The sequence below is a fragment of the Vicia villosa genome, linkage group LG6 (assembly GCF_029867415.1).
Source record: "Vicia villosa cultivar HV-30 ecotype Madison, WI linkage group LG6, Vvil1.0, whole genome shotgun sequence".
In the NCBI taxonomy this organism is placed as follows: domain Eukaryota; kingdom Viridiplantae; phylum Streptophyta; class Magnoliopsida; order Fabales; family Fabaceae; genus Vicia; species Vicia villosa.
In genome coordinates, this window is record NC_081185.1 from 133,680,567 (window position 1) to 133,752,655 (window position 72,089).

General features: G+C 35.9%; 2 protein-coding genes across 2 annotated transcripts; both read right to left on the reverse strand.

The window, feature by feature from the left end:
- Positions 1 to 17,971: 17,971 nt before the first annotated feature.
- Positions 17,972 to 18,427, reverse strand: LOC131614728 (uncharacterized). The gene has a single exon (XM_058886286.1). It carries the CDS (start codon positions 18,425 to 18,427, stop codon positions 17,972 to 17,974), a length of 456 nt encoding a protein of 151 aa, XP_058742269.1.
- A 4,049-nt stretch (positions 18,428 to 22,476) lies between these two features.
- On the reverse strand, positions 22,477 to 23,730 carry LOC131614729 (uncharacterized). The gene has a single exon (XM_058886287.1). It carries the CDS (start codon positions 23,728 to 23,730, stop codon positions 22,477 to 22,479), a length of 1,254 nt encoding a protein of 417 aa, XP_058742270.1.
- Between the last annotated feature and the right edge of the window lie 48,359 nt (positions 23,731 to 72,089).

Genomic DNA, 72,089 nt, shown 5'->3' on the forward strand with positions numbered 1-72,089 from the left:
GAAACCCAACAACAATACTGCTTTCACGAATCATAATTGTTTCACCAGAATTAGGCTTCAAGGCATGCACTTTCTCGTTTAGGACTCGGTAAATGACTTCAGCTTCAATCCGAGATTCTTCTCGGTAGATTTCACATAGCCCGTCGTCTTGGTAGGGACGGGGCTTGTCGTCTTCATCTTCTAGATATTCTTCTTCGTCCAAAATAAAATCATCGTCAGTAAGTTGGTTGTGAGAATCATGAACCTGGAGGGAGGAAGGAGAGTTGTTTGGAAGGGAGCTCATGTTGATTGATTAATGTTCTGACTAGAAATGAGTGACAAGGTTTTGACGAAGCGGAAACGGGTTTCACAAGGTTTGAGAGAACACATGATATTTTACAACGGCCACATTTTAAAAATATTTTTGTAATGTCAAACTCTTTTTTATTGTAGAGTTTTATAATATTTAATATTTTCTTTTCAAACCTAATCCTTTATTTGATGCAAATATTTTATTTATAAGTGATATCTATAATAACCATGTATAAGGAAATTTTTAATTTTTAATTTTATCTATAACAATATAAAGAAACTCTTCTTTAATATTAAATATTTTCTTTTCAATCTTATCCTTTATTTTGATGAAAATATTTTATTTAGTATTGATACATATAGTATAAATAAATGTTTAGTTTATATTTTATATCTATAATAACTATATAAATAAACTCTCATTTAAGTTTCTATTTTTCTTTTTAGTTTTATGCTTTATTTGATGCAAATATTTTATTTATAATTGATATCTATAATAACAACGTATAAAGAAAATTTTAAATTTATGTTCATAATAACAGTATAAAGAAATTATTTTTTAATATTTAACATTTCTTATTCAATTAAATCCTTTATATGATTAAAATATTTTATTTATAATTAACATCTATAATAACAATGTATAAAGAAAATTTTTTTGTGCATATTTGTTTCTTTCCTATTTTACTCTTTATTTATTACAATTTTTTTTTTAAAATTATAATAAAAGGTGGTAGATTAAAGTCTTATTTTTAAATCTATCACAATATATAAAGGAAAAACTTTTTTTTTGTGTTGTCTTTTTTCTTTTCTATTTTAGCATTTATTTATTATAAATATTTGAAAAATAATAATTAAAGGTTGTAAATGGATGTCAAATGTTTTTCTTTTATATCTATAATTTATGATATATACAAGGGAAAAACTTTCTTTGGGTTGTGTTGTCTATTTTCTTTTCTATTTTATCATTGATTTATTATAAATATTTTGAAAATAATAATTAAAGGTTATAAATGGAAATAAGTTATCTTAATTTTAAATTTATAACAATATATAAAAGGAAATTTTCTTTTGATGTAGCATTTTTTCCCACATTTTACCTTTTATTTATTATAAATATTTTAAAAATAATAGCTAAAGGTTGTAATTCAAAGTCAATTATCTTAATTTTATGTCTATACTAATATATATAAAAAAAACCTTTCTTCTGGCCTTGCTTTTTTTCTTTCCTAATTTACTCTTTATTCTTCAAAAATAATAATTAAAGATTGTAAATAGAAGTCAATTATCTTATTTTTTTAGTAAAAAGTAACAACTATTCATATTCAAACTATTCATATTCAAACTCTCACAATTATTACTTATTTGAATTGTCATTTCTATATTCTATTTTTTTAAAACTAAAATTAATTAAAAAAAATATTTTATTATTTCACACATGTGCATAGAGGTGTAATTGGTTCAGTTAAAAAAAAAAACTGAATTGATGGTATTTTCACCATTTGATTTGATTAAGTTTTTAGTATTTTTTAAAAATGGAAAAACTATTTTTTAGGATGCGTTGTCTTTTTTCATTTCTATTTTACCATTTATTCATTATAAATATTTTGAAAATAATAATAAAGGTTATAAATGGAAGATAGTTATGTTAATTTTAAATTTATAACAATATATAATAGGAAAATTTGTTTGCGTGTATCATTTTTTTCACATTTTAAAATTTAATTATTATACATATTTTAAAAACAATAGTAAAAGTTTTAAATCAAAGTCAATTATCTTAATTTTATGTCTATAAGTATATATATATATATATATATATATATATATATATATATATATATATATATATATATATATATATATATATATATATATATATATATATATATATATATATATATATATGAGGAGGGATCAAATTACACCAATATGTTACACTTATAGTTACACTCATTAATAACCTTTGATTTTATTTTAATCCAATGGTTAGAAATATTTAATTAGTGACTCATGATTCTTACTTAAAATAGTTTTATTCTATTTTTGGTAATTAATAATTTTGATTTTAACATATTATAATTTACTATTTTTCTCATAAAATAAATAAAATCTATCCTCATTTTGTAACAATTAAATCACACTTCAATTTTATAAAAAAACGTGATTCTAAATATTTCACAAAAAATATCAAGATTAAAAAAAAACTTTTCTTATTTTAAAATCTATCAATTATATATAGAATTTTAAGTAAATAAAATATAAATTTATTTACATAAAAAATAGAAAAAAATTGTTTAAAGTTAAAAAAAAATAAGTTTTGATATTAATAAATGTTAAAAATCATATTTTTTTTAAAATATTAATAAGAATAACTGAATAGAATATAGTTTTATATTATTATAAAAATTGTGATTTGTTTAAAATTGTTAGTAAACATTATTTGATGAAAAATAATATTTGTTACTAAGAAATATAAAAATTCATGTATTTTTAAAAGATATTAATAAAAATAAAGTGATTTTTACTAATATTTCTTAAAATGTGTTATTTTATCATTTCTTAATAAAACTATAATTTTTTTAATTAAAAAAACTTGTATTCTTAATTTAAAAAAAAACCCACTAATTTTTAAAATAAAATTTTATTTGATTCACAACTGAATTGTTCTAAATATTTATTATTTAGTCTTTTGTATTTTTTATACATATTTTGAGAATTATTTTGTATTGTTTTTAAAAATAAAACAGTTTTATTAGTTAAATTAAGTGAATATAATATTATTTTTTCTTTAAAATAAATCACAATTTTTATACCATTTTTTCTTAGTAACATATATTATTTTCATCAAATAATGCTTACTAACAATTTTAAACAAATCACAATTTTTATAATAATATAAAACTATATTCTATTCAGTTATTCTTATTATTATTTTAAAAAAATTATGTTTTTTATCATTTATTAATATCAAAACTTATTTTTATATAATTTTTTTTAACTTTAAACAAAAAATTTCTATTTTTTATGTAAATAAATTAATATTTTATTTACTTAAAATTCTATATATAATTGATATATTTTAAAATAAGAAATTTTTTTTTAATCTTGATATTTCTTATGAAATATTTAGAATCACGTTTTTTATAAAATTGAAGTGTGATTTAATTGTTACAAAATTAGGAGAGATTTTATTTATTTTATGAGAAAAATAATAAATTATAATATGTTAAACTCAAAATTATTAATTACCAAAAATAGAATAAAACTATTTTAAGTAAGAATCATGAGTCACTAATTAACTATTTCTAACCATTGGATTAAAATAAAATCAAAGGTTATTAATGAGTGTAACTATAAGTGTAACATATTGGTGTAATTTGATCCCTCCTATATATATATATATATATATATATATATATATATATATATATATATATATATATATATATATATATATATATATATATATATATATATATATATATATATATAGGGCCGGTCCAATTAACGCGGAGGCCCTGTTCTAATTTTAAAAATGGACCCAAATTTAAAATATAAATATAATTATAATAATTAAAAAAGACACATAAAAATTACATTTATGTATTAATCAATAATATATTTAATTATAATTATTTTGAGTTTTGATTTATCTCAATTTTTGTATATATTAAGTTTTTATTTTAGCATTTTTTTGATTTATTAGATTTTTATTATAACATATTATTTATTTCGATTAATATTTATAAAAAAATTGAACTTCTTAAAATTTTGGGGCCTCTCAAAATTTGGAGCCCTGTGCTGTAGCACTTTCTGCACATGCACAGGGCCGGCCCTATATATATATATATATATATATATATATATATATATATATATATATATATATATATATATATATATATATATATATATATATATATATATAAATTTCTTTTGGCCTAGCTTTTTCCTATTTTCCCCTTTATTTTTTACAAATAGTTTAAAAATAATAATTAAAGATTGTAAATAGAAGTCAATTATCTTATTTTTAAGTAAAAATAACAACTATTCAGAGTCACACAATTATGACTTCTTTGAATGTCATTTCTTTATTCTATTTTTTAAAATTAAAAATTAAGTAAAAAACAATATCTTATCATTTCACACGTGGCTTAATAAGATATAAATGATATTAGCAAATCAAATTCAAAACCCAATCTTAACATGTGAGATATAAAATTTTTCATGCAACAAACTTGAATCCATTAAATTATCAAAATGCATGGTTTCCGACAAGAATAAGACACCTTAAATTCTATACAATCACAATTTCAATAATTGCAGATCTAGATTATTGGATGAATATAGGATAGCTTGCATTTTAAATCATATTTTAAATTTAAAACAGATCCAAACAACTAAAGTCATCTACAACCAAAGCATATGGCATGTGACTAGATAAACAAAAGAAATAAAATTGAGTACATGGGAGGAGCAGAACCAATGTTGAGATTACGACACAAAATCCTATCATGGGCGGAATTGACAGCACTATCGAACAAATCCTTCAAACCCTTATTAGCTGCTGCATCCACTCAAGGCAGTGTAGGAGGACCCTCCTCAGACACGATTCTCTGAAAGTAATTCCCATAGATATATTCAAGGGAAAATTGATGCTCCTCAGTATACCTCTGAATGTGACCATGCCATTCCCACACAATATACGCCCCTTCTTCTTCATCCACATGAAACCCAACAACAATGCTACTTTCACGAATCATAACCGTTTTACCAGAATTAGGCTCCAAGGTATGCGCTTTTCCATTGAGGATCCGGTGAACGACTTCAGCTTCAATATGAGATTCTTCTTGGTATACTGCACGCAGTCCTTCATCTTGATAGGGACTGGGCTTGGCTTCGTATATTCATATTCTAGTTCTTCATCAGAAATGAAGTCCTCATCGGTAAGTTGGTTGTCAGAATCATGAACCTGAAGCCAGCCGATAAGGCGGCAGAGGAACATGGTGTAGAGGCGGTTGAGGGAGGAGGAAGAGTTGTTTAGAGGGGAGCACATTGTGTTTGATGAAACTTCTCACTGAAAATGATTGACAGGGTTTTGACGAAACGGTGACAGATTTTATAGGGTTTAAGAAAACAAAACTCAGTGAAGATATTTTGCAATCGATAACGTTTTTTTAATATTTAATCATTTAAAATTTATGGAAAATAATTTCTTTTTTCTAATATTTAATATATAAAATTTAAGAGTGTAATTTAAGTTCAATGTATACTATGTATTTATAGAAGATATGATATGCATTTTCTGGGTATGTGATATGTTAATTTTAGAAAAATATCAAAATTATATTTATACATAGAAAAGTCATAAACATAATTCCATTAAAACAAAAATATTGATTAACTTGTGTTGTTTTATGCTAGGTGCATGTTTATAAAGTAAATTATAATGTTGCTAAAGTTAACATTAAAATATAGTGAGCTATTTTAGACTAAATAAATAAATTATAGTAAGAAATAATTTTAAAAAACACTTTAAAAATATTGAAAGTAAAGTGAGGATTTTAAGTCAAAGGAAGGGTATAAAGTATCTGTCCGTAATATTTTCTATAATATATATATATATATATATATATATATATATATATATATATATATATATATATATATATATATATATATATATATATATATATATATATATATAGTTAAAGATAAACTTTGACAACAAATCTTATAAAATTTATAATGCTTTATAACACTTCTTAATGCTTAATGCAATTTTTATTGAGTATATTAAATTATTATATTTTAATATATTTTCAAAATAATCTAGATTTTATCAAATAAGTTTTTTTCTTGAATAATATTGAAATAAACCAAAATTAAAAAAAATACAAAGAAGAGAGTGGGACTATACTAAAATTCTCTCAGGGAGAAATGAACTTAAAAAAAGGCAAACCTAACATGTTTATAAAACCTGCCATCAACAAATTAAAAATCGAACTAAAGCTAGTGTAATCAATAATCATTAGCCCTATATTAACTAGAGAGTCTGCACAACTGTTCCACTTTCTGAAGATATGAGATGCCACAAAAGACGTATTAGCCGTGATATTAATACAATTAATCCATCTAGTACGGATTTGCCAAGGCACTTTGAAGGGGGGATTGAAAGCATGAACCACCACTAAAGAATTAGATTCTAACCAAATTTTACGTCAACCCTTCTCATGAGCGAACTCAATTGCAACCATCGCACATGTGAGTTCGACAATGAGAAAGTTAGAAACATAAAAAAAAACTAGCAAAAGAACCTAGAAACCTTCCATCAAAGTCTCTAGCAATACCACCACAAGCAGAAGTACCTTGATTGTCTAAATAAGAACATCGCAATTGATTTTAATTCAATCCCACGGAGGCAGCTTCTATAGAACTTCCAAAATCTTAGGAGCGTACCATAAGGGCTGAATGTTAACTTTAAAATACTTCAAAATCTCAAAGTCATGAATATTGATGAATGAAGGAGTTTTGAAAATATTACCAGCCAGACCACAAACCCAAACAATACCAACAAAAGAAAAAGAAGTAGTGATTCTCTTATCTTTGAATCTAAAACTATTGCGAGCGTACCATATATCATTAAAAAAATGAATAACCGCAACATTAAAAATTAACTTACATTTCTCCGACCAACACCGCATGCAAAAGCTCAAAATATCTTCCCAAAACAGTATCTGATAGTTGATATTCAAGGAGTTAAGTAGACATTTCCAAAGATGAACAACAAATGGACAATCAAAGAACAGGTGAGAAGAAATATCTTTTGGAACTGAGCACAAACAACAGATAGAAGGAAAAGAGGAATTCCTTCGCTTGAGCTGGTCATTAGTAGTGAGTTTGTTCAGAATCAAACACCAAACTAAAAATTATTTAGAAGGCGAAATAAACTTCGCCCAAACCCAACTCCACCAATCCATATGAACTTCTGTAGTTCACTTAAACTTGTAGGCTTCTTTGAGAGAGAGCTCCCCCGAAACGGTGTGATTCCAAATTCATTTGTCCGGACGAAGATCATAGGGGATATGGCAATTACGAATTCTGACCTCAATCGAATTTTCAATAAAACTAGAAGCGTTCGAAAAATTCCATTTCCTATCTCTAATGAAAGAGCTAATAAGAAAATTATCGGAGACCGAGAGGCCCCCCTTTCATGATACAACGACTACCCGTACCAATGATCAAACCAAAATCTAATTGATTCACCATTTCCAAGAAGCCAAGAGGAATTGTCACAGATAATTAGAATCTCAGCTTTGATACTATACCAAATCGAAGAGAAAATATGATGGTCGATGACTCTGTTCTTCCCGAAAACCCGACTCCTAAGAAGATAAGCCCAAGGTTCATCAGAAATAAAGAAATCCCAACCAAGCTTTAAATTAGCATCCTCATTTAAAGCAACCAAAGACCTAATACGAAGGCCTATTTGTGAGATTAGATTGCAAATAGTTTTCCAGACCACAGTGATGACTTTACTTTTCGCAATGTCCCCACTCTAAATGAAGTTACGAGTCGCTCTCTCAATACTTCTAAGCAACAAAACCAGCCACGCATAAATCATCATAGAGTGAATAAGCATGCTTTGAATCGAGGACTTAACCAACTCAACTCTACCTGCAAAAATAAGAAGATAGTCTTTCCAAGATGCAAGTTTAAGAGTGATTTTTCCTGCAATCGGTTGAAGAAACTTAGTCCTAGGTCTTATCTTGAAAGTAGGCATCCCTAGATACATAAAAGGAGATGATCCAATTCTCAATCTGGACATATCCGACAAAATATTCAAGAGAGACTGAGACATGACCTTTCCATAAATAAAGGATTTCCCACAATTAATAACCTGTCCAAAAATAAATGTGCTCCCAACAACTTATAAATGTTGTTTGCAGTCCAATTTGCACTTATTACTCTCATTGCATCCTTGCTAACCCTTATGATGGCTCTATATCCAACTTAACAAAATGAATAACCATTCGCTCGAAAAGTAACCAAATAAATCAAATTCTTCCTCAGTTTTGGAACATAACGTACCTCACTCAACGTGTGCACGCCACACTCATCCAAAGAAATTTTAATTTGCCCCTTTCTAGTGACGGTACAAGTTTTATCATCATCATCATCATCTAAATAGATAAAACCAAAATCACCTGATTTAAAAGAGCTAAACCACTCCCAGTCCGACGTCATATGGTAAGAACATCCAGAATCAATGATCCATGCATCAGTGCACTTTGCTGATGAAAAACAAAGCAAATCCTCTTCATTGTAGGAACCATCAATCTGAACTACATTTGTTGAACTACATTTGTTGAACTACAATTGCCTAGCTTGTTAGGACAATATCTCCTCCAATGGCCAATTTGCTTGCAACCATAACATTTTGCTGTTTTTCTGTCCTTGGACTTGAACTTCTTTTCCTTTCCAGATTTCACTGCCTTACCCTTTCCTATGCCACAATCTTAACCTCCCTTCATAAACAAACCTTCACTTGAACTTCCTCCACCTTCCTCTACACTTTGGTGACATTGTGCGTGTTTCAAAAGGGTTAAAGAAATATAATCCAATGTGATTGTTCCTTCCTATATGTGAGAGTGGTTACCAACTGATCATAAGAGCTTGGTAAAGAGCGCATCAAAATAATGACTTTATCCTCATCTTAAACATTCACATCAAGCCATGTCAAATCAGCGTGGTTGTTGGTGAAAGTGTTGCCATGAGCCTCCAAATGGCCTTCTTCCTGCATCTTCAGACTATAGATACGTTGTTTCGCGTACAATTCGTTCAAGATCATCTTGGACATGCACTGATTTTCCAATTTATATCAGACATCCTTCGTAGTTGTGAGATCCAAGATATGATTCATTGTGTCATCAAAACACAAAGTCTTATTAACTTGTAGTCTTCTCCTTCATCGTGTTCCAATTAATGTTTGCGATGTCTGCCGATGTCTCATAAAGAAGCGAATTTTGTAAACCTTGCTGAGGCAAAAAATACTTAACCCTTCTTTACTATAAACCAAATTTATCCATTACGTCGAACCGAGTCACTTCAAATCTCGCACCTCCAGGATTAAGCGTCATATGATACCAATTGTTGGAATAGGTACACGAATACATATATGAGTGGAGAGAAACTATAGTTCCTTCTTATTTATTTGTTCTAAATTACACACATTAGAGTTTTAGTGTTACAAGCACATATCGGATTGCTAATGATCCAGATTATAATAATACCCCTAAACTGTATCGGAAAGGGAGATGCCCCCACTCCACTCGCCCTCCAACAAACATTTGGGTCAAACGCAAGGGCAAGGCCCATGGTCGCTCCGTGGCCCTTGCCCACTTGACATTACGAATGAGCCAAACTCAACATTAATTTAGTCATCAAAGCTCTTGAGAAAAATGGTATTTGAGAAATTATTAATAGGCAAGAAGGCAACAAGTCACTTGGATTGGATGCAGATGTATGTATACTATAAATAACAAATTAGATAGAATCTTTTATCATTTCTTTCATATATGTTGTGTTATCTTTAATGTTATTTATTTTATTTCTTAGAGATGTTTGTGATGAAAAATGGATGAAGTTTAAACTTCTTTTATAACTGGACGCCAATGTTCCTTTATTTTTTTTTTGAACTTCTTTGTCAAATACTTACATGATCTTTCAATCTCCCATGCAACAAATAAATATTTATGCTCTTAGTCACAGTAACTACTGCACTTGAAAAAGAAAATTACAAGTAACTAAACATATTCTCTTCATTCTCTCTTATAAACAAATTTTGATTTTTTAAGTTCATTTGATAAATGATGTATTTGAATTATATATAATTAGATATATTAATTATTGAATGAATCTAAAATGTTAAAATTTGCTAATAAAAAAGAATGGAGGAAGTATGGTATGAAAGGAAAAATATTTTCCAGGTAATGTTACGAGTTTCAAAATATCTGCTAAGTAAAAAAAGTTGCTCTTTCTAATATAAATCTAATTCGATTTTGTTAATCACTTCATTGCAAATGAAGGTTCTCAATGATGTGCTCTGAAATATTTTAGTAAGGGGTATCCTTTTTCGGTGATTCAGTGTTAATTTGGAAACTTTATCTTTTAAGGTATCCTTTTTCATTTCTTCAATGCACTGGATTATAGAAAAACAAAAGATGCTTTTGTTTACATAAATAGATATTATAAACATTTTTCATGTGTCAATAGCATCTTTAATTTATGGGTTAAGTATATTTTTGGTTCCTATAAATATTTTAAAATTCTTTTTTAGTCCTTATTAAAAAAATGACATATTTTAGTCTCCACAAAATTATTATGCACGTAGTTTTAGTCCCTACTGTTAAATTGATGTGTATTTTTGAATGACTATTTTACAGACATGTTTAGAACGTTATAAAAAATTCCTCGAAAAAAAGGAACACAAAATTTGATTTTTAAGTCTAAATTTGCATTAATTTTATCATTATCTTTTGAAATTTAAAAAAAATTATATTTAATTCTTCTCATTTCAAAAAATTATATAATTTGGTAAAGAAATATTTTATAATATTCTAAACACGTATGAAAAAGATTATTCAAGAATTTAAAATTTTAAGAGTAACTAAACAGTTTTCAAAATTTTAAAAAATAACTAAGACTAAAACTGTATGCATAAAAATTTTATAGGGACTAAAAATAAAATTTGTGATATTTATAGGGACCAAAAACATACTTAACCCTTAATTCATTGAAGTTTATAAAAAATTGAACATCTTAATTACAATCCAATAAAAAATAAATCATGTATAACAATACCCGTTTCTTTCACAATTCAATAAGGGATAGAAGAAGGAGAAGCATGATGTGTTCTCTTCGATCAAATAGGGGTAGATTGGAAGAAGTTCATGACATTAAAGATTTCATCTTTGAACATTTCAAAGGTTTCTTTAAGGAGGAAGTGGAGTGTAGACCGGAGCCTATTGGGATTAGTTTAAATTCATTGTCGCTTGAAGATTCCATGGAGTTAGAGAGGCCTTTTATAGAGGAGGAAGTTAAGGAGTCTATTTGGTCGTGTGATGGGAACAAAAGTTCGGTTCCGGACGGGTTCTCTTTAGAATTCTTCAAAAGGTTTTGACCTTTGCTAAAAGGTGATGTGATGCTCTTTTGCAACGATTTTCAATCAAAAGGAACTTTGGTTCTAAAGAACAAAAATCCACAAGACATATATGAGTACCGCCCCATTTGTTTGGTGGGGAGTATTTACAAAATTCTTGCGAAACTTTTAGCCGCTGGAATCAAAGTTGTTATTGGTAAATTGGTCTCTCCTAATCAAACCGCCTTTGTCTCGGGTAGGAATATGTTGGATGGAGTTTTGATGGTGAATGAGATCCTTGATTGGGCAAAAAGGAAGAAAAGAAGTTATCTTTTGCTAAAGGTAGACTTGGAGAAGGCGTACGAATCTGTCTCTTGGATTTTCCTTAGGCTTTTAATAAAGAGAATGAGATTCGGTAAGAGGTTGATGAAATGGATGGAAGCTTGTTTTTTTACAAGTCACATGTCCGTTTTGGTTAACGGAAGCGCCACAAAAGAGTTTTTGGTTCAAAGAGGTTTGCGTCAAGGTGACCCTTTGTCCCCGTTCCTTTTTGTTTTAGCTATGGAGGGTTTAACCGCCTTGGTAAAAAAGTCGGTGGAGGTGGGGGATTTCAAATCTTTCAAATTTGGAGAAGAGGATCATGTGGACATTCTTCAATTTGCGGATGACACCGTTATTCTTGGTGAGCCTTCTTGTGATAATCTTTGGAATATGAAAGTGTTATTGAGAGGTTTTGAGCTTGTCTCGGGATTGAAAATCAACTTCTCGAAAAGTAACCTTTTAGGAGTGCATGTGGGTGATTGGTTGATGAACACGGCAACTTCGTTTCTCTCTTGCAAGAAAGGAACGATTCCTTTCAAATTTCTAGGTATTTTGGTTGGTATTTGTCATAGAAAGAAGAAGGCGTGGAAGGAGGTTTTAAACAACATTAAGGATAGACTTTCGTCTTGGAAGGGTAGGAATATATCTATCGGGGGAAGAGTGACTCTTATTAATGCGGTTCTAAATGCAATACCTACTTTCACTCTATCTTTTTATAAAGCTCCACAAAGATATTCAAGAGATAAGAGGGCTTCAAAGCAATTTTTTGTGGAGCGGAAACGTGAATAAAAGGAGTATCCACTGGTTGAAGTGGAGATAGTGTGTAAACCCAAAGAAAAAGTTGGGTTGGAAGTTAGGGATGTTAGAGAAATGAACAAAGCTCTTCTTCTTAAATGGAAGTGGAGGATCTTAACGAAGAAAGACACTATTTGGAGTAGATTCATTGATTTGAGGTATTACAATCCAAAGCTTAAGGTTCAAGCGACGTGCAGGGATATCATAAATTGTGATGATTCTATTTGGTGGAGGGATGTTATCAAAAGTGATTTGAATTTGGAATATTTTGAGGAAGGTTTTTTCGGCTGCGTTAAATGTCACTTAAAAAATGGTAAAAACATTCTGTTTTGGCATAGTATTTGGTTGGGAGATCAAACACTTCGCGTTAAATTCCCGGAACTGTATGATCTATCAACCAAAAAACTGTGCTCGGTTGTGGATGTTTTAATCTGGAAGGACGATGTATTCTCTTGGTGCCTGAACCTTCTGTTTGGTTCCGCCATAACAACTTAAGCGGGTTTTGTTGCAGCAGATACAACCGCGGTTAATGCTACAGTAGCAGCGCAGTGGGGATCTTTGTTCATCTTGCTACAGGCGATCAACTCTCTTAGTTTGGAGGAAGACAGTTTTGAATGGAATATGAATTTGAATGGTGACTTCTCGGTTTCAAGTGTTTCAAATCTAGAGTCGGAAATTAAAGAAATCGCTTGGACGCCACCAACGGTAATTTTGATGAATGTCATTTGGAATTTGAAGATTCCTCTTAGAATAAAGGTTTTTTCTTGGAGGTTCTTCTCTAATAGACTTCCTTTAAAAGATATTTTGCTTCATAGGAGAGTTCCAAATATCACTTCTACCGACTGCTTGTTTTGTTTGGTCCATCAGTAGGGGTGTTCATGGGTTGGATAAACCCAATAAATCCAGTAAAATCCACCTAAACCGATCAAAAAAAGTGGGTTGGATCGGGTTATTGGGTGATAACGGTTTTAAAAAATGAAAACCCATTCAAAATAATTGGGTTATGGGTAAACCCACACCCAACCCACAAAACCCATGGGTTATTGAGTGACTATACTTTTTCTCTTTTTTTATACACTACAAGAAAAACACTCCCTAGCCACGTGAAGTTGTGACGTGATTATCACGTGGGTAAAAAAAGTTAGTTGCGACGTGATAATCACGTCACTAATTTTTTTAATATTAAAATAATATACATAACGTAAACATTGTGGGTGTCAGAACTTTATTTTTATTTAAAAAAATTGCGGCGTGGGAATCACGTCGCAACCATAAAATTAAAATAAAAAATTGAAAAGGCAATGACGTTCACATGGGGGAGTTTGAAAATTTTCAAAATTTTAGTTGTGACGTGGGATTCACGTCGCAAAAATTTAAGAGGGAAAAGGTCTGACTTGAATAGGTGAGAGAAACAGCTTTTGCATGTGAGAGAATATTAATTATGATTGTTGGGATGGTTGCGACATGAATATCACGTGGCAAAGTTGTGACGTGATTTTCACGCCACTGATTGGCTTGTGACGTGATTTTCACGTCACTGATTGGCTTATATACACAACACGTTTCACTTTCCCCATAAGCCATTCGTTCCCATTTTTTCTCCTCTTCTCTTCTTCTCTTCCAATCTCATACCCACCATATCTATAGATTCAAATCTAAAATTTTTTTCTCACAAATTTCTTCCAAATCTTGTATCAAAGGTAAATTACATCAATTAATTTTTATCATTTCGTTTTTATAATTGCAACAATTAATATTTCTGTTTGTTAATTTAGTTTTTTTTAAAGGTTTTTGAAGAGAAGAAGATTGAAGAAAAAGAAGGTTGAAGAAGAAGAAGGTTGAAGGAGATTGAAGAAGAGGTATTTTTGTAATTTTTTAAATAAATTTTAATAGAATAATTGAAATTTTTGTTTAAATATTATATTTTGTTTTGTTATAAATTAATTTAAAACGAAATTATATATATTTTTTATTATATATTTTGTAAAAAGAATATATTATAAAAAAAAAGAATTTGATTTTGATACACTTTTTATTTACTATGCAAGAATAGAATTTACTAAGTAACAATAGAAATTGATACTCTTTTTAAAAAAAATTGTTTTGAAAAATGTGGTCTTATTATTTACTAAGTAAGAAAAGAATTTGATACTTTTTTAAAAAAATACAATTTGATTTTCTGAGTGATAATTTAATATATTACCAAATGTGACAAAAACTGCATTAACTTGAACCACAAAAAATGACAGTATATATGTGCATTAACTCCTGATAATTTTAATTTTTAAAATTAAATTTATTTACTTATAAAAAATTAAGTTTGTATCAAACATGACATTAATAATAATTAGTATGTGATCATGACATTAAATAATATACTAATAAAAAAAAGATTTTACCAATAAAAACACATTTATATTTTATTTACTGGGTTCAGTTTAAATGGTTTCACTTGAATGTGCATATATTATTCTTTTTACTTTAGATCTACAAGAAAATCAAAGCTTTATAATAATCGTTTTTTGGTTCCATACATAACTTTTTTAGAGAGTAATTATCATCCAAAAATAATAGAATAAAATGAGAAATGAATTTTCTTCGGTTAATTGGAGGTCTGAAATTGAATTAAATGTTGAGATTATTAATTTAATTTATATATTTTAATTTAATTAAATGTTGAATTAAATTGAATTAAATGTTGAGTATTTATTTTAATTAATTTAATTTATATATTTTAGTATATTTAGATTATTAATTTAATTTATATACAATTTATTAATTGGGTTTCAAAAATTATTTTAAAAAAAAAGAATTAGTGACGTGATTTACATGTCACTAAATAGTGACATGGGAATCACGTCGCAACTCATCAATTAACTACAATTATTAGTGACGTGATTTTCACTTCACTAATTAGTGACATGAAAATCACGTGGCAAATAAAGCTGCTTTTCTGAACACCATCTGCTGCGTCTGCTTTGAGTTAAATGTTGAGAATCTCTATGCAAACATTTGCGACGTGATTTTCATGTCACTAATTAGTGAAGTGAAAATCACGTCACAACTTAGTTGCCACTTGCTCTCCAGCGGCGTAATTACCCACGTCGCAAAAATCAGTTTGTGATGTGATTTTGCTTGTTGTGGCGTGAAATTCACGTCACTAATGAGCGTTTTTTTTGTAGTGATAATTTGACATGTGATGACTTTGATGTTTTTAATTTTGCTTGCTTCAATTTCAACTTTTTGAACATCTTTTATTTAGTAAGTAATGATTTTAACTTATTTAGGATGTCACATTTTGAATATTTTGATGCTAATTCTAATAAATTGCAAGTATTTTATGTAATTATAGGTTTTGCTGTAATGTAACTTTGGTTCTTCCAAATATATGTTTATAATAAATTTCATTATATATTTTGACATTTGATGTTTAAAAAAATAGCAGTAATATGTTAAACTATTTATTAAGAAAAAATGTAACATATCATTAATAATTATATAAGGAAAAATAATATTGGGTAACCCATTACCCAACCCAATCCAACCCACAAATTTGTGGTTTTACCCAAACCAACCCAATGATATTGTGGGTGGTTATTTTTCTTCACCCAAACCAGTGTATCATATATGGGTTGGGTTATGGTTTTGGCTAAATTCAACCCAAACCGACCCATGAACACCCCTATCCATCAGGAGAATTCGAATCATTTGTTTCTCGAATGCTTTGTCTCGAAAGCGATTTGGAGAAGTATCTACCTTTGGCTTGGGGAAGACTTAGATATCTCTTTTGATGAGTTTTTGAATTTTGGTTCCATTCAAGAGAAGTTGAAGTACGCTAAATACAAGAACAAGATAAATATTATTTGGATAGCAACTATTTGGAGTTTATGGCTCATGAGAAATGCCATTATTTTTTAGAATAAGTCTTATAGTTATGATGTGGTGTTTTCCAATGTAATTTTATTTTCTTGGAGATGGTTGGGTTTATGCTATCCTTTGTCCCATAATAGTTTTTATGATTGGCACAAGTTACCGTTGTCCTGTTTCAACTCTAATTAGAGTCTTTGTGTTGTAAGGGTTGCACTCCTAGTGCGATTTCTTATATATTTTTTTATTGAAAAAAATGTATTCATTGCCACTGATGCCAAGACATCATTGATTTTCTTTTTATTTTCATAAACACTTATTTTGTTAAAAAGAGGAGTACACGAGGTTCACTTTATATCATTTATTGTTGAATTTTCTAAAATTTTTAGTTCTCTTTATAAATGTTGAACATAAGAGTACTTATTAAAAAATCATGTCTCATATCAAAAAAGTAAAAAACAGTGTCTTGCATCCTTCATAAGTTGAATTTGAAAGTCAAACAGGTATACAAATGCAGGCTTATTCTTGACATTTGTAGTGAAAAAACGGGAATCTATTTTTGCTCCACAAGGGGAATGCGATGATGACCATGACCTCTGCTTGCGATCCTTTGAATTTAAAAATTCAATAGCGAAATTCTTAGAGCCTGCAAATTATTCAGAGAAGAATATGAAAGAAACCAAACATAAAATGTTTAAATGAGTGGTAAAGTTGCACTAAATGCAATAAAACAAGCAATAGAAATGCTTAAAATATAATTAAGCATTTCTAACATAATAAATCACAATATAGAACAACCATACATCGCCATCATGAAAAAAATCACAACCTGCTTCTTTATATAATGACGTCGAAAAAAATTTCCAAGGCTTAATAAAATATAAATGACAATTAGCACAGTCTATGAAGCTGATTAGAATGGAACAATATCTTAATTTTGTTATAATTGGAAAAGAAAGACGCCGTGCAATCATTGCAATTAATGAAGTGGGATTATTGTTACATGAAAAATCTTATGCTTCCGATTATCAGCAAATCAAATTCAAAACAAAATCTGAGGCATAAGATTTTTCATGTAACAAAATTTAATTCACTAAATTACCAAAATCCATGGTTTCCGACAAGAATAAAGACACCTTAAATTCTATACAATCAAAATTTCAGTAGTTGCGGATCTAGGTTATTAGATGAAGATTGAATGACTCACATTCCAATTCAAATTTTAAAGTTAAAATGGATTTTTGGAAATTTAAAATGCTAGGAAACCAATCTTCATCCAACAATAAGGATCCGTTAACACAACAACAACAAGGTTTGGCAACCGGAGATTTGCTGCAACAAAAAACCAAAGCATATGGCATGTGAATTTACAAAATAAAAACAACAGAATACATACATACTAGTAAACATTAACACATAAAAATAATCCACCCAAAACAGATAAACAAATTCCACAAGATAGCAACAAAACAAAAGAAATAGAAATGAGAAAAAAAAAGTAAAATTGAGTATCTAGGAGCAGCAGAACCAATATTGAGATTGCAACGGAGAATCCTACCAGAGGCGGGATTGACACTCCTCAGACACAATCCTCTGAAAGTAATTTCCACTAATATACTCAAGAGAATATTGATGCTCCTCAGTATATCTCGAAATGTGACCATGCCATTCCCATGCAATATACTCCCATTCTTCTTTATCCACATGAAACCCAACAACAATGTTACTTTCACGAATCATAACCGTTTCTCCAGAATTAGGCTTCAAGGTATGCGCTTTTCCATTGAGGATCCGGTGAACGACTTCAGCTTCAATTCGAGATTTTTCTTGGTTGATTGCACGTAGTCCCTCGTATTGGTAGGAACGGGGATTGTCTACTTCATTTTTGTATTCCAACTCTTCTTCTTTGTTGTCGGAATCAAGAGCCTCGAGCCTTCCCATTAGATGGTGGAGGAACATGGTGTTGAGGCGGTTGACCGAAGAGGAAGAGTTGTTTAGAGGGAAACCCATGGTGTTTGATGAATGTTCTCAATGAAATGATGGACAGGGTTTTGCAAAATGGAAACAGGTTTTATAGGGTTTCTGAAAATACAAAACAGACTAAGGGTCTGTTTGAAATAGTTTTTGTTTTTAGTTTTTAAAAACTGAAAAGTAAAAATTAAAACACAATTTAGCCATTTCAGTTTTTTGCTTTTAAAAACTGAAAAATTGTGAAGAGTTTTTAAAAACACATTTGTAAAATATTATATTCAAACAAGTTTTTAGTTTTTAAATTTTCAAAAACTAAAATAGAGTTTTTAATATTTTACGACTGCCAACATTTTTTTATCATTTTTTTAATATTTAATAATTTTAATACTGTTTTAGAGGTCATAACGTTAAAAATCAACATTCATTGAAAATACAATATAATTACTCCTAACTGTTTCCAAATTTGATTTATAAAATAAGATTCACTTATTTGAAAATACAATGTAACTACTCCTAATCTCATCATTGTTTCCAACTTTAATTATATAATAATATTTACTTGTTTGAAAATACCATATAACTACTTCTAACTGTTTCCGAATTTGAATATAAAATAAGGGTAATGCTAACTTGTGCCCTTGGGACACAAGTTAAGAGATAAATATAGTAAAATTTTCTTGGAAATTGTGTAATGCATTTAATACAAGTTTATAATTAATGATTTTATTATTATTTTTAATAAAAAATTTCTATTTATGGGTTTATTATCTTGTGCCCTTGGGCACAAGTTAGCATTACCCATAAAATAATATTCACTTGTTTGAAAATACAATGTAACTTCTAACTGTTTCCAAATTTAAATATAAAATAATATTCACCTGTTTGAAAATATAATGTAATTATTACTTCTAACCGCTTCCAAATTTGATTATAAATTAATATTCACTTGTTTGAAAACAAATGTAACTACTCACAATCGTTTCCAAATTTGATTATTATAAATTAATATTCACTTGTTTGATAACAATGTAACTACTCATAATCGTTTCCAAATTTGATTATAAAATACGATAAGAATAAATTCAATATACACATTAATAACAAATATTTTATATCATTTATAGGAACTTATTTATCTTTTAGTTAATTAATTCCAATTCAGGAAAAGTAATTCTTTTTATTTTTTTATTTTTTAAAGGAGGGCCAAAGGTTCAGAAGGAAAAAGAACTATAATATTACAATTTGGGGATTGGAAACTCCGGCAGCATCTCTTGATATCACGTCTAACAACTTGGTTGGGCAAACCATATAAACATGGCTTCCTATATCATGAGACAGACTTATATTAGCCATAATATCAACGCTCTTGTTGGCTTCACGGAAAACATGCAAAAGGGTGATATCTTCCATCTCGGCTAAGAATTTCCTAATTTGATTGTAGACTCCATTCCCTTCCTTGACTTTAACAAACTTCTTTGCTATGGCATCTACAATGTATTTATTATCTGTCTGAATACCTATCCTTGTGTAACCCTTCATACGAGCAAATTTGATTCCTTCTAGAATCCCCCGCAATTCTATAGTAAGGGAGCTACAGACGCCGATATTCTTTGAGAAACCTCAAAGTCATATGTCGCGACAGTCCCTGAGTAATCCCCCGCACCCTGCTTTACCATTAGATTTTGCCACTCCATCTATATTAAGAGTAACATAGTCTTCCTGTGCCGGAGTCCAGTTAACATGAATCAGATTCCTCATCTTGGTATCTTGCTCTCTCTGTGTAGACAAACTCAGCTTGTATTCCTGATGCCGTCTCATGATGTCTTCAATCAGATTGGTTGACATAATGAATGTATCATCATGGATCCTTTTGTTTCTCCAAAACCAAAGGGTATGACAAGTCGTTGCCCAAAGGGCGCTCTAGTCCTCTGTTGCTCTTTTGCTAAGGTTGCCGTTTAAATTCATGTGCATCCATTCCTCCAAACCTGCAAGGAAAAATTTAGTATACGAATTCTTTCGCAAAAGCTAGAGCCAAACAGATTTTTCTTGATAGCAATCCCTCAGCGCATGGAGAACTGTCTCGGGGGTGCTGTTACAGTCGCAGCAGTATGATTCTCTCAAATTCATGCTACTGAGACGCGAGTTGGTAAGGAGGCTATTATGTTTAACTTTCCACATAAAGGTTTTAATCCTTTCAGGGGTCTGCAAATGCCAGATTTTGTTCCAATCAGTTCTTGTACCAGGATTGCCACTAGAATTGCTCAAAAGCTGGTAAGCCGCATTAACAAAAAAATCACCATCAATTCCTTCTTTCTACATACAAAGATCTGGGCCATTATCATTGTTGGGAGGGTGGATAGCTATAATTTCTTCCACAATATCCAATGATAGAAAGGTCATCAACCATTCACGATTCCAATCTCCATTTTCATTCAAAAGCTCAATGACTTTTGTGTTAAGGTCCATATTTAGATCTAAAATTCTATCATTATCATTGTTGTCTCCCCATTACCAATATCCCATCTGACTTAACCTTTCAATTGAGTCCAATCATTCCCAATTTGTTTCCATATGCTAGAATCAATAGTCTTGACCTCCACAGTAGATAGGCCATCCTCCCTTCTATCATACTTGCCCTTGAGGACTTGACTCCATAGGCTGTTATCACCACTGCTGAGTTTCCAGCCAAGTTTCATAATGCAGGCTTTGTTGGCCACAACAAGATTTCTGAAGCCTAGACCTCCATCTGATTTTGGCTTTGTGATAGTGCTCCAATTAACTGTATGATTGTGCTTTTCAGATTCAGAATCTCCCCAGATGAAATTCCTTTGAATAGTTTGAATCTCCTTTAAAGTCGCTTTAGGCATCACAGTTGACATCATGGTGTAGGTAGGCATAGCTTCTAACACAGATTTGGCTAGAGTTATTCTCCCTGCAAAGGACAGGTTCTTAGCTTTCCAATTGTTCAGCTTAGTCTTCACTTTCTCTAGGAGATAGTTAAAATCTTTATGTCTAGGTGTTTTACCAGTTAGAGGGACACCTAGGTACTTGCCTAGATTACTAGTTTCTTTGAAACCTGATAATTGAGGAATCTCTTTTTTGACCATGTCGGGGGTATTCTTGGAGAACAAGACTCGAGTCTTCTCAACACTGAATTTTTGGCCTGACTGCTGGCAATAGTTCCTCAAAACTGCTTCCACACACTTCATTTGATTAATTGTAGTTGTACCAAAAAGAAGGAGATCACCGGCAAACATGAGATGAGAGATGATTGGCCCTTTCCTACCAACATCCGCCCTTCATTCATATTACTTGCAACTCTCTTAAGCTCATTCTACAGTTCTTTTCTCCTTTCCTCTCTAGGACTGGCATAAACGACAGTAAAGAAACTCTCTTCTCCTATTTTAAATTTAAGATGAACATGTGGATATTGAAAATGCTTTTCAATAACTCCTACGTCTACTTTATCGGTATTCCAAGCTAGAGCAATCCCCCCATAAAAACCATTTACTTTCGAGACAACTAAACTATCAAACCCCAGTTTCTTAAAAGAGTTTACAAGTTTGCCTAAATCAACTCTCGTTTCCACTATAACAAGCATATCAGGCCGGGTCATAGTGATGTATTGTTGACACACTCTAACAAAGGCTTTGCTTGCCGCTCCTCTACAATTCCACACCATTATTTTATGATTTTGTATCGTCATAAAAAATACCAATTATTGAGATGCTGTGGCCACATGAACCTGGCCTGGCGTTTCTTCCACCATCTCCATTTCAACCTCTTCATCTTCGAATGCCTCTTGTGCCACCTGAGAACTTGTATCATAATTATCCTTGTGCGTTCCACTTTCATCTGCACTTGTTGTTGTTTGAATCTGGTCAATTTCATGGTTGCTTGTCTCCACTGTATTGTCCTCTTCTCCACTTGCTTTTAACTCCTTTGGGCCTAACTGATTTAAAAGATGAATGGAACCAGTATCAGGCCCAGTGGAATTTTTGGATTGAAGGGGGCCCTTCACATTGGGCTTCTCATTCATATTTAAGCCTGTAATAATTTCATTAAGAATCTCTCTCTCTAACATCTTCTCATATAATTCTCTCTTTTTTACCAAAAGGTCCCACCGGTCGCTTATCTTTTTCTATGCCACGTGTTACTTTCTCAATAACATTTTGGAAGCTCTTTACCTTCTTTTTATTGGTCTCCTCCAATTTCTTTCTTTCTTTTTTGGATTTCCGTTGATGGATGATCGTTGGGGATTGTATTCCTTTTCCAGTATCCCCCATTGAATTCTCTTCATTATTCTTCTTACTATTCTTGTCATTCAAATTTGGAACTTCCAAATCCATGGTCTCCTCATTAAGTGAAATAAATCTGGATCCCTTTGCATTAATGTTGGCTTTAATGCTATTCAATGTCATCGGAGTTTTTGCACGGAGGCTCGTCGGACCTGACTGCCACCCATTCTTCTCCGTTTCCTTACCTTTCCTTGATCTCCGAGTTTTTTGTACCACCTTCCAAGGGCCATCCTCGTCTTGTTCTCTTTCTTGAAGATGAATTGATGTTTCTCCCTTTTCTAGTGTATTTCTAACCACAGTGGCTATACCTTTTCCATTTGACTTGGACTGAACTTCGCATCCCTCTTTGAAATGCCCAAATCTGCTGCACCTTAAACAGAGTAAGTGTAAACCTTCATACTTAATCTTATAGTGTCTGCCTTTGATTGCAAACATGGCCAAAAGCATTTTTGATATATCGACTTGAACACATAGCTGAGCATATTCGCCCCTCTCTTTGCTCAGAGTTTTTCTATAAACTTTAACTGTAACCCCAATGCGATTACCAATGAAAGTGAGAACTCTCGCGTCGTAGTATTCAATTGGCATCCCTGAAACGTGCACCCACACTGCAACTTGTTCAATAGCGTCACTTGCCGGACAAAAATTTGGCTTCCATTCCCTCATCGATAGGTAATGGTCATAAATAAGCCAAGCTCCATCTATTAGTGCAGAGTATTGATCCTCTTTGTTGGTGAAAGTAACAAGATAGTACTCTTGTCCTAGATCCACGATACTCAGACATCCATTTCTAGCCCACAACTGATTCAACCTGTTTTCAAGTGCTTTGTAGCCGATCCTCCTCCCCAGCATTTTGACAATCACTCCTTTTTTCCATGGAATTGAAATTCTTCTTTCTTCTACTTTCGACAAGATGATTTCTGGGCACTCATAATCACCAAACTTGTGTTCTTCGATTTTCAGATCTCCCCACAAATCCATGTTCTCTACTATGACTTGAGAATCAGGGCCTTCTCGCTCCTTCGAGGTTTCTCCGGTAACCATTTATTTGTACGAAAAAATTGTTTTCCCATTATCCTTAACCTTCTTTGTACTACGATCCAACTGATCTTCTTCCTCGGTTGGAGTTTTGTGTGTTTCATTAAGCTCAAGGATTGGCATCACCCGTGAGTTTTTGAAGAATTCAATAAAACCTAACACAGCTTCTCCCGGTTCTTACTTTTCAATCTGCTTGACTGTTGTTAGTATTTGATACAATTTGGATCCACAAATGCTTCTTAAAATAATTCTTTTTATATCATATGGCCAATGAATCTATCATATATGCTTATTTAAATTTATCATAATTGTAATTCAAGTTTAATGTTCATCATGCCATACATGGAAGATGTTCTCAATGAAAATGATGAGCTGAGTTTGCGAAAAGAGTAAGGTAGGGAGGTCAATGGGCAGGACTTAGGTAGGGTACAATAGTATCCATTTTCATATCTGCAGTTTGAAAAAATTCTCATTCCCGAGTCCATACCCGTGTGGGAATCAATGTTTTTACTCGTACTCGTCCCCTATGGGTAGCTAAATACCCATATTCATTTTTGATCACCCGTATTTTTAATAAAAAATAGATCAATTATAATTTAGACAAAATATCCTTTTTGGTTCCACATGTTAACCTCGAGGTTCATTTTGGTCCATTAACTTCAAAAAGTTTCATATTGGTCGCATACTCTTCAAAACGTATCATGTTAGTTCTTTTGATCTAATTAGCAATAGAAAAACTAAAAAAATTGGCCGTTAAGTCAGTCGCTATATGACAAAAAAGACTAAAATGATAGCTTTTGAAGATGTAAAGACCAATATGAGACATTTTGAAGTTAAGGGACCAAAATGACTCCCGAGGTTAACATACAGGACCAAAAAGTATATTTTTCCTATAATTTATCATATAATTTTAAATCTTTTCAATGACATTAAAAACATTTCAATATATTATCGTTGAGTTAATAAATAAACAAATATTTATATTAAAATGAGTGCATGTTTAATAGTGATGTATTTAATAAAATTGATAAATTAACATGTGTACATAATAATAAAAATAATATATATATAAATACATATTATGCGGGTATGGGGCGGGTTGGGTACCAAGGTACCCATACCCGTGCCCATACCCGCTTATTTTAGTGGGTAACTACCCGAGCCCATGCCCGCACCTATTTTTTCGGGTTTTTACCCTACCCGTTATGGGTATTTTTGAGGGTACCCACTGGGGATGGATAAAATTGTCATCCCTGAGTAAGGGATTTCTCATCAAGTAAATTAGGGGTGTTTAAAACTGAACCGACCCAATAAAAACTGCTAATGGAATCAAACCAAATTGAAAATTGCAAAAATCGTATTTAGTTCGGATCTGCTTGGATCATTTTATGATAGAACGCACGGTTCGATTTAGTTTCACTACTACAAAATGCGCATAAAACAACGCTCAAGTCACCACGTTTCTTCTAAACACCGTGGTGATATCTCTAAACTCAAGCGCTAACATCTTTTTTATTTTTTAATTAAAAGTTAAGATATAATTACAGTTGATGAACTCGCCGTGGTGATACAATCAAGCTTTCATGGGTTCGAACTTCGAACCCCGACGCCCTCAAATATTTTATTCATTTAACGTAACGGAGGATCTTTTCTTTTTTATTTAATTTTAAATAAAAATAAAAGGATATCACTATGCTTGTTTTGTGAACCCGCTGTGATATATTTTGTTTTTTTACTTAAATTTTTAAATGGTTAAACATTGACGCTTCTTTATGAAATTTCATTATGCAAATAATATATTATCACGGTTCACAGTATTGACTGTGGTGGTATCTTTATAAATATTTCTCACTTCTAGCAAGCTTGTCTCTTCAGTCTCCATTTTTTCATTAAAAAAAATAAACAAGACGAAACAACCCTAGCATTCAATACTGTGAAACGATACACGATTTCAATCCTAACACCATCGTTCACTATTTATCGTTCCTCATTTTCACTTTGTTCATTGTGTATTTGTCATTTTCACCAACATTGTCAAGGAGGTTTAAAACACCAACACAATCGTCGATATCGAGGAGGAAGACTACACCAACACCTTCGTCATCTCCGGGAAGGAAGACGACACCAACACCGTCGTTATTGTCGGGAAAGAAGACAACACCAAAACAATATTCTCCTTTACTTAGTCATCACGTTTACAGAACATAAAATATTTTCCCCATGCATCTACAGTAAACTTCATTCGCCATTGTTGTGGATGTTGTTGTTCTTGTTAATGTGTATGATTAATCTTTTGTTGTTGTTATATGTGAAAAGGTTGCATTAGATAAAAGAGGTTGTTGTTGTTATTTTTTATGTTGTGTGTGAGATATTGGATCGAACTCTAGTATGGTCGAAAGGTAGCTTCTTGGTTCGATAGAATTGAGCATGAAGTCGAAGGTTGTTCACATGCTTGTGTCGAAGATGCTAGGGTTGTTAGCATGTTAAATTAGGTTTTAGTGTTTAAACACTAATTTGTTAAGTTAGCTTGTTTATTAAGTTGGCTTGTATAATGGGTCTTGTGGAAAAAAGCCCATTAGTTAGTATGATAGGTTTTATTATAAATAGCATACTAGTCTCTCATCATTGCTATGCTGCAAATCGTAATTTAGGGTGAGAGAGGTTATTTGTTATTCTTGTAAACTTGTAATCTTGTTTTAAGAGAAAGTAAAAGAATAGCAGTTATAACCAATTCTTGTGTTCTTATTCTCTTCCCTAATTCCCTATTATACTTTGTTATTGGTATCGTTTTTCACAACAAATTGGTGCGGTGAGCGTGGAGAAGATGCCTTCAACAAAGTATGAGATTGAAAAGTTCACCGGAGTGAATGATTTCGGTCTGTGGCGCTTGAAGATGAAAGCCCTACTGGTTCAGCAGGGTTGTTTGGAAGCGTTGAAGGGAGAGGCAGCCATGAATGCAGAATTGACGGCAGCGGAGAAGACAAATATGATCGAGAAAGCACACAGCGCAATTTTGTTGAGCCTTGGTGATAAGGTTCTCCGGCAGGTATCAAAGGAGACGACGGCATCAGGGTTATGGGTGAAACTTGAAAGTTTGTATATGACCAAATCGCTGGTAAATCGACTCTACCTGAAGCAAGCTTTGTATTCATTCAAGATGATTGAAGACAAAGTATTGGCTGAGCAGTTGGATATGTTCAACAAGCTGATTCTTGATCTTGAAAATATTGATGTGAAGATCGATGATGAAGATCAAGCGCTGTTACTATTGTGTTCTTTGCCTCGATCACATGCTCACTTCAAAGAAACTCTCTTGTATGGAAGGGAGTCCCTGACGTTTGAAGAAGTTCAATCAGCCTTGTACTCTAAGGACTTGAATGAACGAAAGGAGCATAAACCTTCGACTGTTGGCGAAGTTTTGGCCGTTAAAGGAAAACTCTTACGAAAGGATGGTAAGTTCGACAAGAAGAAAGGCAAAAGCCAGTCGAAGACTTACAGTGGCGAAGCATCTGGTATTCGATGCTACCATTGTAAGAAGGAGGGTCACACAAGAAAGGTGTGCCCTGAACGCTTGAAATATCATAGAGGTAAGGATATTGGCAACGCTGCCATTGTTCAAGATGATTTCGAATCATCTGATGTTCTTGTGGTTTCAAGCAGTGACTCTAAGAAGGAGTGGATTATGGATTCAGGTTGCACTTGGCACATGACTCCAAACAAAGACTTGTTCGAGGAATTATGTGATCAAGATGGTGGATCAGTATTGCTGGGAAACAACAAGGCTTGCAAGATTGCAGGTGTTGGATCTGTGAGATTCAAGCTCCATGATGAGTCAATAAGGTTGTTGACTAAAGTCAGGTATGTTCCTGATTTGAAGAGAAATCTGCTTTCTCTTGGTGAATTCGACAAGAAAGGATATGTTTTCCAAGGAGAGAAAAGTATCCTAAGAGTCATGAAGGGTTCGAAGGAAGTCTTGAGAGGCGTGAAGAAACAAGACTTGTATACCCTTGAGGCTGAAGTTGTAAGTGGTTCGACAAATGTTGCATCCACGAAACCTTTGTCGAAAACAGAAATCTGGCACATGAGATTGGGCCATGTCAGTGAAAGGGGTCTGGTCGAATTAGGGAAACAAAATCTACTTGGTGGAGACAAAAATCGAAAAGCTGAAGTTTTGTGAACCCTGTGTACTTGGAAAATCTTGCAGAGTGAAGTTCAACAAAGGCAAACAAAGAACACATGGATCCCTTGATTACATCCATGCGGATCTTTGGGGGCCTGCAAGGTGTCCATCACATTCAGGAGCAAGGTATTTTCTATCCATAGTAGATGATTATTCCAGAAAATTATGGGTATTCATCCAGAAGACTAAGGATGAAACTTTTGAGAATTTCAAAAGTTGGAAGACTCTGGTTGAAAATCAGACTGGCAGAAAGGTCAAGAGGTTGAGAACCGACAATGGCCTTGAATTTTGCAATGAGGCATTCGACAGTTTTTGTGCTGCCTCTGGTATTGCAAGGCATAGAACATTTGCAGGTACTCCACAGCAAAATGGTTTGGCTGAAAGGTTTAATCGAACTATTTTGGAGAGAGTCAGATGCATGTTGACTAGTGCGGGATTAAAGAAGGTGTTCTGGGCTGAGGCTGTTTCGACAGCAACATATCTGATAAACAGATGTCCTTCGACAATGTTAGATATGAAGACACCTGAAGAAGTTTGGTCGGGACATCCACCAGATCTCGACAAACTGAGAGTATTTGGGTGCGTAGCCTATGCTCACATTAGGCAAGACAAGGTCGAACCTAGAGCTCTGAAATGCATGTTCATGGGATACCCTGAAGGAGTCAAAGCTTATAGGCTATGGTGCCTAGAGCCAGGTCACAGGAGGTGTATCACCAGTCGAGATGTAGTTTTCAATGAAGCTGAAATGGCTTTTAAGAAAACTGATGATGTTGGTCGAAGTACAGAAACATCTGACGAAGAGCTGGAACAGGTAGAGATTCCTGTTGAGGTGGAGCATGTTGATGTTGAATTGCATATCCTAGATGAAGTCGAAGAAGAAGCAGAAGATGCTGAAGTTGAGGAAACTGACGATGACTACCTATTGTCGAGAGATAGGTCGAGAAGAGTCATCAAGCCACCTCAAAGACTTGGATATGCAGATCTTATAGCTTATGCCTTAATCTCTGCAAGTGAGGTTCTAGACGAAGAACCTAGAGACTATAAGGAAGTTATGAGGAGTCGAAATAAGACTGAATGGCTGAAGGCCATGGATGATGAGATAAAATCTCTTCATGATAATCATACCTGGGAACTGATCAAGAAACCTGCTGGGGCAAGGTTAGTCAGCTGTAAATGGATTTTCAAAGTTAAGGAAGGAATTGAAGGAGTGACGTCGAAAAGATACAAGGCAAGGTTAGTTGCAAGGGGTTTCACTCAGAAAGAAGGTGTCGACTTCAATGATGTGTTTTCTCCTGTTGTGAAGCATAGGTCCATTCGAATGTTGCTTGCCATGGTGGCACAGTTCGATCTTGAACTGGAACAGATGGATGTGAAGACTGCGTTCTTGTATGGTGATCTAGATGAAACGATCCTGATGAGGCAACCTGAAGGGTATGTCAAAAAGGGGAAGGAAGATTATGTGTGCAAATTAAAGAGATCTTTGTACGGGCTGAAACAATCTCCTCGACAGTGGAATAGGAGATTCGACAAGTTCATGGCACGCATAAGTTTCATTAGAAGTCAGTTCGACCACTGCGTTTACTTCAGATTTCGACCTGGTAATTCATTTGTTATTTTGTTGCTTTATGTGGATGATATTCTCATAGCAAGCAACAATGTTGAAGATGTGACGAGGGTGAAGGCTGAACTCAATAAGGAGTTCGATATGAAGGATCTGGGAGCTGCTTCCAGGATTCTTGGAATTGACATTCGAAGAGATAGAAAGAAGTCGAAGTTATGATTATCTCAAAAGGCATATCTACGGAAGATTCTTGAAAAGTTTGGTATGTCGAATTCGAAGCCAGTTGTGACTCCAACAAACCCTCAATTCAAGCTGAGTATTGATCAGTGTCCCAGTACTGATGTCGAAAGAGCCTATATGAATAGCATTCCGTATGCTAATATAGTTGGTTCTTTGATGTATGCTATGGTTTGTACTAGACCCGACATAGCTTACGCAGTCAGTCTTGTAAGCAGGTACATGGCGAATCCTGGAAAGGCTCACTGGCAAGCATTGAAGTGGATTTTAAGGTACATAAATGGGTCTCTGAATAGAGTCCTAATTTATGGTGGAGCCTTGGGTGAAGATAGTAAAGCAGTAATAGAAGGATATGTCGACTCTGATTATGCAGGTTGTATGGATTCCAGAAAATCTATTTCTGGATATGTTTTCACTATGTTTGGCACTGCAATTAGTTGGAAAGCAACACTTCAGAAGGTTGTTGCTCTATCAACCACTGAAGCGGAGTATATTGCCCTAACTGAAGCTGTGAAAGAAGCATTGTGGCTTGAAGGTTTTGCGAAGGAGCTAAAACTTCAAGATCGAGGTATCACTGTTAAATGTGATAGTCAAAGTGCAATACACCTGTCGAAGAATTCAGCCTATCATGAGCGAACTAAGCACATTGATGTGAGGCTGCATTTCGTCAGAGGAGTAATCGAGCGTGGAGAAGTCCAAGTGCTGAAGGTTTCGACTGAAGACAATGCTGCTGATATGATCACCAAGACATTGCCGAGTTGCAAGTTTTTCCACTGTATGCAGTTGATAAAGCTGCATGAAGAAAGCTAGTTTGTTCCTTGACGTTGTAGAGTTAGGTCCAAGGTGGAGATTTGTGAGATATTGGATCGAACTCTAGTATGGTCGAAAGGTAGCTTCTTGGTTCGATAGAATTGAGCATGAAGTCGAAGGTTGTTCACATGCTTGTGTCGAAGATGCTAGGGTTGTTAGCATGTTAAATTAGGTTTTAGTGTTTAAACCCTAATTTGTTAAGTTAGATTGTTTATTAAGTTGGCTTGTATAATGGGTCTTGTGGAAAAAAGCCCATTAGTTAGTATGATAGGTTTTATTATAAATAGCATACTAGTCTCTCATCATTGCTATGCTGCAAATCCTAATTTAGGGTGAGAGAGGTTATTTGTTATTCTTGTAAACTTGTAATCTTGTTTTAAGAGAAAGTAAAAGAATAGCAGTTATAACCAATTCTTGTGTTCTTATTCTCTTCCCTAATTCCCTATTATACTTTGTTATTGGTATCGTTTTTCACAACATTGTGGTTTTTGTTTATGTTCTTGTTGTTGTTAATGAGGATGTTTATGTTTTTTGTTTATGTTGTTGTTCTTCTTGTTATTATTGTTTATGTTGTTGTTGTTGTTGTTGTTGTTTTTGTTGTTGTTGTTTATGTTGTTGTTGTTGTTTATGTTGTTTTTGTTGTTTTTGTAGTTGTTTTTTAAAATAGATGTCGACATTGACAAATTCTTCATCTACTAGCAAAGAAACTCATACAAATGATAGTTGTACAAATGATACTCAAACGAAAAGATCACAAAGAGGTGTCACAATGATGCCTCAATTCACAAAAGTTCTCAACTCAGGTGACATAATTATGATCATGTTTGATTCATTCTACAGAGTAGTTGATTGTGAATATTACTCTACTTTTAAGAGTTAGGTTGCGTTCCGAGCGCGTTGCAAAGTCAGTATATTGATAGATGATTGGAAACAAGTGCCAACTGATATCAAAAATAGCATGTGGACATATATTATGGTAATAACTTTAATTTTCATCTATTTGATATCACTTTCTATAATTTCTAATACATACTTATTGATATAAATGTAGTTGAGTTTTGAGTTTACCGATGACAAAAAGTTGACAAAAAAGTGGATCACTTATGCCGGTACTTGTTAGAGGAGCTTACAGTCACGACTCTCGCTTGAATACATTAGGAAGCCTAAGCCCGTTATTGCTCGTCCATGGATAAGATATAGTTTTATATCGAAGAAGCAATGGAAAAAGTTTGCGAGGAACCGTCATTTTGGGAAGTTCAAAGTTTACACTAATCTTATTTATCCAATAATTTTATGTTAATGAGTTATAGATACTAATCATATATATTTTTCACTATGTTACTAACAGGTTAAAATTGAAATAAGAATACAAAACAAGGCAAAAAACATGTACCCCCATAGATTGTCTCGTGGGGGTTACAGGAAACTCGAGAAAATAATCATGCTTAAAAAAACAACAAACGGGAGATGATCGCATCCCATCTTCATCGTCAAGACATGAGAAGTGGAAGAGGACTCGATTAAGACCAAAGAGGAGAGTACACCTCAGATGTGTCAAGAGTAGTTGTTGAGAAAATTGTAGTAGAATTTATTTTGCTTATGTAATTTGTTATTTAAATGCTTTGGTAAAATATATATTATCATGCATGTTGTGTAGGATATGTTGGTTGAGGTTGTAACACCCCTTTTCTAACCCCAAATATATCATACAATCAAACAGAGTAAGCATGCATAAAGGAAAAAGGGCGCCACATGTTGATTTTCACCAAATGAAAATCCCAAAATAACATACATACAACATCCATAATACGCAAAGATCATATTGTAACACAAAATGTAATCTCATGTTCTCATACACTATGCATAAACGCTTGCGGAAAACAATTCGAATTGCTATTAAAGATTTCAATGAATATATCTCATACTATATTCATCTACCAAATTCAAATAACATCAATATCTTTGTTACTTGAACATTACAATTCTAGGCTACAACGGCCTTTAATCAACATATCCAAAAGTTATCACATACATCCAATATTCAATAAAACATAGAAAATAGCAATATTCAAACATGAACATAAGTCTAATAAAACCCCCAAGTGTTACATGATCAGAGCATATGACTCTCTACCTAACACTACAAAAAAAAGTCTCCTGCCACGGCCAAGAAACTGAGGTTATATGCAAAATAATCGTGGCGTAACGCTGAGGCCACGGTTTGGCCACGAAAATCCAACTGTGGGATATGCGGGCGTGGCCTAAAGTATAGTCCACGGTTTTTTGGTATATACCACGTTTTTTTGACATTCGTGGCTTTTATAGGGCACGGTTTAGGTAGTTTGATTAAGGCCGCGGTTTATATTTGCCATGATTACAGAACTGTGGCCATATGGTAAAGCCACGGTTTCAATTATACAGCTTTGATTCAAGGTATAGCCACGGTTTGGTTATGACCACAAATTTAAAACCGTGGTTATATTTTGTACATTCTAAACCATTAATCTTGCCAAGGTTATAACAATAATATTGATGATTAGAATCTAATTAATTACAAGAAAGTTAACATTAACGTCAAAAACAAAATATTCATTAAGAACTAAGTTAAACACAACTAAGTTTCACTCAAAGAGTCATCCCAAAATAACAACAAAAGTTCTAAGAACTAGCTAGCTAGATAATATAAAACACAACTTAATATTCTTCTTGATCATCTCCTTGTTCTTTTTCCACATCTTCAGGACAACCTTCTTCCACATCTTCATGATCACAAGCTTCTTCCATATCTTCATCACAATATTCTTCGTCTCCATTCTGCAAGAAACATCATTCCAAACTTCATTCAGCATATTACAACTTTTAAGAATAGAAACAATTTCCTCTCTAATAAAACATAAGAGCATAAGCACAAAAGAGGGAACTATTTGCTTTGCAAAATAGTGAAAGGAATCCACTCAAAAATAAGTTAGGAAACAAGCCTGTCCTACAGAATATAAGAAAGAATAAACCACGAGAAATCTTGCATTTAATTGACATTATCACTCTAAACCAAGCACCAATGAAGAAAAAAGTTATGATATGAAACACCTAATTATCCTCATCACAGTCATCATCAAAACCTCAAAAACAGTTTCAAACAAAGACATCAACTTAGTCATTGCTCAGCCATGCTTATGAAACTAACATCAGTAAATGTGGGAAGAAGGTTCCAGATAAGAAAACTATCAAATAAAAAAGAAGGTTAAAAGATTTTGAAGGCATAAGATCTAAAATAATAAAAGGAAGGGGAATGCCCAACGAGATGGATAATCATAGTTTTCCAAGTCAGCAATGTAGAAAAACAGGTGGAAACTCTAGGATATGGTTATCTTGCGTAGGGGGGAAAAAATAAGAAGTTTACCCTGTAACTGTTGTATTCCTCTTTGACCTTAAGCTGCACATCTTTCCGAGATGCACGAACATTAATAGGCCCCAAAAACATCCTCAGAAACTTCCCTAAAACCCTCACACACCAAAATTAACCAAAATTAATCAATCAATAAATCAAATTAGTGAAAGTAATTAAGAAACTAATTAGCAAACTAACCGTGAGCATGTCCTGGAAGAAGCGAAGAAGCATCGCCATCAACAACAATACATCTGGCTTTCTGCAAATCTTCATCTAAATGCAACAAACAAAAACAGATCCATCAAATAAAACTGAAATTCAAAATCGAAATTCGAAATTAACAGAAACAGTACCTTATCACAATTCACAACTATTGTTCTTGCAGAAGAAACTAAATAAACTAAATACAGAAAAGAAAAGGTTTTGCACGAACCTCGGCGATTATCTCGGCAGATACTATTCCAGTTTCTTCTCGAAGTTCTCTAATCGCAGCAGATTTCGGTTCTCCGCGGTCTTCAATCTTTCACAAAAATCTTCTTCAGCTTTCGGTAGAAGAATCAAGAGGCCACGAACTTCAAATTAACAACTTCATCAATCATCACCTTCAATGAAACGATCACCAATGCAGAAATTCAAGATAACATAGAAGGAGAAGAAGAAGTATTGAATATAGAAATCAAAGAAGAAGCAAGAAGAAGCTGAAGAATATGGACGCTTAATATTACCTTATCTCCGGCCTTCTCAATCTGCAATCTTGTGCGTCGCTCCAGGTAAACCCTTCGAACTCTTTGACTATTCATCTTCTCTGTGTGTGTTACCACCGTGAAGATCGAGATCTCCTATTTCCTTCCCCCATGGCCTCGTTCTCTATGTCATCACCGTCTGTGTTTAATTGGATTTTTGGTTAGATCTAGGGTTTCCTTGTTGGCCCGATTATAAGAATATGAGAGAGAATCAAAGCAAACTGAGGAGATTTTTGTAGTCAGGGGAACGTAACGATTGGGTTAGAGGTTTCAATCAAAGGTTTTGACCTCTGGCCGTCGCAGTCGCCGCCATAAGGCGATTTCCGGCCACCGTGTGTTGCTGGAAAGTCATTTTGAATTTTCTTTTGGTCGTGAACAAGATGAAGAGAGAAAGTCATTCTGAGATGCATTGGGATGGAGACGGATTGAGGCATGAGAAGAGGGGGAGAGGAAATATTAGGTTAAAATGAGAACTTGCATTTATATTTTTAATGTTTTTTTAATTAAAAAATATTATAAAAGAAATTAATTAAGAAGAGGGAAACGAAAAGAAAAGAGGGAAAAAATGGGCGGGACTAATTTTTTGGATTTGGGCCCCAGTTTTTAGTCAAAATTATAAGGCCGCAACTTTTCTTTGTGGCTTAAAATATCCTCAGTTGTATAACTGTGGCAATTGAAGTAAAGGCCACAGTTTCATACTCCGGATCCAATATTTTATAACATAATTCTACGCTTTTAAAACCATGGCCAAATCATATATGTGACCACAATTTCTGAGCTGTGGAAAATTTTAGCGTGGCCATAGGCCAAAAATGTAGTAGTGTAATCAAAACGAAACCTCGGAGCTCTTCGGCTAAGCCACGAATCAAGCAACTACTCTTCTGAACCTGCACGTTACCAACCAAGGGTAACATTCAAACAGAAGGGTGAGAATTCAAATTCTAAATAGAAAATATAATAATGGGAAATGCAACATAAATAAGCATACATTTCACAATTCTTCACTTCTCTCAAAACATGCATTCATCTCTAATATAAGTTTAACATGTTCGATACAATCAAGCATCACAATTAAGTCACAACCTCATATATCGACAATTTACATATATACACATATATCACTCATACATGTATATATTTCACATTTCACATCAAATATGTATTAATCACATATATTTCCTTCTCATCACATTCTCTAATCCATATAAAATAATTCATCATTCCACATACATGCATATCAATCAAATTCGCATCCACACATTCATACCACATAATCACACATAACAACATTTCACACCGACACGTGCGACTCAAGTGTGACTCTATGCGATATGCATGTGGATCCATCCGTTATCATTTCCGGTCATGCCGATTGTCATTCTCTCTAGACTAGATAACCACCTCAAAGCCCCATACTCGTTAAGCTTTCAAACCCCATACTCGTTAGGTTTGGGAAAAGTAAATAACCTTCGCGAGATTACCCAACATTGCCACTTTCAAAGACTCATGCTTGTGTACGTGTGCAACAAAACAAGACTCATGCATTTAAGACGATCTCTCTATCTCTTAAACTACACAATCACATCTTTCCAACTTTGCACAACATTACACAACATGACATTTCACCAATATCAAACATCAATTAACATTTAGCAATCAATCACATAATACACGGTTATCATATCACATAATGCATCCATGAACATTGATCATGCACAATTCATCCATAACATACACATATAAGTAAATGTTATTCCCAATTATCATCATAATTAATCAAACAAGTTCCAATCCATCCTATTCTATCATATAGACAATTATTTAAGCTTCAATATGCTTCAAACGGCACCTAAAAAGGAGTTACGGATCAAAAGTTATGACATTTTAAAGTTTGGAAAATTCTGCTAACAGTAGGGTCCGCTCAGCGGCCATCTAACGGGCTTTACAGTAACTTTCAGTTTTCGCAGCTCCGCTTAGCGGCCAGAGTCCCCGCTTAGCGGCCGTGCAATTATGCAGAAAAACTGAGCAACAGACAGAACTACGAAATCACACACCCACCACTCCAAATCACTTCCAAACATCAATAAACATCAAATACAACCAGTATTCATCATTATTGAACAACATATATCATCAAAATCATGTTTAATCATGTAAATCCATAGAAATAGCATAGAAATTAGGGTTCATACATTTCTCATGAAATAGCAAAGAATGAAGAGATTCACACAACACAAACATTACCCAATCATAGATTCTACAAGAACTTGTATTCAAATCCTTACCTCTAACTCTCAATCCACCCTCTTCAAGAATCTACAAATTCCTTCTCCTTCTCTTCTATGTTCTTCTTCTCTTCTTTCTATCTTTTTTTTCCTCTTTTCTTTCTAATTAGGTTATGACATAACATTCTCTCCTAACTCTCATTATTTCATTGGGCTTAACCCACCTAATACTCTTTCTCACTCAACTAAGCCCATTTAACTAATTTCTAATAAAATTCTACCATTTATTAATTAGCTAAATAACATATTACCACCCAATTAAATAATTATCACTCAAACAATAACCTCAAACAAACAACTCCAGATACGATTCCCTCATCTTATCCTCGAGTTCCCATGTGATATTACCATCGGCCACTCCACCCCATATCACTTTCACCAAAGCAATCTCCTTACCACGAAGCTTCTTCACCTCTCGATCTTCAATTCGCATAGGTGATGTGTCAACCGTCAAATTATCTCTTACTTGAACATCATCTAATTGAACAACATGCGATGGATCCGCAATGTACCTCCTCAACTGAGACACGTGGAACACATCGTGAAGATTAGAAAGAGACGATGGCAATGCAATCCGATATGCCACTTCACCTACCCTTTCCGAAATTTGATAAGGACCAATGAAACGCGGCGTCAACTTACGTGACTTCAATGCTCTACCAACACCCGTTATTGGCGTAACTCGAAGAAATACATGATCATCCTTCTCAAACTCAAGAGCCTTCCTCCTCTTATCATGATAACTCTTCTGACGACTTTGAGAAGCCTTCATTTTCTCTTGAATCATCTTAATCTTATCTGTAGTCTCTTGAATTAACTCGGGTCCAACCACAGCACTCTCTCCTGATTCATACCAACACAAAGGAGTCCTACACCTTCTACCATAAAGAGCCTCAAAAGGTGGCATTCCAATACTCGAATGGAAACTGTTGTTATAAGTAAACTCAATCAAAGGTAAGAAACTATCCCAATTTCCTCCTTGTTCCAAAACACAAGACCTCAAAAGATCTTCAAGCGACTGAATAGTCCTCTCCGATTGACCATCAGTTTGCGGATGATACGCCGAACTCAAACGCAACTTCGTACCCAAAGCATTTTACAAACCTTCCCAAAATCTTGAAGTGAACCTTGGATCTCTATCTGAAACGATACTTGAAGGAATACCATGCAAACACACAATCTTCTCAATTTATAACTTAGCAAGTCTTTCCATCGAATAATCCATCCTCATCGGAATAAAATGAGCACATTTCGTCAATCTATCCACAACGACCCAAATTGCCTCACAATTACTCGATGTTCTCGGCAAACCCGATACAAAATCCATAGAGATACTATCCCACTTCCACTCGAGAATAGATAACGGTTGCATCAAACCAGACGGCTTTTGATGTTCAATCTTTGACTTTTGACAAGTCAAACATGAATAAACAAATTCCGCTATATCCTTCTTCATACCTTGCCACCAAAACATTTTCCTCAAATCTTGATACATTTTAGTAGCACCGGGATGAATACTCAAACCACTTCTATGCCCTTCCTCAAGAATTCTCTTTCTCAAATCCATAACATTCGGAATACAAACTCGATCACGACATCTCATAATACCATTCTCGTCAATCCGAAAATCACCACCTTTACCTTGGTTAATCAATGTCATAATGTCAACCAATTTCAAATCCGATTTTTGACCTTCTCTAATCTCATCAAGAATACCACTCGTAAGCTTCAACATACCAAGCTTAACACACAAAGACGTCGCTTCACAAACCAAACTCACATCTCTAAATCGTTCCAAAAATTCCTATTCTTGAATCATTAACATAGACATATGCAATGATTTCCTACTCAATGCATCAGCTACAACATTCGCTTTTCCAGGATGGTAGTTCAAACTAAAATCATAATCTTTCAAGAATTCCAACCATCTTCGTTGCCTTATATTCAACTCTCTTTGATCAAACAAATACTTCAAACTCTTGTGATTACTATACACGTCAAATCTTGATCCAAACAAGTAATGCCTCCAAAGTTTCAAAACAAACACAACGGCGGCCAACTCTAAATCATGCGTCGGATAATTCCTCTCATAAATTTTAAGTTGTCTTGAAGCATTAGCTACCACTTGCCCTTTTTGCATCAAAACGCCTCCCAAACCCAACAATGAAGCATCACAATACACAACAAACGGTTCCAACGGATCTGGCAAAATCAAAATAGGAGCAGAAGTCAATCTTCTCTTAAGCTCTCGAAAATTCGCTTCACATTGCGAAGTCCAAATGAAAGCTTGACCTTTCCTAGTCAACAACGTCAACGGGAAAGATAACTTAGAAAATCCCTTGATGAATTTCCTATAATAACCAGCCAAACCAAGAAAACTTCTAATCTCAGAAACAGACTTAGGAGCTTCCCATTGAGATATAGCCTCAATCTTCGACGGGTCAACAGAAATACCTCTACTAGAGATCACATGGCCAAGAAAACTCACTTCCTTTAACCAAAATTCACACTTAGAAAGCTTAGCAAACAACCTCTTCTCTTTCAACACCGATAACACAATTCTCAAATGTTCAGCATGATCATCTTCACTCTTGGAATAGATCCAAATATCATCAATGAACACAACCACAAACTTATCAAGATAATCATGAAAAATCCTATTCATATACTCCATGAATACACCAGGTGCATTGGTCACACCGAACGGCATAACAGAATACTCATAATGACCATACCTCGTCCTAAAAGCAGTTTTCTGAATATCCTCCGCTTTCACACGAATCTGATGATATCCAGACCTCAAATCAATCTTGCTAAACACACAAGCTCCAACCAACTGATCCATCAAATCATCAATCCTCGGAAGTGGATACTTGTTCTTAATCGTCACTTTGTTCAATTGCCTATAATCGACACAAAGCCTCATAGAACCTTCCTTCTTCTTAACCTACAAAACAGGTGCACCCCACGGCGATACACTAGGACGAATAAACTTCTTCTCCAACAAATCCTCAAGTTGGCTCTTCAACTCCTTCAACTCCGAAGCGGACATCCTATATGGAGCCATCGATACAGGACTAGTTCCAGGAACTAAATCAATCGAAAACTCAACTTCACGTTCTGGCGGTAAATCACTTGCATCTTCCGAAAATACCTCCGCAAAATCACAAACTATTGGCAATTCCTCAATGGTTCTCTTCTCATGTACATCTAAGGTTGCCAATAACATAAACAATTCAGCCCCATCTTGAACAGATTCATGTTAGAAAGTTTAGGATAAGTATTCTTAGTATCGTCTCCTCAGGGATTGATGCGATATTATCGCCGTTCTACAGCTTAGTGTATTTTGAGTTAAGGTTTTGGATGTTTTTAATTTCATGAAAAATAAATAGCATGAAAAGAAATTAAAGACAATAACTTCGGGTTTAAAAACGGTTTGGTAAAACTGTGTCAAGATTAGTGTTCATTAGTTTGCTTCATATGTACTCTAATGATTATATATATGAACCTATTCATGATTAATACAATCACGTATCCTCTCGATACCGTTTATCTCTAAAGCAATATCGTGATTATTATCATATTCACCATCAGATGATCTCTCATGCCGACAATCAACATGATAATCTTAAAAGCTTGATACTTGTGATTATCAACTCACAAATCTATCTCTAGAGTTTGTTTATTGATAGATGAATATCTTTTAGATCTAGCTTTGAAACATATCTCTCAATAATGATCCAAAACAACAAATGAAACATAAATAACAAGATATTCACCATGTATTAATCATTAACCAAGTTCATACATAATAGAGCAAAGAAAGTACATATTTACAAACTAACTACCTCTAATCTTGACACAAGATGAAACTTAGCCCTCCATATCCATGGAAGCTTCAACAACAAGCAACAAACCAAGATTTAGTGACATCAAACTCAAGAAGATCAAAGAAAGATGTTTGGAAATCTTGATTTTCTCTTAAGAAAAATGGTTTTTCTCTTCTTCTCTTGCCCTAACTTTTCTCCCAAGTGTGTGTTATGATATGAACCAAGCTAACCACTCTTAATCATCAATTTTATGTGGCTAAGAACAAAAGTTGAAAAATTAGGTCCGCTGAGCGGAGCAGGTCCGCTGAGCGGAGCAGTAAAAATATCTGATTTGTCTTCAAGGTCCGCTGAGCGGAGGTAAATTTTCTGCTCGTCTCTGCCCATGTCCGCTTCAGCTCCGCTGAGCGGACTTGCTGATGAAAAAAATTGCTGCATCCCTGCCTGGGTCCGCTTCAGCTCCGCTGAGCGGACCTCCTTGCACAAATCTTCTTCTTTTTGCATTCCACCCTCATTGCAAGCTTGTTTTGATCATTCTTCTCATTCCATCTTGCCCAAAAGTTGTTAAAACCTAAAGAAAAACATTACAAGAGTTAATAAAATAACTTAATTTAGAAAATAAACACAAAGTTATTTATTTACATACTATTATATCAAAAGGTAATCAAATTTGGCACAAGGATTTCAGAAATACCACAAAACTTATATACAAAATATGCACAAATGGGATTCTAACAACTCTCCCCAACTTTGATCTTTGTTTGTCCTCGAACAAAGCTAGCTCAAAAACATACATCATCGAATCACATGAGGTTAGTAACATCAATTGAATGGTTCAAACTTGAGTTACATACCTACAAGATAAGTCTTCCTTGCTTGTACAAGATTCTAACATGACTATGAACAACTTTCTGAACACAAACTTTCAACACAATTGCATTAAAGAGATAATGTTCATGAATGAATCACCTATGTTTCACTTCACAAAAATAATTGAAGGACAATTTCCATGATAGCATAAAGGATAAATCACACTCACTAGTAATGATGCACATCCAAAACAATTCATATATTCATCTATACTATGCACACGAGACAATAGAGACAAAGATCACTGAGGACTTCATTTGGTTGTAACTTGGCCTGGGTTCCAAACAAGTGATATTATATGTACACGACCATTGAAACAAAAAGGGTGAATGATCATGGAAAGCATTATTTATGTACAACACTAATAATATTTTACCCTTTTGTTTTTTCACCAGACAATGCATTCTTTTCCATAGATCATTTGAATTTTTCTTTTTCTCTTTATCATATGCTCATTCTTTCTCAATTCTTCTTTTTTTTTCATTGATTTTCCTTTTTTCAAAGAATGCATTGCACCACCATATTCTTTCTTTTCTTTATCTTTAAGAAACATCTCTCCCCAACTTTAAACATTTCTATCTATAAAGACATCAATGCTTTCCATTCAAGGTTCAAGTACTATTGGGTTAAGCGTTTGTCAAAGAAATTGTCAAGTGAATCACTTCTCTTTATCAAAATTCATTGTGTTTTCCTTTGAGTCACTTGACAAAACAAAAATTTTAGGCTCAAAATTGGTTACAAAAGATCACACACTCACGGGTAGCCTTGTTTAAGGTGGTTTTTCTCATACTACTCAAAAAATTTGCCTCGATCCCTTCTAAGCTCTAATGTCTCATACAAAGCAAGATTAAACATGAATCATTTGAGTTAACATCAATCACTAGAACACTCTTATTTTTGTACACAATGGAAGTCCACTCACTTATCTAGTTTTGTCCTAATTTTGATTCAAACACAAACACAATTTCTAGAATGCACTGTGATCAAAACTTTGTGTAAAGCCCTTAATTCATAGTCACCTTATAATCTACAAAGCAACAAAATACTTACCTTGGTATGAACATCATCAAGAATATCATCATCACCATCCAAATTTTTGATGTTGACACACCTTATCACTTTTTCTTCTTTAGAGCATCACTTCTATTCCAAGACAAACACAAAAAAAATTATATACACCTTAACATATAATATATGTACACTATTCTACTACAAAAACACACTATTATAACAACAAGGGCATAACTTGCCCACACAAGCACACATTACTTAAACAAATTACTTAATCAACAAAGGCATAAATTTCCTACAAAATATGTTCGGGTGGCACCCACGGCCACCAAAGTACAACAAACCTCATCCTCATATGGATGGCACAAAAGTAGTTACTAACAAAAGCACTAGAAATTATGCTACTAGTTCAACAACAAAAAGTAAAATCAGAGTATTATATAACTAAACATAAACTAAATAGACAACAATAAAAAAAGTAAACACTAAATATCCTCAATCCTCCTCATCATCCTGCTCCATGCCATCTCCTTCCTCTTCTTCCTCTTCACCATCCCCCTCTCTGAAAAATGGCCTCTCCGGAGGCCATGCACAATAAGCCTCATAATCCTCATTAGTAGGAAAAGAGGGAACATCCGCCGGATTGACTTGGTGACGATAGAGCTTGCAGAGAGAATCATGAATCATAGCTTGTGATCTTCTGTTGGCATCAAAATACGCCCAATTGTACCTGCAAGCTAATTCCTCATTATACTTACCACCAGCAGGAGGAGCCATGTTCTGTGGCTGAGGATGCCGCTGGACACCTAGCTTGGGAGAGCAATGCCTATGCACATAGCCGGTGTCCACAACACTAGTGGATTTCATGCTTGCCACATTAGGAAACTCCACACCTGCTTTCCTGCAAAGTCCCATTATCAAACTTGGAAAGCCAAGCTGAGCAGAAGGCTTCGTTCCTGACTTGGTACCACTTGAAGCCACAATCCTAATCTCCTCAGAAATGATTTGAGCCACATCCACCTCTCCACCTGTCATAATCCAAAACAAAAGACAAGACATGTCAATGGTTAGGTCAGATGTGTGGCTCCTCGGCATGACATTGTTCAGGAGGAAGACTGTGTACAGCTGTGCCATTTGAGTCATGTTCTTCCTGTCCATCTTCTGAATATAACCGGAAGGGTTAAGAGTGAACCCTCGGCGCTCAAATGACAATAGATCAGCAATCTCCTGCATATTCCAAGTTGTTATACCCCAAAATTTGCCCACATATTTTTCAAGAAAACTCCAATCTGAAAATTAAGGGTCTCATATAATCATGGATTTTTATTTCAACAAAAATCCTGACATATGAAATACTTAGCTTTTAGAATTTTTCTTATACAGTAATTTGGCTTGCAGTTGAATTTATTCTTACGCAAACGCCAAATACTGTTTATTACTTCACACATGCTATTTATTTATTTACAGATAAATAGTACTGACACAATTGGTACAGAGTTAAATCTTTTTGCAGGCGCAGAATCAGGAAACTCAGACTGTACTGGTAACAGTCAGTCGACAGTCAAACTGCTGGCAGTACAATTCTCAGTGTTTTGTACCATCAATCAAATCAATCTTTTACAATTCAAAATTCCAAGATTTTTGTTCTAGAAGTCTTCTGAATATCACGCGATTAGCAGAGACTCAACACTGCACAAAAATCAGGTACGCTTAACTGTCTCCTACATAAACAGTCCCTGACTAGGGTTTTTCTTGTTTTTACAGGAGCAACAAGTTTTGAGAGCTCAAATGGATTTCATACACATCCATATATCTCAAAGTACCATCATACAAATTTTCAAACTTCAATTCACTCAGACGCACCGTCAGCAGCTCAAACAGTCAACAGACGACCCGTTTGACCAAAAAAGTCAACAGACAGTCAAAAATGAAATTTTTTGTCAAAATCCATATTTTGTCAAAGGATTCATCATTTGATCATTGGATGATCATAATTCATCAAGGAAAGATCAAAAATCAACAAAACCCTAAGATTCAAAATTAGGGTTTTTGCCTGAAAAGTCAACTCAACTTTGACTGATCATAACTCTCTCATCCTTCATCCAAAAAATTCAAACCAAAGCTTGTTTTGAAGGAAATTCAATTATCTTTCAAATGCCATTGATCCCATGGTCATTGGATTCACCATTTGAAAAATATGATCAAAGACATTACAGGTCATTTTCAAAGTCAACAAAAAGACACTTTTTTCAAAAGGACACACAAGGAGCTTCAAAAATCATTTTGACATGAGACCAAAGACATTGGTTAGAGGACTCTTTGAGGTTTCTAAAAAGTGCAAGATCTCCTTCATATGACAAAAATTGAAGGATTTACACCTTGTTGAAGTTGGCTAAATTTTGGGAAAATACATGAAATCAACATTGTTCAAAATTGCATTTTTTCCAAAAGGGGCCAAGTTCTCAGCATTCAAACATCACTTCCATGTTATAATGGGCCTCCCACGACCAAGGCTAAGCCCATACCTTTTTTATCCATTTTTGCATGATTTTATCTTACTTTAAGATTAAAATTAAAAGGAAAATGCATGGATAAAGGTTAGCTTACAAATCAAGCATGACTCACCTCAAAGAATCTTCATCTTTCTGCAGAGAATTGAAGGACAAGGCAGGTGCATTGAAGGCAAGATGACTTGGTCAAGAATTCAAGCTTTTTTATATTAAAAAATGCAAAGTTTCAACAAAGGCAACTAAGGCACATCTTAGCTTCAATTCTAAGCACACATAGCTTATAAATAAGCTATCATAGTTCAGCAAACAAAGGGAGACGAGTTCAGAAGCATCCATAAGCATATAGCATACTTGTAACCACTTGTAATTTTCAAAGAAACTTGAAATTCGAATTTTAAGTTTCAGTCCATTTCAATATAAAATAAACATTCAAACATCATCTCTGAACTACACTGAAACAATTCCAATCATTTCCAAGTCATAAACTTCACTGAATCGAGCTATATAAAGCCACGGTTTGTTCAAACTAAAACCAACTTATATCTCATAACACACGCATATTTAACAAGATGTAGATGCATAATTGTGTTTGGTTTGAAGCTCTGGTCGTTTCTGGAGCTTCAATTGGATTTTAATGGATGTTTGTAGCATATACCATTTTAGGGTTTGCTTAGTTCAAAATTAGGGTTCTTCATTAGGGCCAAAATTAAGACAAATTAAGGGCAGGGTTACATTCAGTGGAACAAGACGAATCCAATGGTACCATCGCGCCTGATTTTTATGCTTGTTTGACCCTATTCGTTATTTTGCAGATTTAGGGTTCACTTACAATAGCGCTTTTTTACAAAAGCGCTGTAAAAGGCCTTGTCTGAAGATTGAAGACGATGAGGTGTCTCCCCCTCATTGGTCCAGAAGCGCGCGCGTGTTTTTTAAACTTTCCACTAATCCAGTGCTTTGCAGGTGTACTGATCACCACGTGCCTCAATTTCTGGACCATCTGATCTCATTTAATGAATGGTTCAACGCGCCAGATCACTCTTCCCCACCATGCGCCCTCACTGATTACCACACAGGATCAGTATCCTTTTATTTTCTATTTTATTTTCTATTTTATTTTAATTTCTTTATTAAATTAATTTAAAATAGTTTTAAAAATCCAAAAAATACACAAAAAATATTTTTAGACTTCTAAAATAATATACTATTTTCTGAAATAAAAATATTTTATTTTTCTTCAAAATTTCAATATTTTGCATAATTAATTAGTATATATTTATATATTTGCTTTTTAATTATTCTAACCAATCAAAAAATCCCAAAAAAATTGTTCTTTATATAAAATATTGTTTATATATTATAAACTAATTTTGTACATATTTTGAATAATTTTATCTTTGAGTTTTAATTATTTGTATAATTATTTGCATAATTATGTTTTAATTAACTTAAATCAATTTCAAATCAATTTCCAAAAATTCCAAAAAAATTAGTTTTGTTTTAAAATTAATTAACAAATATTTTGTACATATTTTAAACTTAATTTCTAGGTTTAAATCTATTTTCATCTTTTTTTCTTCATTTTAATTTAATTAATCATGCATTAATTATAATTAAAACCAATCATAAAAATTCCAAAAACATGCCTTTTATTTTTCTTGCAATTTAAAATTCCTAGATAAATGTATAGGATGTCAAATTCATGTAAATAGGCTAGTTTACGTTTCCTGCACAATCGATGTAATAGCGTAGATTTACTTTCCGCACTTTACATTTCCGCATTTTAATTTCCAGCACATATAAACTGCGTGTATGTCAAAGATAAAATTGAACCGTTAGATCACTAACTTCAAAGATAAATATCTGAATCCAATCACAATCACACTTGCACCTCTTCAGGAAATCCCTTTTCAATCTTTCAAAATCAAAGTCAAAATTCCACTGTTTTGAGTACAAAATCGAACCTTGCTTTTATATCCGGTGAAAGGATAGATTTTTAAAGGAAATAGGATAAAGACCTTACAACTCAGGGTAGACCTCCTAGTTTGCTTGCTCAAATCAAAACAAACAAAATTCTCATACACTGTTGATTTTTCAAAACTTTCAAAAAGACAATACTTTGTATACATCCAAACACGGGTTATTACAAAGTTAACGTTCTTTTCAAAACATCTTTCGAAAGATAAACAAGCATTTTGTATACATCCACACACGGATCATTACAAAATTCAATTTACAAAGGTATTTGAAACCACATATGAGCAATTTCAGAGCAATTGAAAAGTGATCGAAAAACAAGTGAGCTAAGCAAACTTAAGAGCCCATGGATAACCATGGATACAAAGGGTGCTAACACCTTCCCTTTGTATAACCTACCCCCTTACCCAGAATTTCTTAAAGGTCTTTTTTCTGTTTCTTTTATAAACCTTTCCTTAATTGGATAAAATAAAAGGTCGGTGGCGACTCTGTGATATTTTCAAAAAAAATGCGAAAGCATTAAGCGACAAAAAAGAGTCAGTTCACGTATCTCTACAGATCAGAGGTATGGCCCGGTATTAAAAAAAATCGGAGGTCCACAGAACTGGCGACTCTGCTGGGGATTTACTTTCAAAAAAACAAAATGTTTTCAAAAGGGGTTACCTTAAGAGAATAGGTCGATGTTTTCAATTGTTTGATTTGATTGCTTTATCTTTCAAAGGTTTGCTTGGGTATTTTGCTTGTGTGAAAGATTCTAACCCGAATCTCGAGATACCTTAAGTATATGACATTAGACCAAGGAAACTGTACGGCATGTACCGATACGGTTGATCTGGTAGTCATCGTTAGTGTGACACTTTGGTTTATACTGATGTCCCTTGAAAACGATCAAGGAGTATATTAGGCTTCCGAAATGTCATTAAACACTAATTTGTCTTAGAACCTTTTTAGTTGAACTTGACTTGTGGCCTATTAAGTGGCTAGCTTTGAAATTGATCGAAGTTAGTTATCCTCGAGGAATATTTTGATCGGCCGCTCGAGCGCCGTATTGAGATGTTACTTCCAAGGATCATAGAACCCGAATGCTATTCTAGGACAGGTTTTAACCAACTCAACTTCGGTGGGGAGGGTATCACCTATCAGCTCCATGCAAGCCTTTAAACCTAAGGCTGTTGTTTGATTTGTTTTTGTGTGCCACATGTTTGCATCATAAGCATATCATTTTTGCACCAAACACTTCAAGGATCAAAGAGTTTACCTTTGTTTTTGCAGGTAATGGCTCCCGCCACCAAAGATTACATCCGAATCAACATCTCAACGGTACCGTCCGAACTAAAAAACTTAGTGTCAGAATTCCCCAGGAATGTTCAATTCACTGAAAGACATGGTCACCTACTCCATTTGGTTACCTCAAAATTTGAAGAAGACATGATACGGGTCCTGTTCCAGTTCTTTGACCCTGAACATCATTGCTTTACCTTTCCTGATTACCAGTTGGTACCCACTTTGGAAGAATTCTCTGAACTAATTGGATTGCCTGTTCGAAATCAATTACCTTTCACTGGTTTAGAAAGGATTCCAAAACCTGAAGTCATTGCTGCTGCTTTACATCTGCGGAAATCAGAAATCGAGTCCAATTGGGAAACAAAAAGTGGAGTTAAGGGTTTGCTTGCCAAGTTCTTATTGGAAAAGGCTCGACTACTGCTAGAAAACAAAAGTTATCCAGCTTTTGAGGAAGTTATGGCACTTTTGATCTATGGGTTGGTTTTATTCCCAAATCCCGACCAGTTCATAAGTGTACACATCATTAACCTTTTCCTAATCCGTAACCCGGTACCAACATTGCTGGGAGACATTCTACATTCTCTACACACTCGTACCATGAAGAAACGAGGAACTCTCATGTGGTGTATACCACTACTGGCTAGGTGGTTTACATTTCATCTTCCCCGATCAGTGTTGAGAAATGAACAAAGAATGCATTGGTCTCGCAGGATTATGTCTTTGTCTCATTCAGATATCCGGTGGAACAACTTCTTTCAAAGAGACATTACTATCATTGATCATTGTGGAGAATACCCTAATGTGCCACTCCTTGGCATCAAAGGAGGCATCACTTACAATCCCTCTTTAGCTCTACGCCAATTCGGATATGCAAGGAGCAACGGTCCTCATGACATGATTATCCATGGCATTGTGTTTGATTACAAGAATGATTCTCATAGACACCGACGAAGGTTCATACATGCATGGGACAGTGTCTATAGAATAGAAAGCAAAACTCTGGGGCAATGGAATTCTATTCCTATGGAACCCTACCTCAGATGGGTCCGTATTCATGCTCAGAAACTCCTTATGCCATATCCTGCTGTTCTACCTGTGACTATTGAACCAGAGGTTGAAGGATATGAACCTCAAGTTATTCTACACCCGGACATGCCAACTGACCTAGAAGAGTTGCAAAAATCTTGGGTTCAACTCAAAGAGGAAAGAGACACCTTCAAATCATACTGTCAAGACTATGAGAGAAGGATATTGGAGCTCACCGGACAGCTTCAAGAAGAACAGCAGATCAACACATTCCTGGGGGCAAAGAGAAAGCGTCCACGGGAGACCTGAAGGATCATTTATTTTATTTTTGTCTTGTAAGCCCAAATGAGGCAAAGAAAAAAGAAAAAAAGAAGCAAAAAAAAAAAAGAAATAAATTGATTAACTAACGTTTGTTTCTTCTTTAACAAATCTAAACTCTAAGATCCTTGAAACATTGCACACACATTTCACTTCATGCATTGCATATACATTTCATACATTGCATTCATATACATTGCATATACACTTCATACATTGCATACACATGGCATCCAGTCATACACATTGCATAACAGGTTCACATGACGGATTTCTCATCTTCTCGCTGTTTATTTCAGTCAGAAGAGATGGAATCTGAAATGAGCATCAAGAATCTCGAAGCACAGAATGCCCAAGTTCAAGTGGCAATTCTGGAACTGGCAAAGGGGCAGCAAGAACTGAAAGCCCTGATAATCAAGAAGAAAAAGAAGCCCAAAGGATCTGTAGGTGTGAGTCACCTGAGAAGAAAGATCAAAATTCCAGTCAAAAAGTTCACAAAGCCACCGATCCCTGAAACAGTCGGTGATGATGAACAAGAAGACAATCAAAGTAACCAGGGTTCTGCTAAACCCTCTCTCTCTTCAAATGAAGAAAATGATCATTCTGGGGACGAACCGGATGATGAAAAATACCAACAGCTGGAAGACCGTATGAAAGCTATGGAGATACAAAAAATACCTGGCCTAGATTTCAATGATCTGGGGCTCATCTCGGATGTTGTTATCCCTCCAAAATTCAAAGTTCCTGTCTTTGCAAAATATGATGGAGTTTCTTGCCCGAAACTACATCTGAGATCCTATGTGAGGAAGATACAACCTCATACAACGGATAACAAATTGTGGATTCACTTCTTCCAAGAAAGTCTGTCGGGTACACAACTCGAGTGGTACTACCAGCTGGAAAATACCAAGGTTCATACTTGGGAAGAATTAGCTGCTGCTTTTTACAAACAGTACCAATACAATGCTGATCTTGCGCCAACCCGTACTCAACTAAGGGGCATGTCTATGGGACCAAAAGAAAGTTTTAAAGGATATGCACAAAAGTGGAGAGATATGGCTGGAAGGGTTCAACCACCCTTATCTGATCGCGAACTAGTTGACATGTTCATGGGCACTTTAACTGGCCCTTTCTATAGCCATTTGCTGGGAAGTTCATCATCAGGTTTCACTGACCTGATACTGACCGGAGAACGTGTCGAAAGTGGCATTCAAAATGGAAAAATTCAGATAGGTTCCACCTCTGGTACTACAAAAAGGCCCATCAGTGGGAGAAATGAGGTCAATGCAACTCAAATTCAAAAAAGTCGCAAAAGTGAGCAGCATCAATCTGTAGGGGCAGTTCTGATCTCCGCATCTGCGCCTCAAAAAGATCAACAGCCAAAATATACGCATCGACCAGATGCACCAAGAAGAAATTTCACCAAAATCAACATGCCAATTTCTCAGGCATTGCAGCACTTGCTAAAAGCAGATCTGATCACCTTAAGAGGTCCTCCAAGGAATGTCAACACTTCCTCTCTGAATTATCGCCCTGATGCGACATGTGCCTATCACTCAAACTGTCCAGGACATGACGCAGATCACTGCTGGGCCCTGAAAAATAAAATACAAGATATGATAGATGCTGGTGAAATTGAGTTCGATCCTCCAGAAACTCCAAATGTCATCACAGCACCTATGCCAAAGCATGACAAAACTGTCAACGCTATCCTGGACACTGTTTACATCTATGATATGAACGAATTATCAACTCCACTCTGCGAAGTCAAAGGAAAGCTAATCCGAGCTGGTTACTTCCCAGGGTGTGACCCCGACTGCTTTTACTGCTCTTGCCTGCCCAATGGTTGTGAAAATCTGAGGATGGGAATTCAAAAATGGATGGATCGCCGTATCATTATGTTTGAGAGGCTCCCTTCTATGGACGTGCTGTGCGAAGTCTTTACAAACGGGATAAGAATAGAGGATGCCTCAGTAATCTCCAGCTTACCATTCAAAATCTCTGCCAAGGTTCCATTCAAAATTTCTGCTACACTCAAAGTGGCATCAGTAGTCATTGCTAGTCCAACTCCATTTCCATACTCCTCAGACAAAGCTGTCCCATGGGGATATGACACTAATGTTTATGTTCATGGAGTTAAGCAGAGTACCTCGACTGAAGAGACCGCAAAGTTAACTACTCCAACCGTGGGTAATATTGTGGGTACCAGCAAAATCACGAGAAGTGGAAGAATCTTTTCACCAGAAATTTCTCCAAATGTTGCTGTTGGTCCAGTCCGAGTTCCAGTTCCTAATCAAAATGTCAACGCTCGAGGCAAAGAGCCACAAGTTTAACAAATTCAAACCCCGGTGGAGATCACTGCTGAGGATCCATCAAAGCAAGAAATGGAGGAAATATTGAAAATCATCTGCAAAAGTGATTACAATATTGTTGAGCAACTGGGGCACACCGCTTCAAAAATCTCAATGCTATCTCTGCTAAAATATTCAGAAGCTCATGCCAAAGCCCTGATGAAATTCCTTAAAGCTGCGCATGTGCCTCAAGAGATCTCAGTCGACCAATTTGAGAATTGTGTTGCCAATCTAACCGTGAGCAATGGTCTCGGTTTCTCTGATGTGGATCTAACCCCTGCTGGGAAAAATCACAACAAAGCCTTACATATCTCCATTGAATGTAATGGCACTACTCTATCTCATGTACTAGTAGATAACGGTTCTTCTTTGAACGTGTTACCGAAAACAGTACTAGAAAAGCTTGACTTCAAAGGAATTGTGTTACAACCAAGTGATGTTGTGGTAAGAGCCTTTGACGGGTCAACCAGAACGGTATACGGAAAAGTGAATCTCCCAATCAGAGTGGGTTCTCAAATCTTTGATTCTATCTTTTACGTAATGGAAATTCACCCAGCCTACTCCTGTTTACTTGGACGCCCTTGGATACATGGGGCAAACGCTGTAACTTCTACCCTGCATCAGAAGTTAAAATATCCAGTAAAAGGAAAGATTGTCACAGTCTATGGCGAAGAGGAATATGTGGTTAGTCACCTAAGCAATTCCAAATATGTTGAGTTGGAGGACGAATTCATCGAAACTCCATACCAATCATTTGAGGTGGTCTCCCCAGATGTCTCTGCCACCAAGCATATTCCTGCTACTCCAACTACAGCTATGGCTTCTCTCAAAGATGCCAAAGCCATGATTGAACAGGGTGATTGCACAGTATGGGGACAGCTTCCCGATATACCCTACAAGTCTGACAAGCTAGGCCTGGGCTATGTTAGTGAAAATCAAAAGAATGATCAAAGTCCTCGTTCTGAAGGATTGATGTCACACTTTGTCAGCCAAGAAGTAAACGCTATTGAAGATGAAGGAGTGTTCTTGAACCATATCATTCAGCCATATCCAGATGAAATTCCACCAATTTCCATGGGAATGTGGGATGCTGTGGGAGAACCAAACGGCGGGTATAATTATCAGTATGCCACACCTCAGAATTCTTATATTGCTATGGAGGACCTTACCCCGACCGGATGGGGTGATGAAGTTGGAAATGATCAAATTTTCACAAGTCCTGTCACTGAGCAATATCAAAATCCACCCAAAGAAGTATGGGACACGCTAGGAGAACCCAGCGGCAAATATGACTATATGGTGAAATACTCCGCTCCTCCGAGCTCACAAATTGCCATGGAGGACATTGTCCCAACTGGATGGGATGAACATTACGATGACAATTTCGCTCTTGAAAAAGCCAGGGAAATACCAAATAGCGAGGGTTGCTTTCTGTCAGCATACACTCCTCATCAAGATGCACAAATCTCTATTCAAGACATCATCCCGACTTCATGGGACGGCCTTATCGAGCATCTCGCTCAGCCAACAGAGATATCTCAGCCTGGGCTCTCGTATCCAGCAGAGTATATCCCTTATCCCGAAGGATCACCGGCTCATTTTCCCACTAATGAAATCAATGCTGTGGAAGATGAAAAAGACAACTGCAACTGGAACAGCTGGGTACCCCCTGCTCACAACAGTGGATTGAACAACTGGAAAGCTGAGGACGTGATCTCCTTTGACCAGGAGTAAATGCCATTTCCTGTTTTCTTTGTGTATAATGTGCAAAGATAAAAGTGGTTCCTGAACAATCGAACCATGAGCTTGAAAGCCGTGTGCCTTAGCACACCGGTCCTTCTATAAGGGCTTATCATATCATGATCATGTGCATTCAATAAAATCATGGGACGCTTGCATATTTAAATTTTGTGATCCTTTTTCCTTCTTTCTTCGCTTTCTAATAGCTATGTTTTTTCTTCACACACACTCACATAATTAACATGCAGATTCACATACACTCTGGATCCAGTCAACAACGATTCTACTATTGCCCGTCATGACTTTGAAAATCCGATCTACCAAACTGAGGACGAAAGTGAGGAAGATTGTGAAGTGCCAAGAGAACTTGCAAGGCTGCTAGAACAAGAAGACAAGGCCATACAGCCTCACGAGGAGCCAATTAAGGTCATCAACTTGGGCAGCAACGAAGAAAAGAAAGAAGTCAAAATAGGGGCTGATTTAGAACACAGCGTCAAGCAAAGACTGATTCAAATGCTGCGAGACTACGTCGAGATATTCGCCTGGTCCTATGAGGATATGCCAGGCCTTGACACGGACATTGTAGTTCATCGCCTACCAATCAAAGAAGGTAGCATTCCAGTCAAACAAAAACTACGAAGAAGTAGGCCTGATATGTCAAAAAAGATCAAAGACGAGGTTGAAAAACAATTCAATGCCGGATTCCTAAAAGTTGTAAGTTATCCTCCTTGGATAGCTAACATCGTCCCTGTACCTAAAAAAGACGGGAAAGTCAGAATGTGCGTGGACTACAGAGATCTAAACCGGGCAAGCCCCAAAGATGATTTCCCTTTACCACACATCGATGTACTGGTTGACAATACCGCACAATGCAAGGTATTCTCCTTTATGGACGGATTCTCAGGGTACAATCAAATCAAGATGGCACCCGAAGACATGGAAAAAACAACCTTCACAACACCCTGGGGAACCTTTTGTTACAAAGTAATGCCCTTTGGTCTGAAAAACGCAGGAGCCACCTATCAACGTGCAATGGTAGCACTATTTCATGATATGATTCATCAAGAAATAGAGGTGTATGTCGATGACATGATTGCAAAATCCAACACCGAGGAAGAACATTTGGGTCATTTACACAAGTTGTTTGACAGACTCAAGAAGTACAAGTTGCGACTGAACCCAAATAAGTGTACCTTTGGAGTAAGATCCGGCAAACTCTTAGGTTTCATAGTCAGCAGCAAAGGTATTGAGGTTGATCCCGCCAAGGTTAAAGCCATTCAAGAAATGCCTATACCTCGTACCGAGAAACAAGTCAGAGGATTCTTGGGACGTCTGAATTACATCGCCCGATTCATTGCCCACATGACTACTACTTGTGTGCCGATCTTCAAACTGTTGAAGAAAGATCAAGTGGAAAGGTGGAATGACAAATGCCAGTTAGCCTTTGACAAAATCAAAGAATATCTCCAAAAACCTCCAATCTTGTTGCCACCTGTGGAAGGCAGACCTCTGATAATGTACCTAACTGTGTTAGAAGACTCAATGGGGTGTGTGCTGGGACAACATGACGAATCCGGCCGAAAGGAGCACGCAATCTACTATCTTAGCAAAAAGTTTACCGATTGTGAAACAAGATACTCACTACTCGAAAAAACTTGTTGTGCCTTAGCTTGGGCAGCTCGCCGACTAAGACAGTACATGCTAAATCACACCACTTTCCTAATCTCCAAGATGGATCCCATCAAATACGTGTTCGAAAAACCTGCTCTCTCTGGAAGAATAGCGAGATGGCAAATGATCTTAACAGAATATGACATTCAATACACTTCACAAAAAGCAATCAAAGGAAGTGTGGTGGCTGATCATCTGGCTCATCAAGCAGTAGATGATTATCAAGCATTAAACTTTGACTTCCCGGACGAAGACATTATGCTAGTCAATGACTACAAACAACCAGGACCAGAAGAAGGACCCGGGCCAGGATCCCGGTGGACTATGGTTTTTGACGGAGCTTCTAATGCACTTGGCAATGGCATCGGAGCTGTGATCATTTCCCCCACAGGAGGTCATACACCATTCACTGCTGTCATACCCCAATTTTTGACCTAAGATACCACCTCATATCATTTGCATATGCATCATTTGCATCTCTAACAAATTGCATAGCTTGTGTTTGCTACTTGTGACTCAGCAGGATTTAATCAGGAAATCATTCATCAGTACAAATACCAATCAATTAGGGTTTTGTTCTCCCTTCATTTCAAATGAATCATCTTCATCAACAATCAACATTTGGTCCTCAGAGATCCATCTCAACAAGCTCAAAGGCTCTGAATCGACTGAATTAGGGTTTTGACTGAAGATAGCACACTCCTGACTTTAGCTCAGGATTTGACATAATGACTTGGGACATGATATCAAGACCTTAAGTGCATCATTTTGACCTAATCCATTGGCTCATAACATCTCCTATACAAAGATTGATCAGACAAATCCTCAGATCAGGGTTTTGAACTATCAGGGACTGAAATCAGGGATCACATTTGGGAAACCCTAAAAATCCCCAGGAAGTCAATCAAAGGTTTCAATCATCTTCAAATAATCCCTATGACAATATCCAATGGGAATTACATCTCAATTCAAGATCCACAGTCATCAATTTCATCAGGTCGACAATTAGGGTTTTTGACCTAATTCACTGAACAACTGACTTTTTAATCAGGACATGGTGCCACAACTCAAACTATGATTCAATATCCTCTAATGCTTCAATATGATCCATTCATACCATTCATTTGATGAGGATAGCCTGTTTCATTTGAAATCTCCAGAAACGCGATTCGTCTGAAAAAGTCAACTGTACAAGATCACCATTGACTTCTGGGGAATTTTGGTCAACCATGACTTTTGAAGTTTTGAATCATCAATATATGATATGAGAAGTCATTTGATCAAGGAAAATCAAGAAAATCAATCAAAAATCAAAAGTCAAAAATTTGACTTTTCATACTTAGAAAATTTTTCTAAGTGTTTTTCATGGTTTTTTCCAAACTTTGGAAGGGAATTTCTCAAAATTTCACCTACAAACTGAAAAAAACTTCCAACATGAAAGTTGTAGATTTTGATCCAATAAACAACTTTGACACATATAAATTTTTTCCATAAGATCAACCATTTAAGAGATATGGTGCTTCAAAGTTGGTATCTTATGAAAATTTCACTTAAAACTTCATTTTCTTCAAAGTTCATGGATCTTTTTCACCCATTTCCTTAAAGGTCTTGAAGAAACTTTCAACTAGGGTTTTGAAGTGTGTAACATGAGCTTTCCAAAATGTCTAAGAGCATGAAAAAACATGGAGTGTAGCTATGATTTTGAATTTTGCCATTAGTGACCATTATGCATGAAATTACAAGCCATTTTTACCAAAGTTATGCACTATTCTACCAAATGATCCAATTGATGACACATAGAGGCAATAATTGAAAGATATTTCTGGTTTGAGATCAGAATGGAAAGAGATAAGAAGCTTAGAGAAATAACCATGGTTTAGTTACTTTTAACCATATGCATTAAATGTGAAAGATTCCTTTCTATCCCTTAAGCCAAATCATCAAACTTTGAAGCAAGTGGCAAAGCTCTGAGTTCAGACTCTTTGGCCTATAAATAGAGGTCATTTCCACTCTTCAACTCACACCAAAACCTCATAAACATAGGTTTTCTCTTCCTTTCTTAGAATGCAAGTTTCATGGTTTTCAAAGAGGTAGAAAACTCAACCTCTAAACCTTGCAAGTTCTGAGCCAAGTGATGCTTCCCACAAGCCACAAACATCATATGGGATGTGTTTGAACCACTCACACACCCCAAATCACCCCAAAACTCAGAATCATCATCTCACCTCCATATGAACATGAATTGAACCTTATCATGCCAAAATCCATTCCAGGCCATTTCTGTCCAAACTATCACTTCTAACACCTTCCATATACTTCATATGAATGATCCAAACACTCACATACGACCTGTAACACCTCCATCTTCAAATTCGATTCATACTTGAAGCAACTGCAGTTCAGGTGCCATGGCCATGCTCAGATGAATCCAGCTTGTTCCAGACATCCAGACACCTTCCACAATCATCATTGAAGCTATCCAGATCGATACAAAGCATCTGTAACACTTATATTGAAGAATCAAATCTCCAGTTTTGCCGTTTTTGAGGTAAGTGCACATGAACTTCAAACTCTATGAATCATGCATCATAAATGAAATATTGCTTTGCCATCATGTTTCTGCATACATATGGATCATTAGCCCTCAATCAATTTCATAATTCATCAATCATACATCATTTCACGATCGAATTCAGTTTTAGGGTTCTTCATGTTCATACAAAAATTGACCCCCTTAGAGTGAAAATAAATGAATTATGAGGGCACCATCATGTTCCTCGTGAAAAACCGAGTGAGATAGACCCTTTGATTGATCAAAACAACACAGTTTTGAAGAATTTTGAAAATCAGTTAGGGTTGTGTTCTTGGCGCCAGATTTGGTTTGGGAAATTCAAATTCTTGATTTTAAATATATTTTATCAAACGCGTATGTTTAACAAGCCACAAGCGTGGCTCAGTTGGTCCATGTTTTGGCTGGTGAGAGAGAGGGCGTGAGTTCAAGCCCTAGTGGAGACAAAACCAATTTTTTGCAACCTATTTTCTTCAATTTCTTCACAACTTCATCAATTAATTTAACCCATCAAAATAACTTATTTTTTCTTCATTTTTTAAACACTTCTTATTTAATATACATATTTTGACAATATCAAAAAAATCACAAAAAAAGATTTATTTAATATACTTTTAATTAGGTTTAAAATGACATGTTTTTAGGTATTTTCAAATACTTTAAATATTGTTTTATTTGATTTTTTCAAACTTAATTACTTGTAAATATTTTTTGTGATCAAACCCTAATCACTTAGGTCTTAATTAAGCATTAAAACTTGTTTTAAACTTAATTAAGTTAATTTCTTTCAAAATTCAAATCGTTTTAAAACGAGCGATCGCGATTCTTTTCAAAAACAATAAACCATTTCTTTTTGAAACTATTGATTAAATCTTTTTAATTGATCAATTGATTTTCAAAACGATGTGGGGCCTCTCGAATATTAGAGAGTATAAGTCCCTTTTGTCTTTCTTTGTACAGAAAACTTTTTCCAAAACCTTCACAGTTTTTAACGCCAAATCTTTCAACTCTTTTTCAAAACCATCCACCCTGTTTTATGAAAATAAAACAAGGGCCTCTCGAATATTAGAGAGTGTAAGTCCCATTTCTTTTCTTTTTGTACAATTTTTAAACAAATAAATTTCTTCAAATTAAAACTTTTTTCAAACAGTTTTCAGAACGACGAAACCTCGCGTCTGTAAATAAACAATCAACCATGTTTTGTAAATATACCATGGGCCTCCACGTAGGTGTAAGTCCCAAGCCCTTTTGTACATACTCACTCTTGTACATGAAATTAGGTATTTCATTGTACACATACATTTTTGTACATATCTCATTTTGTTTTTAACTTTGAATAACAAACCAAAAATGAAGGTTTTCTTTAAATCTTCCCAAAAAATATACCATGGGCCTCCATGTAGGTATAAGTCCCAAGCCCTTTTGTAAATACCTGTTTACATAGCTTTGAATAAACTCAAGTGGACTTCTCCCCGAGTGTGAGTCCCGAGCCCCGTGTATACAAATGGATCATGCTTACAGGTATATTTCCTTCATAAACTCCATTATATACACACACTTTGTCATATACATATATAATTGTTCATACCTGTTCATGTTTGTTCATACTTGTTCATGTTTGTTCATATGTGTGATGTGTGTGCTTATTCAACTTAGTACAACACTAGGTTCCCCATAGCCTCCTATTGGGCTTTGTGCAAAGAATCTCCACTAGTTTAGGTTAGGACATAGAGTATGGTTTCCCGGTGAAATCGCTCTAAGAGCTCAAACCAACTATACCATGCCTCTCCTTGGGCTTTGTACAAACGAGTGACCCTCCCATAGCCTCCTCTTGGGCTTACAATGCAAGGACCCTGGATTGTCCCTCCCATAGCCTCCTCTTGGGCTTACAATGCAAGGACCCTCGGATAGCCTCCTCTTGGGCTTCGTACAAGGACCCACGGGCTTCTTATAAGCATCCCCAATATCCAAATCAAATACCCTAGGAGATTAGACATTTTTCATCTCTATGCTAGGAGTATCTCTTCTATATCATCACAAACAATCAATCAATCAATCAATCAAACTTCTTTTTGCCACAAGGCTGGCTAATCAATCAAACTTCTTTTTGCCACAAGGCTGGCTAATCAATCAAACTGTTTTACCACCGTACTGGATGATTAATCAAAGTTTTTGTCACAAGGCTGACTTCATTGAAACTTTTGCCACAAGGCTGGCTGATTAATCAAAGTTTTTGTCACAAGGCTGACTTCATTGAAACTTTTGCCACAAGGCTGGTTAAACAAACAAAAACATCTTTATCATTCTAAGCACCCTAAGTGGCATGGCCCCGGGCTTATAATGAAAAGATTTTCAAACAAAAACAAACAGATGTATGTGATGATATAGATTAGATACATCTAGCATTTAGACGACATTTGTCTATTTTCCTTTGCTTCCACTAGCATAAGTGGGAACTACGATTGCTCTGACTTTCTCAACATCCCTTTGAGAATACGTAGGCACAAGGTCGATCCTTGGCGAGCAAAACAAAACAAAAAAAACCATTCAAACCTTAGCACCCGAGCTACAGATGCTCTGATTCCCTCTAGGGGATATGTATGCAGAGGATCGCGATGATCTTTGCGAGCATAATCAAACAAACACCTTAGGTCCCACCTCTTTCTCACAAGAACCTCCACCACAACAAGAATGGAATAAACAAAACAAAGAAACCTATAGAGTACTATAGATACGTTGGGTGCTAATACCTTCCCTTCGTATAACCAACCCTCTTACCCGGAATCTCTCCCCCACTTTTAAGGTTATTGCAGCTTTTTTCCTTTTCCTCCTTTGGAAATAATAAAAAGTTTGGTCGAAACAAAGAAAAATCATTTTTTTGAGCACTCGAGCCCAAAGAAGGCATCAGGTGTCTCATCCACAGAAAAAGGAACAAAACGATTTTTCGCCCGCGACAGAAAAATGGCGACTTCACCGGGGATATAAACTTTTTATTGTTTCCAAAGAAAGGGTTATTTCTATTTGTTTTGTTTTTATTCTTGTTACATGTGTGGTTCCTTGGTCCTGTTACTTGTGTGATTCTGTTACAAGTGATACATTATGGACAAATCCTAACCCGGATTAAGTACACATAAGAATTAGGTGGAGGGTATAGTCATGTATGGCATACAAGGAGTTCAGTCCTTAAAAAGTCAGCATGAGAATCCTTCCGCTCAGTGGAGGTTCCTTGTTGGTAGTATATGTTTAGCAAGTTCAGTTGCGAAGACATTATTGCTTTCATTGAACTGTAGAAGCTGAGTTGGCTGTAGAACCCCAACCCATCCTGGCCTTATTAGGACGTGGTGCAGAAACGATCCAGGTGAAGACTTGGATAGTTGTCATGCGGAGAACCACACTCAGACGAGTTTTTCTTGAGAATATTTCTAGCTCACAAGTTCAGTTGTGCAAGCCGGTAATATCCGAAAGAAAAATGTAGACTCTGACGTATCAGTAGAACATGTTCTGCAGGTGATAAACCCTAGTACTATCCCATGTTTGGTTCTCTGACCTCATGCTCGTGACGCTGGACCTTTGAACCTATGTGTACTATGTTTGAATTACCATGTTTGTAGTACCATGTTTGCGTTACCATGTTTGAACTACCATGTTTGCTTTACCATGTTTGAATATGTGGCATCCACGCATCCATGCATTCATACATTCATTAAAAACCCATCTTTTCCCATAAAAATATGATTTTTTCCAAAAATTTTAGAGAATTTCCTTTGCAAACATTATAGGATTAAGTTATGGAGTGGGTAAAAAGGCATACCAAAAAGTATGATTTCAAAATGCCTAATGTGGAAAGGCTGAAAGAGTTAGCATCTTCTGTACAAGATCCTTCTGATTTTAGGAAAAGCCATGGAAAGCTTTTGCCTATCTTGAACACTCATGTTGATGAAGGACTTCTCAAAACTCTGGTTCAGTTTTATGATCCCGTCTACCGGTGTTTCACCTTTCCAGACTATCAGTTGGTACCAACCTTGGAAGAATACGCCGATCTTTTGGGTATTCCTGTGTCTGACAAAATACCTTTCAATGGTTTGGAAGCCATTCCTAAGTCACCAGTCATTGCAGCAAGTATCCACTTGAAGAAATCTGAAATAGAAAGTAATTGGACTACCAAAGGAAATTTTCCGGGTTTGACTTCGCAGTTTCTAATAAAGAAAGCCTTTGATTTCATTGATACTGGTAGCATGATAGCTTTTGAAGCTGTACTAGCCTTGCTCATCTATGGGTTGGTTCTGTTTCCCAACGTCAACGACTTTGTTGATATCAACGCCATAAAGATCTTTCTGATTGGAAATCCCGTTCCGACTTTGCTTGGTGACACGTATTTCTCTATCCATCATAGGAATCGCCAAGGTGGTGGAATCATTGTATGTTGTGCACCTCTTTTGTACAAATGGATTGTTTCACACTTACCTAAGTCTCCTACTTTCACGGAAAACCGAGAAGGCTTACGTTGGCCTCGAAGACTTATGTCACTTACTAATAATGATATTCATTGGTATACCTTGGCTCGCTGTGGTACTGAAACCATTGATAGTTGTGGAGAGTTCGCCAACGTACCTCTCATTGGCACACAAGGAGGAATTAACTATAATCCGGTCCTAGCCCGACGACAACTCGGGTATGCAAATTCAGTTAAACCAATTGGTCTCACAGTGGAATGCTACTTTTACCGAGAAGGGGAAGATCCTCAAAGGTTGAAGACAAGAATGGTAAGAGCTTGGTACGACGTCCGAAGAAAAGAAAAAGGTGGGGAAAGAAACTGCATTCCTACAAACGCCTATACCTGCTGGGTAAAGAAAAGAGCAAAGGAGTTTCAAATGCCTTATGATTATGAAAAACCCATGTTCCCTGTGGTGTCTCAACTACCCAACATTCCCATTGACACTACGGAAGAATACCAAGAGATTTTAGCCAAAATGAGGTTAGAAAAAGACGCTTGGGAAGAAAAGTTTCGCAAAACTGATGAGGAAAATAGAAAGTTGAAGAAAAGAGTGAAAGATCACGAAAAAGCTCTCTATTATCAAGATGGATGGCTCATGAGCAAAGATGAGAAGATTCGTCGGAAAGACGCCGCAATCAGAAGATACATCAAAGAAAGCAAGAAAAATCCTGAAGCCTCGACAAGCAACGCTCCGATGCCTGACAATTGGAAGAATGTTGTTGACAAGCTGAGGGCTGAAAAGGCCGAGTTGAAAGCTTACTATGGGAAAGAAATCCTGAAGCTCAAGCTACACAACGCATTTGGTTCTTCGTCTGATGAAGATGCTTAGGATTTGTTTAGCTTTTTTATTTATCATTTGCTTTTGTAAGGAGCTACGCTCCAATGTTGTAACATTTCCCATTATTGCAAAAAAAATGAAATGAATGAATAAAAGAATTGTTTGTGTTCAAATGTTTGCAAGGAAGTAATCTTTAAAATGTTTGGAAAAATCATAAATTGCTTTTTGCATACATCATTCTGCATATCGAGTCTGTTGTATAGAGTCTCATCTTTTGGATCTTTCTCCATTAGATCGTCAAGCTGTCGCGTCTCAAAGTTTCTCGACCGCGCTCGCAATCAGATCACAGATACAATACTCGTTCAAGCAGAAGAAGAGTAATGGAACACTCTGAACAAGAGAATATTGAGCTTCGTGGTACAGTGACCACCCTTCAGGAAAAGTTGGAAAGTCTCACTACTCTGGTTGACTCCTTAATGGCCGCACAGAATCAGCCGCCGCCACCCAACAGTCAAGCAACGGTAACATCTGAAGTCACTACTCCAGTTTCTACAGTTGCGTTCGGTATTCCATCTTTCTCCATGCCAGAAGGTTGGGGCACGCCTTTCAGTTTTGGTACGGGTTTCCGCCATAATTTCTCTGGGGTTCAAACAGCTACAACTGAAGCGCCTACTGCACAAGGTTCGGTGTTTATTCCACATTCAGGGGTAACTTTTTCCCAAATCACTATGGCACTTTCTCAACCCACTATGACGGTTCCGACCCCTACGGTTCACACTGTTCCTTATGATGGCAATGAGATTTATCATGATCAAGGTGATAGCACAAATTCGCGTAATCTTGTGGAAGATCTCCAAGAACAGTTCAACAAGATTCAACTAGAAGTCAAAGCTATTCGTGGCAAAGATTTGTTTGGAAAGAATGCCCAGGAGCTATGTTTGGTTCCCAGTGTACAAATACCGGCTAAGTTCAAGGTCCCTGACTTTGAGAAGTACAAAGGTAGTTCTTGTCCGCAAAGCCATCTTGTGATGTATGCTAGAAAGATGTCTACTTATGCAGATAATCATCAGTTGCTTATCCATTACTTTCAAGACAGTTTGACTGGTGCCGCACTGAAGTGGTACACAGGCTTGGATAGCACTAATATTCGGACTTTCAATGACCTAGGTGAGGCTTTTGTCCGACAATACAAGTATAACTCGGATATGGCTCCAGACAGAGATCAGCTTCGATCCATGGCTCAGAAAGACCATGAAACTTTCAAAGAGTATGCCCAACGATGGAGAGAAACTGCTGCTCAGATTAATCCACCATTAAAAGAAAAAGAGATGACAAAGATCTTCTTGAATACTCTTAGTCCGTTTTATTATGAACGCATGATTGCTAGTGCTCCAAGTGATTTCACCGAAATGGTAAACATGGGGATGCGTCTAGAAGAAGGAGTCCGAACCGGACGTCTGACTAAAGAAAGTGGATCTTCGAGTGGAACCAAAAAGTTCGGAAGTGGTTTCCCAAAGAAGAAAGAACAAAGTGTTGACATGGTGTCCCAAGGGAAGCCAAGAGGAAACGTCAATCGTCAACGACAGATTGCTGCTATTGCGCCAGTCGTTAATACAGCGCCGAATCCGGGATTTACCCCACAGTTTCGACAACAACAGCCTCGACAACAGGCTCAACAATTTAACAATAATCAGAATCGTGTACAAAGAGCTCCACAGTTTGATCCGATTCCAATGACTTACACAGAATTGTACCCTGCCTTGATTGAAAAAGGTCTCGTTCAAACTAGAGCACCACCACCAGTACCTGAGAAACTCCCATGGTGGTACAAAGCTGAGGTCTCATGCCCTTATCATCAAGGAGCACCTGGCCATGATCTTGAGCATTGCATAGCTTTGAAATATGAAGTTCAGAGGTTGGTTAAATCTAATCTTCTCTCTTTCAGAAATTTGAATCCTAATGTGCAAGCAAATCTGCTGCCCAATCATGGAGGGCATGTTGTAAACATGGTATATGGATGTCCTGGTCCATACCGGGTCTATAATATCAATTACTCAAGAGCCGATTTGGTACAAATGCACGCTACTCTCTGTCGAGGGCAGAATTTTCGCCAACATCAATACGGTTCCTGCAGAATATGTTGTGTAGATCCTCACGGATGTTCAATTGTGAGAAGAGATCTCCAAGTTCTGTTGGATAATGGTACTCTTCAGATCTACCGAAATAGGGATGAAAATGAAGTTAACATGATAGGATGTTATCCGCATGAGCTTTTAGTCTCAGATATCAACTCGGAAATGCCTACAGTTAACGTCATCGTTCCTCATTTCAACATGCCTGAGCGCATGGAGGTTACTTACAACAAGCCAAAGGTTCCTATTGCTCCTTTGATCATTTGTCTACCTGGACCTGTTCCCTATGACTCTGACAAGGCAGTTCCATACAACTACAATGCTACAATGATAAAAGATGGACAAGAAGTTCCTTTGCCTACTCTCTCATCTGTTGTAAACATTGCTGATGTAAGTCGTGTAACAAGAAGTGGACGTGTGTATACTCCACTACCTCCGAAGCAGCCTGTTGCTCCTGCGACCGAACAAAATCATGTCAATATTCTAGTGGGAAATCCTGTGGAAACTCCTGCCAGTAATACAAACATTGATTTTGGTCAATCCAGTGGAACCAATGTGAATCCTGACTTTGATGAAATTTTGAAACTTATCAAAAGAAGTGAATACAAGATTGTGGATCAGCTTATGCAGACTCCTTCAAAGATCTCAATACTTTCATTGCTGTTAAACTCAGAAGCCCACAGGGAAGCCCTGATGAAGGTCTTGGATCAAGCTTTTGTAGACCATGATGTGACTGTTGACCACTTTGATGGGATAATAGCCAACATAACTGCTTGCAACAATTTAAGCTTCTGTGATGAAGAACTCCCCGAGGAGGGCAGAAATCACAATCTTGCTTTGCACATTTCTATGAACTGTCAGTCAGACTCTTTGTCCAATGTGTTGGTAGACACCGGATCTTCCTTGAATGTGATGCCAAAGACGACCCTCGCTCGTTTGTGTTACCAAGGAATGCCTATGAAGTTCAGTGGTGTAGTAGTCAAAGCATTTGATGGATCGCGAAAATCTGTTATCGGCGAAGTCAACCTTCCCATGACAATTGGTCCCCATACATTTCAAATCACCTTCCAGGTCATGGACATTCAAGCTGCTTATAGCTGTCTGTTGGGACGACCATGGATCCATGAAGCAGGGGCAGTAACTTCTACGCTCCATCAAAAGTTAAAGTTTGTAACAAATGGAAAATTGGTAACAATAAGTGGAGAACAAGCCTTGATGGTGAACCATTTATCCAATTTCTCTTTCATCAGTGCTGATGATGTGGAAGGAACTCCGTTCCAAGGTCTCTCTTTAGAAGACGAATCTTCCAAAAAGAAAGCATCGATCTCTTCTTACAAAGAGGCAGTAAAAGTAGTGAAAGATGGAACTACCACTGGCTGGGGGCAAGTTGTGATCCCTACTAAGAATGAAACTAGAGCAGGTCTCGGATGTTCACCAACATTCTCAAACTGCACCAAGAAGGATGAAACCCTTCGTCCAATCAAAGAAACATTCATTAGTGGAGGATTCCTTAACCCGATTCCTCAAGAGGTTAATGTCCTTATCGAAGAATGCGTCGAAGAAGGTCTACCTGATCCTGAAGAAGAATGGAAATGTTATCTCAATGACTCGGGATACATATCTCAGGAAGAACCATATCCTCCTTCAGAAGAATCCAAAGGCAATGAAACTGAACCTGTTCCTGCAGAAATCTGGAACACCTTGGGACAACCAAGTGGAAAATTTGATTATATGGTGAAATATACAGCACCTGAAAGTTACAAGATTGCGATTGAGGATATCCAACCAACTGGATGGGGAGATTCCTTTGAATATAATAGTCAACCAGAAGAGGCTTACCAATGCTCTCAATTTTCTCAGCAGCCTGAAGTTACTGAAGATTTCAGCTTCAATGCATCTGCCAAGATTAACAATCCTGAAGATGGTTATTATCACATAAATGCCATTTTTGAAGATGAAGGGGAAGATGGTCCCGCAACTGACTCGGAAAGTGTCGCTGACAATGAGTCTCTTCATCCTGAAGACTGGGAAGAACACCCTGAAAATTCTGAAGATTGTGACTCGTCTTATGCTCTTCAAGAAGTAGAAGAAGACCGTTTCAACTCTACAAAGAACAAGAGTGACAAACCAGGACCTTCAAATCCTGATCGACCAGCAGTCAATGTCAATACTGAAGATAATTCTGAGGAGAATTTTCCTGAATACATAATACACAGAGGAGTTCGTTGCTACTGGAAGGCTGTTGACGTTCCGAATGTTGTTCGCCGCTCAAAGTAATCATCTCGCTGTTATTTTGACCTCCTGCCTTGCCCAAAGCAGAGAGATGTTTTATAGGGCTTTGCTTTTAAATGTTCCGCCCAAATAACTTTGTGTATAGGGCTTTGTTTTAAAAGTTTCCCTCTTTGTCCTGCCCAAGACAAATGAGTTTGTGTTTAGGGCTTTGTTTCAAAAATGAATCATAAATAAAGTGTCATTTTTGAATTCCCTACATTATATGTTTTATTTTTGCTTTTTCTGGAAATGGTAATCCTAAAAAAATAATAAAAAAAAAAAAACTTTCTCAAAAAAAAATCTGCATACACTCTTGCATTCATAAATTTTCTGCAATAAATATAAATCATATGTGCAGATTCACTATTGATAAACCCATTGAATGCAATAACCCTATGCCCTCTCCCAACTTTGAGTTTCCTGTGTTCGAAGCCGAAGAAGAGGAAGAAGAGGAGATCCCGGACGAGATCTCTCGATTACTTAAGCACGAGGAAAGAGCCATTCTTCCTCACAAAGAGCCTTTAGAAAAGATCAACTTGGGTTCTGAAGAAGACATAAAAGAAGTGACCATTGGATCGCTGCTTGATGCTGATATCAAGAGTAAGTTGACAGACCTTCTCAAAGAATATGTTGACGTGTTTGCCTGGTCCTACCAAGACATGCCTGGGTTGGATACCAATATTGTTCAGCATTACTTGCCATTGAAGCCAGAATGTCTGCCAGTTAAGCAGAAATTGCGAAGGACTCACCCTGATATGGCTAACAAGATCAAAGTGGAGGTTCAAAAGCAACTCGACGCAGGTTTTCTAGTCACCTCTGAGTATCCTCAATGGTTGGCCAACATAGTGCCAGTTCCGAAGAAAGATGGAAAAGTCAGAATGTGTGTTGACTACCGTGACTTGAACAAAGCCAGTCCAAAAGATGACTTTCCATTACCACATATTGACATGCTGGTTGATAACACCGCTAAGTTCAACGTCTTTTCCTTTATGGACGGGTTCTCCGGTTATAATCAGATCAAGATGGCTCCTGAAGACATGGAGAAGACATCTTTCATCACCCCATGGGGTACCTTTTGCTACAAAGTGATGCCGTTTGGATTGAAGAATGCAGGCGCAACTTACCAAAGGGCAATGACTACTCTCTTCCATGACATGATGCATAAAGAAATTGAAGTCTATGTGGACGACATGATAGCCAAGTCCAGCACAAAAGAAGAACATATTGAATACCTTTTGAAGTTGTTTCAACGACTAAGGAAATATCAGCTTCGCTTGAATCCTAACAAATGTACTTTTGGGGTTAGATCTGGAAAACTCTTGGGTTTCATTGTCAGCCAAAGAGGTATTGAAGTAGATCCCGACAAAGTCAGAGCTATTCAAGAGATGCCTGCACCAAAGACTGAAAAACAAGTAAGAGGATTTCTCGGACGATTGAACTATATCTCCAGATTTATCTCTCAAATGACTGCTACTTGTGGGCCAATCTTCAAGCTTCTCCGCAAAGATCAAGGGGTTGTATGGACTGAAGATTGCCAGAAAGCGTTCGACAGTATCAAGGAATACCTGTTAGAACCACCAATATTGATTCCTCCAGTTGAAGGAAGACCACTAATCATGTACCTTACTGTGTTGGAAGAATCCATGGGCTGTATGCTTGGACAGCAAGATGAAACCGGTAAGAAGGAGCATGCCATCTATTACTTGAGTAAGAAATTCACAGACTGTGAGTCTCGTTACTCCATGCTCGAAAAAACATGTTGTGCTTTGGTTTGGGCTTCAAAACGTCTCCGCCAGTACATGATCAACAATACTACTTGGTTAATCTCCAAAATGGATCCGATCAAGTATGTCTTTGAAAAGCCCGCCTTAACAGGAAGAATTGCCCGATGGCAAATGCTGTTATCCGAATATGACATTGAATACCGTGCTCAAAAAGCGGTCAAAGGAAGCATTCTCGCCGATCACTTGGCGCATCAACCAATCAATGAATATCAATCTCTCAAGTTTGACTTTCCCGATGAAGATGTCATGTACTTGAAAATGAAAGATTATGACGAACCATTACCTGAAGAAGGTCCTGAGCCTGGATCAAGGTGGGGCCTAATTTTTGATGGAGCAGTAAACGCTTTTGGCAACGGAATTGGGGCAATCATCATCACTCCCAAGGGTACTCATATCCCGTTTTCCGCCAGATTACTATTTGATTATACCAACAACATCGCAGAATACGAAGCTTGTATCATGGGTCTCGAAGAAGCCATTGACTTAAGGATCAAGATCCTAGACATATATGGAGATTCAGCCCTCGTGATCAACCAAATCAAAGACAAATGGGAAACTTTCCACCCTGGCTTGATTCCCTACAGAGATTATGCAAGACGTCTGTTGACTTTCTTCAACAAGGTTGAATTGCATCATATACCTCGAGATCAGAATCGAATGGCAGACGCCTTGGCTACTTTATCTTCCATGTTCAAAGTCAGTCACTGGAATGATGTGCCTAAAGTCAGAATCACGCGCCTTGAAAGGCCCGCATATGTGTTTGCAACCGAAGCAGTCATCGATGATAAACCGTGGTTCCACGACATCAAACGCTTCCTTCAAACTCAAGAGTACCCACTTGGGGCATCAAACAAAGATAAGAAAACTCTAAGGAGACTTTCTGGCAGTTTCTTCCTGAACGGAGATGTGCTATACAAAAGAAATTTCGACATGGTTTTGCTCAGATGCGTGGATAGACACGAAGCAGACATGTTAATGCATGAAGTGCATGAAGGGTCCTTTGGAACTCATTCAAACGGGCATGCAATGTCCAAGAAAATCTTAAGAGCAGGATACTATTGGTTGACAATGGAATCTGACTGTTGTAAACACGTGAAGAGATGTCACAAGTGCCAGATCTACGCAGATAAGATCCATGTGCCACCGACTCTACTCAACGTTCTCTCATCTCCATGGCCTTTCTCCATGTGGGGTATCGACATGATTGGAATGATCGAACCAAAAGCTTCAAACGGTCATCGTTTCATCTTGGTAGCAATTGATTACTTCACCAAATGGGTCGAAGCAGCGTCTTACGCCAATGTTACAAGACAAGTGGTTGTAAGGTTTATCAAGAACAACATCATTTGCCGATATGGTGTTCCCAGCAAGATCATTACTGACAATGGTTCAAACTTGAACAACAAAATGATGAAAGAATTATGTGAGGAATTCAAGATTGAGCATCATAACTCTTCTCCTTACAGACCAAAAATGAACGGCGCCGTTGAAGCTGCTAACAAGAACATTAAGAAGATCGTCCAGAAAATGGTCGTCACTTACAAAGACTGGCATGAAATGCTGCCATTTGCTTTACATGGGTACCGTACTTCAGTGCGTACTTCAACAGGGGCAACTCCCTTTTCTCTAGTATACGGCATGGAAGCTGTACTCCCCGTAGAAGTTGAAATCCCATCAATGAGAGTCCTCATGGAAACTAAGTTATCAGAGGCTGAATGGTGTCAAAGCAGATACGATCAGTTAAACTTAATCGAAGAAAAACGTATGACTGCTCTATGCCATGGACAGTTATACCAAGCAAGGATGAAACAAGCTTTCAACAAAAAGGTTCGACCTCGTGAATTTCAAGAAGGCGACCTCGTGCTTAAAAAGATCTTGTCTTTTCAACCAGATTCTAGGGGCAAATGGTCTCCTAATTACGAAGGCCCGTATGTTGTCAAAAGAACATTTTCTGGCGGCGCCATGACTCTTACTACCATGGATGGCGATGAACTCCCACATCCTGTGAATGCTGATGCAGTCAAGAAATACTTTGTCTAAAAAAGAAAAGAACAGCTCGGTAAGTCGAAAACCCGCAAAGGGCGACTTAGGCAAAAATGAGCGTCTCGGTGGACTGAAAACCCGAAAGGGCGGTCCAGGCAAAAATTAGAGACAAAAAAACAGAAAAAATTTATCCTGGTAGATTGAGAACCTGAAAGGGAAATCTAGGCAAAAATTAGGGATTTATGACAAAGTAACTGCATCAGTCTGTACTTCGTCACCTGAAGAGTCTGTACTTCATCAGAGGATCTTCAATCAAATCATTGCCAATCTGAAGCAACAAGCACAGTTGGAACTCAAAGTTGTTGGGGGGAATAGTGGTTATTGCTTTCAATGTAGCCTTTTCCGCATAATTACCATTTCCAACTTTTGTAAATACTCCATGGAATCACGCCTTTAGCTGATTTCCATCCTATTAAATAAATTTGAGCCTTGTGCCCATTTGTTTGCAATCTTTAATTTCTTTCAGCTTGCAAAATGACGCTTTAATTATTCACTTTTGAAACAAAA

What these genes read in the sequence shown, in the direction of transcription:
- LOC131614729 (XM_058886287.1), bottom strand. Translation starts at nt 23,730, where the DNA reads ATGGTTACCGGAGAAACCTCGAAGGAGCGAGAAGGCCCTGATTCTCAA.
- LOC131614728 (XM_058886286.1), bottom strand. Translation starts at nt 18,427, where the DNA reads ATGGGTTTCCCTCTAAACAACTCTTCCTCTTCGGTCAACCGCCTCAAC.